General features: G+C 45.8%; 1 protein-coding gene and 1 pseudogene across 1 annotated transcript; both read left to right on the top strand.

Moving 5' to 3' along the window:
• Nucleotides 1-28,158: 28,158 nt before the first annotated feature.
• LOC115638013 lies at nucleotides 28,159-29,081 on the top strand (annotated as a pseudogene).
• A 15,447-nt stretch (nucleotides 29,082-44,528) lies between these two features.
• Nucleotides 44,529-45,464, top strand: LOC115638229 (olfactory receptor 14A16-like). Its single transcript, XM_030539809.1, has one exon. It carries the CDS (start codon nucleotides 44,529-44,531, stop codon nucleotides 45,462-45,464), a length of 936 nt encoding a protein of 311 aa, XP_030395669.1.
• Nucleotides 45,465-72,089: the final 26,625 nt, after the last annotated feature.

The following is a 72,089-nucleotide window of genomic DNA, read 5'->3' as shown; positions in this document are numbered from 1 at the left end:
TTCCAGAGCTGACCATCCATGTACCTGAAGATGTTCACTAGGAAATACCACACACATAAAACAGTCACTGATATTTTTTTAATAATAGACAAATTCTTTTTAAAAATGTCTCTTTGGCTGGGACGTGCAAAGGGGCAAGATGGAGTTAGGCACCCAAATCCCATTGACTTTGAATAGGATTTGGGCACTAACACCTTCAATTTTTTTTGAAAATCTTACCTATGTATCAAATATCCCTGTGAACAAAGCAAATATTATTTTCCTCATCTGCAAAATGTGGCTACTGATTTATAAGCTGGTTCAATGACAGAGCTGAGAATAAACCCCACTTGGACACACCACCAGCCATTCATCCGACATATAGTTGGAATAAGTGTCTTCAAATGCACATGATAATCACATCACAATTAGTTGACTACACTTAGTGTTTGGTCTTCAAAATGTTTGAGAGACCAAATAATCAAACCTAGCCAAATGTATTGTCTAAACGCAAAGCAGTATGATAGGAAAAGGAGATATACTTTCCTTCCACAAAGCAAATTCTCTCAATGTTAACATTACACAGAAGGGGTATTCAAAGACATGCATTTCAGATAGCAGTATTTATGGTATGACTTTACATATTACAAAGCCCTTTACTCACCACGAAAATCCAGCCTGCCAGTTTGTTCCAGTTCCTAAACTTGCTCTTCCGGCCTGTACTTTTCTTATCTGTTTTGGAAACTACATGCCAAACTGGTTGGACATTGAGGTTCATCCCAAATTGTGCTAGGACACGCCCTTCATGTATCTTGGCTTTGACAGGGTTCCTATATTCTGATGCCAAAGCTGGCTTCAGCTTTGCAAAATGTTGTGTGATATTCAACAAGGATGAATAGAATTGTGGAGAAAGCATAATGCATTCAGTTGACATAACTTCCCATATATATATTTAAAAGTTCTCCTGAGTCAATGGCTCGGAGATATAATCTACATTGTTTAATACTGTGTGCATAATACCCATTGATATGGTGTATACTACACCCAACATATATGTATTATGTAACACCTTAACTGGGGCCTAATCCCACTGAAATCAGTGGAAAGATGCCTGTTCACTTCAGTGTTCACTGGATGAAGCCTATGGCCTGGTATTTTCAAAGGAAAAAAAAGGAGTTAGGGCCAGATTGCAAAGGTATTTAAGCACCTAAAATGCAGATAAGTGCCTGTTGGGTTTCCATAACACATAGGGAAATTAGATGTTTTACTCTGCATGTGCCTATGTATACTGTTGGTCTCTGTGCATCCTCGTGGGTTTGTACATGGTATTAAACACTCTGTTCATATTTGTGGCAGCAACTGCACACTGAGATTATTTTACTGCGCTGACCTAACCTCTCTGTGAATCACATGATGCTATCCATCAAATCCCCTGCCATGCAGGGCAAGTCAAAGCTCCCCTGTCACTTGCCCATGCATGAGGCTGGCCCCCCCCACCGCCAACCACCTGCATCGGGCTGGCCCGGCCTGAGCTGCTCTCCCTAGCCCTCCCTCCCACACAGGGTTGGTGTTACTGCTCACCCCTCATCCCCCCACATGTTCCTCCATGCCCTGCTAGGGGTCGCACCCCACTTTTTTGGCAAAACTGATGCTAATTTGGGATGAGCAAATTGGACAAATTCTGTGACAGGACTTAAAAAAAGGGACTGTCTCAGGCAAAACAGACGTATGGTTACCCTACCCAATTACCTTTGTGAAACTCAGAATCCAGAACTGAATTTCACAGCCCAGGTCAGTTGTTGGTTATTAGTGAATCAGTAGCCATATGAAAGTCACAGCACTGGGTATAACTCCAATTGGCCTCTTTAGTGGCAGGTTCAGAAGACAGGCGAAGGGAAAACAGTCCCAGTGTGAGCACCAACTTCTTAGTTCTGACCTAGAGCAATAACCTCCTTTTGTTAGTTTTGAATCACATTACCTGGCAGAATTCTGGAATGTGTGTATGTGTGTGTGTGTTTGTGTGAACTTGTATTCCCACATCCCTCTCTATCTAATATTTTGACTATCTAATTGTCCATCTGTCCACTACCTTGTTGTCCATCTGTATAATCATCTGTCTAGCCACCTAATTGTCCATCCTGCTGTCTATCTGACCACCAAGATCTATCTGTCCATTTTCCTCCTTGTACTGTTTACCCACCTAACTATCCCTGTCTGTATTTCCAATTGTCTATCTACAGTCCTATCAATCTGCCATGTCATCTGTTCATCTGTCTAATCATCTCTCTGTCCACTTGTCTAATGGTTTTAACATTCACCTGCCTTTATCTATCTATCTACCTATCTATCTATCTAATCTACTGCTAATTGGCCCATCCCGGTGGGAAGTGGAATTCAGTGGGCAGGGCCTACTATGTGGGTGCATTTCACAGTCATGGTCACTAAAGTCAAATTAAAAATACATCATGATTATTGGTAGCTAAAGGATATTCCTTCTGACTCCGTGTGCGGCTAATTTCACAGGCAAAGCAGATGGGAATTGGAGCTGACAAGGGGCTTGCAGTGGGACTGTGACACTCTGCTAAGGGCAACAGTGGCAAGGGGATAGACTGTAACTGGAGCTGTCTCTGTCCCTAGTGACTGACCAGAGAAGTGGCAATGAACAGTCTGTCCATAGGGTGTAAAGTGCTTGACCTTAAGGATGGAGCTGTTTCTATAGGTCTGATAGCAGATCTGCACTGACAGATCCCCAGCATGAAGGAACCCTGAACAGTATCATCTGAAACATGTTAATTTCATTGACTCTTGCTTAGGATAAAAATAATAATCAGTTAAAACCCCTGCTTCACTATGTGCTCGTTAAAATCATCCTCCTTAGCAACACAGCTACTAAAATGAAATCTCTCCAACTAGCCATGCAGCACCTGTCGTTCTATGGGGATTTGTAGGAGGACACGGAGGTTATTATAACTCCTCCTGTCTTTATCAGCACTCTGAGAAATGTTATGCCCAGCTGAGACCTGGGCACTGCCTGGTGATCTGACAAACCTCTCAAAGAATTAAGGACCAGTGGCAGAAAAAAAGCTACTCTTCATTTTAATGGGTCTCAGGGAGGCCATTAGAATGGAAACACTGTTGGAAAATGCAGGTTGCAGCAGCAGTCCCACAGGGGCTGATTAGAAAGGAAGGTCAGAGCCACTGATTAATGTTAGACAAAGGAAGGGGAGGGTTTGTTCCTATGGCAAGGAGCCCCCTGATGTGTAAAGTGAAAGGGGTCAGGCCAGTTTGACCAATGCCTGTGAAGGGTGATCCCTTCATTCATAAATTCCACCAGAGTCTCACCTAGCTAGGGGATGTAGTGGGTGGGTGTGTGTGTTGTGGGGGAGGAGGAATGGATTGCAGTGAAACTGACATGTAAACAAACCAGACTTTCCCCCTGGGTTAGCTGAGGCAGCAGGGCCCAGGTACAGTGAGTGAAAGGCAATTCCAGGTGTCTAGGCCTCAATGACAGAGATCAGCCAAAGTACCTGGATTGTGACAGGCTTTTCTGTCCTGCCCATGACACCCAGTGCTGCCAGTGCCCCTCAGTCCTAGCCCACAGCCCCTACCCACAATGCTATTTCATCTCTGGGCCCACACAGACACAGAGCTCTGCCACTGCCCCTCAGTTTTAACACACAGCCCCTACCCGCAATGCTATTCCATCTCTGGGCCCACACAGACACAGGGCTCGGCCAGTGCCCCTCAGTCCTGACCCATAGCCCCTACCTGCAATGGTATTCCATTTCTGGGCTCACTCGCTCACACTCTCTCTCTCCACCCCCCAGCTTTGACAGTGCCCTTCAGTCTTGACTCACAGCCCCCTGCAATCCTGGTTCTGGACTCCCCGATCTCCACACACTCCAAGCACTGCCAATGTTCACTAGTCCTGGCCCGCAGCCCCTTGCTGTTCTGTTCCTGGCATTGTTCCCTCTCTCATACACACAGCTTTGCTGATTCACCTTAAAGCCAACCCATAGACCCCTGATCCCTAACCCTAGCCCTAACCTTATCCCAGTCCTGGGCATCTCCTAGCCCTCACCTCTGTCAATGCCCATTAATCCTAACCTGCAGCCACCTGTTATTTCATCTCTGGGCTCTCACATACACAGCTCTGCTGATGCACTGCTATCCTGACACACAGCATTTGCTGTCCCAGCCCTGCCCTCACCTCCCACAGCTCTGATTTTACTCCCCAGTCCTGACCCACAGCCCCATGCTATCACAGCCCTGGTTTCCCTTCACAGCTCTGCGGATGTACCTCAGGTTTGCACTATAGTACCCCTACTATTCCTGTCTCAAAACTACTTCCCAGCTCCACCAGTACACCATAATCATGAGTTACAACCCCCTTGGTTCTGGCTGTCCTGCCTCAAACACACAACACTGACAATTCGCCTGACTGGCGCTTAATTTGTAATTTGAAAGCAATTAGCAATTAGGTGGTGGGGCTCAATCAATTTTTATACATTCATCAATGATGCAGCACATGCAGAGGTCCCAGGGCTATGAACAGCCAAGCCTAGAGGTCCCGGGGCACAGCCCTGGCAAACCCTGGTACAAATTAAGCACAGGAGCTCAATCTTTGTAGCTTCACAAAAAGAGGGATAAGGGATGACATGATCACCCATCTAAAAGTACCTACATGAGGAAAAATATTTAATAATGGGCTCTTCAGCCTGGCAGAGACTGGTCTGACATGATCCAGTGGCTGGAAGTTGAAGCTGGACAAATTCTGACTACAAATAAGGTTAAAATTTTTAGCAATTGGAGTATTTAACCACTCGAAGAATTTACCAAGGGTCGTGGCGTATTCTCCATCACTGAGATTTCTTAACTCAAGATTTGATATATATATTTTCCCTAAAAGATCTGCTCTAGGAATAATTTTTACCTCACTGAATGCAAATGAAGAAGAGTGCTAAATTCAAAGCAATTGGTCATTGTTTGGATACAGACACTTGTCAGAGTGTTGTTTGTTCAAAGAAGCTATAAGTACTGATTCAAAGAGAGATCCTTTATCTATCCCCATAGTTTCTCTGGGTAGCCCTGAAAAGACTTTTGGGAAACTGGCAGATTACTACATCTCTGCTATTATTTGGGTCTGACAAATGTTGATTCATCTGTTTATGTATTTTACCTGCTTTAACCTCTCAGTAGCTCTCATTTCTTTTTCTTTGGCTAATAAACTTGCAGTTAGGTTACTAGAGACCTGGCTGCCAGCGATGTCTTTGGTGTGATATCTGGAGGACCAGTTGACCTGGGGTAAGTAACTAGTGCTTTGGGACTGGGAGCAACCTGATGTGGTGTGATTTTTACTCTGTGTGACCATTATCACTGATTCCAGTTTGTCTGTGTGGCGAGATAGGCTGGAGAGCCTAAGGACACTGTTTCTGACTGGATGGTAAGGCCCACATATTGATCCAGGAGTTCACATTTGTTGCTGGCTTGGTGAAATCTAGTTATAGAACATGCCACCAGCTTGGGGTATCTGCCCTGTTTTCTGACAGTCTGCCCTGGGATGGGCAGTCACGGTGGTGAGCCACTCCAGACAGCGGGACTATCTACTGTATGTCTGTCAGGAGGAACAGTCTTTGAAGGCCCCATTCTTTCATCTGAGGCTCACCAGAATGCAGAACCCTCTGAGCTTCATACTTGTTGCAGCCCTTACCTGCCCTGACCCATCCTGGAACACGACTGATAAAGAGTGAGGTGAATAAATTAATAAAGCCCAGCTGCACATGAGGAACAACTTCAAATGGCTTTATCCTTTGTGGATCTTATCCTGGGCTGAGGAATTCACCACTTGCTTCCCATTCCCACACATATGGTCCAATAAAAGATCGTATCTCACCCACCTGGTCTCTACTATGAACTCCTTCATTGCCCTTCTCTTGACCTGACCTGTTATTGCCATGTCCTATTGTGAGAAGTAGCAATGAAAACTACCATGTTATTCAAGTTGAATATGAGCCATCAACTGATAATGAAGCCCATGGGTGACTGAATCCCTTTGAAATTCCCAGTCTATACAGTTAAATTAAGTAGGAAAAGAGAAATCCATTTTCTGCACCAATAAATATACTAAGGTGACCAGCAATTCTTAGGCTTCTAGAGGACCAAGTAGGGCTTGGATTTTCACATGGGTCTAAAAGAGTTAGGTACCCAGCTCTAACTGGATTTCAGTATGTCATAAACAGATAAGTAAGAGTTAATAGAACAGAAGTACTTCATCTCTCTTTTGCCTGTAAAGGGTTAACAAGATCAGTGAGCCAGGCTGTCACCTGACCAGAGGACCAATCGGGGACAGGTTACTTTCAAATCTTGAAGGAGGGAAGTTTGTGTGTGTGCTGTTAAATTTTGGTTGTTGTTCTCTCTGGGTTCTGAGAGTGACCAGACGTGCAACCAGGTTTCTCTCCAATCTCTTTGATACAGGCTCTTATACGTCCAGAATAGTGAGTACTAGGTAGATAAGGCGAGTTAGGCTTATGTTTGTTTTCTTTATTTGCAAATGTGTATTTGGTTGGAAGGAGTTCAAATGTGTATTTGACTGGAAAGAGTTCAAATTTGTATTTTGCTGAAAGGATTTTAATTTGTGCTTGTATACATAGGCTGGGAGGGTATTCTCAGTGTCTATAGCTGAAAGACCCTGTACCTATTCCATTTTAAATTTACAAAGATAATTTTTACTGTTTTTCTCTCTTTAATTAAAAGATTCTTGTTTAAGAACCTGATTGGTTTTTTTTATTCTGGTGTGAGACCCAAGGGGACGGGGTCTGGTTTCACCAGGGAATTGGTGGGGAGAAAGGAGGGAAGGGGGAGAGAGAGGCTAGTTTCTATCTGTGTTAGGATTACTGTCTCTCTCAGGGAGAGTATGGGAGGGGGAGAGAGAAGAAGGGGGGGAAGGTGCATTTTCCTCTCTGTTTAAGATTCAAGGAGTTTGAATCACAGTGATCTTCCAGGGTAACCCAGGGAGGGGAAGCCTGGGAGAGGCAACTGTGGGGGAAAGGGTTTACTTTCCTTGTGTTAAGATCCAGAGGGTCTGGGGTCTTGGGGGTCCCCGGGCAAGGTTTTGGGGGGACCAGAGTGTACCAGGCACTGGAATTCCTGGTTGGTGGCAGCACTAGAAGTACTAAGCTGGTAAGTGAGCTTAGAGGAATTCATGCTGGTACCCCATCTTTTGGACGCTAAGGTTCAGAGTGGGGAATTATACCATGACACAGTACCTAACTCTCTTGGCTATTTGAATATCCAGCCAGAAAGTGCTATTTCCAAAGCACTCAGGCGGTCTTTTCAAATGGACAAATGGCTGTTAGACACCCAAATCCCATTGGCTGTCTATGGGCACTGGGAAGCTAACTGCTGCTTGCCCCTTTGAGAATCTTCCCCTTAGCATTGCCCTAAGTCTCCTCCCCTTGAAATCAGTGGGATTTTTGCCCTTTATTTCAAGAAGAGCAAAGACAGAATCATGGTTAGTGATTTTGAAAATCCCATTCATAAAATCTTAGGTGCTGCTGGAAGCAGAGCTTTGAGGGGGCTAAAGAAGGACAGTTGTGCGGAATGAGACATACTCTATTTGTCCAGGCCCCCATACAACAAGATGCTTAAACACACATTTACCTCTAAGATTAGGAGCCACTGCGTTGACTATCCATGTGACTAAAATAGGTACATGCTTAAGCACCTTGCTGAACTGAGCCTTAAATTTTGGAGTCCTTGAGATTTAAGGACGAAATTTACAAAGCTACCTCAGGGATATGGACTTATTAGAAATGAGTGGTAGGTTTGAAAGTCTCAATCTAGAATTCCACCGGTCTTGCAGGTGTCTTTTTCCCTGAGGGGTGGGGGGGGAATAGCACTGAACACCCTTTAACTATTGTGACAGACCCAAACCAGTGGGGAACAGGAATATGGTCCTGTTGGTATCCAGGAAGTGAGTGGGCAAAGCCCGCCCACTGCTAAAGGACCTCCTTCCATCCTAAGGGGAGGATCCACAGGTCTGTGATACCAAATAATTGCGTGGGAAAACCAATGAAAAAAACAGGATCAGGGGTGAGGTCATAGGGCTAAACGAAGAGAACTTGAGGGGATACAGAGTAGAGAACCCTGGGACAGTGCCCACTGCTCCTCAAAGGTGTCAAAGGAGCTAGTGGACGCCACCCAGAGGAACTCTGCCCAGATGCGTGAATGGATGGAGGAGCGGAAATAGGCCCCACAGTCGCAGGAAAGCCCGTCAGCCATCCTCCTCTCCCTGGTTTTGTAGAGGGCTAGTTTGGCCAGGGCCAAGAGGAGGTTGATAAGGAGATCCCGCAACTTTGTGGGGCCATGGATGGAGAGTGCATAGATGAACAGGTGAGGGGAAAAGTGCAACCAAAAATGCAATAAGAGATCCAAGAGGAGCCGAAACAGGGGCTGCAACCTGGCACACTCTAAATAAATGTGCGCCAGTGTCTCCTTCATGCCGCAAAAGGGGCAGGTGTTGGGGCTAAGGATAAACCGCGCCAAGTACATGCCCATGTTCACAGCCCCGTGAAGGAGCCGCCAACTGACATCTCCGGTGGCCCTCGGGACCAGGGCAGAGTATGAGCTGGCCCACTGGGTCTTCTCACCCTCGAGAGGTGGCAGGAAGTCCCAACACTTTGTATCGGGGAGGGATGTGAGGGTGAGGTAGTGAAGGGTGTGGAGCACAAGCATGTACAGACATTTCCTCAGCGCGATCTGGAACAAAACCGGCTGCAGATCATGCAGCTGGTTCGCAGTTACTGAAAAGAGGTCATTGAAAAGAGCTTCCAGGTCCGGAGGAGGTCTTGGTAGAAGACAGGTAGCCTGGAAAGCTCTCGCGAAAGACCTCTCGGATTAAAGTAAAAGAGCTGCCGGTCATATCAGATCCCTCGGAAGCGGCAGAGGAAGGTGTGCGCCAATACGCTCCATGGCGGACTACCTGCACCATACAGGAGCCTCTGCAGGGCCTGAAGGCGGAAGACATAGACCTGAGTGTGTAATCACTTCAGGCCCTGTCCCCCCTCCTCCGGGGCAGGTGGAGGACCCCTGAAGAGACACAGTGCATTCCTGGCCAAAAGAACTCCAATATTGCCGTCCGGAGGTTGGCCAGGAAACCTGAGGCCGGGACCAGGGTGTTGAGCTCGTATCAGAGCACGGACAGGATTAATTAATTGAGCACCAGCGCCCTCCCTCGAAGGAAGAGACACCAGAGTGGTCCCATCCATTTCCGGAACCACTCAGTCACTCTGCCCTCTAAACCGTGCCAGTTCTCCGGCGGAGATGGATGCGTGCCAGAAAGGTAAACGCCGAGATAGAGCAGCGGACCCGCACTCCACCAGATGGCCTGAAGCAGGGGTGGGAGGGAGCTCACCTGCCACCCGTCCCCAACCACCAGGCCAGAGTTCTTGACCCAGTTGACTTGAGCGGAGGAGGCCGCCGAGTAGATGGCCTGGCAAGCCTCCACCCGCACCAAGTCGCCTGGGTCCTGGACCACGAGGAGCACATTGTTGGCATATGCCGACAGGACCAGCTGCAGCTCTGGTTCTCGAAGCATCAACCCCATCAGCCTCTGATGGAGGAGACAGAGGAAGGGCTTGATTGCCAGAGTGTACAGCTGACCCGAGAGGGGACACCTCTGCCGTACTCCTCTCCCGAAGCTGACCGACTCGGTCAGGGTCCAGTTGAGCCTGATCAGCCACTCCGCAGAAGCGTACAGCACCAGGAGACAATTCACAAACCGGGATCCGAAGCTGATCGCTCGCAGAGTGCTCAGGAGATACCCGTGGTCCACCCTGTTGAATGCCTTCTCCTGATTCAGGGACAAGAAGGCGAACGACAGACCATCCCTACACCCTAATTCCAGAAGGTCCTGGACCAGATACGGGTTATCAAAAATCGTGCAGCCCGGGATGGTGTAGGTCTGGTCTGGGTGGACCACGTCTGCCAGCACGGACCCTAGCCATATCGAGATGGCCTTCACAACGATTTTGTACTCTGTGCTGAGGAGCGAGACGGGACGCCAATTCCATAAGTAGCGGAGGTCTCCCCTCTTTGGCAATAAGACAAGCATGGCTTGCCTTCAAGGGGGGGGGGAGGACCCAGCTGTGCAAGGGCTCGGCCTAGATGGTAACAAGGTCTAGGCCGAGGACATCCCAGAACATGCGGTAGAACTCCACGGTCAGCCCGTCCATGCCTGGAGATTTATTGGTGGGCATGCGACGGAGGGCTTCCGAGAACTCGGCCAGAGTGAGAGGCAGCTCTAGCCGGTCCTGGATGCCTATGCTGACCATTCGAAGTCCGTCCCAGAGCACTCTGCAAGCATTAGGATCGGTCGGATCCGGGGAGAAAAGAGTCGCGTGGAAGGCCCTGGCCCTCCCTCACGTCTCTGCCAGATCCGTGAGGGGGGTGCCGTCCTCCACCAGGAGGCAGGTGATGTGCTTCTTGACCCCCCTCCTTTTCTCCAGGGCATAGAAGAAGCGGGAGCCGTGATCCATCTGCCGAAGGAGGCGAATGCGGGATCGAACAAAGGCACTCCGGACCCAATGGTCTTCGAGGGCCTGGAGGTCCTCTCGCTTCTCCCGGCACGCTCCGCAGATGGATGGATCCTCGGGGCTGGCGGCCAGACGCCTCTCCAGCTCCAAGACCTCCCGTTCCAACTGCTCTATCTCCTCATCCCTCCGTCGGCTGGCGCCCCAGGTGTAGTTGTGGCAGAAGAGACAGGCGCGCACTTTTCCCAGGTCCCACCACCGCCGCGCCGAGGGAAAGGGGAGCCTCTGCCCTCCCCAGGCCAGCCAGAACTCCTGGAAGGATGCCACAAAGCCCGCATCCTCCAGCAAACTATTATTAAAGTGCCAATAGGCTGACCCCAGCCTCTCTGCGCAGAGATAGGCCGTCACAGTGGCAAGGTAATGATCTGAAAAATGTGCCAGCTGAACACTGGAGGAGTGGGCTCGTGAAAGATGGAGACATGACAGGTAAATGTGGTCCAGCCGGGAGTGGCATGACTGATGGGCCTCCACCCGGAAGAAGGCGAACGTTGAGACGTTGTCCGGGTGGTGATCGCGCCAGATCCACCAGGGAGTGGCGTTCGATGAGCTCCCCGAGGACGTCAGCGGCGGTCAGGCACTGCTCGGTCCCCGAGTTGTCTCGTTCCTTGAGGGTGGTGTTAAAGTCCCCACCAAGGACCAGGCACTCACGAGGATCCAGGGAGCCGAGGAAGGTGGACGCCTGCTGATAAAAACTCAATCTCTCCGGGCCCGATGCCGGAGAGTAAACGTTGACAAGATTAACCACAAGCCTCTCCATGCAGACCCAGAGGTGCAGCAGGCGTCCCGGCACAGCCTCGACGACCCCCAGCACCTCGGGCCTTAGGCCAGGGGGGGGAAAAGGGTTGCCACTCCAGCCGTGTGAACCGAGAGGTGGCTAAAGTAGAGCCCGTCCCCCACTCCAGCTGCCAGCTAGCTTCAGTGGCCAGAGCCATATGAGTCTCCTGCAGGAAAACCACAGAGTCCCCCCCTCGAAGGAAGGAGAGCACCTGGCTCCTGCAGAGACTCATCCTACAGCCCCGGGTGTTTAACGTGGCAAAGATGATCGATGCCATGAGGAGGGCTGGAGGGAATCCTCACCGGCAGACAGGCCCACGGCCTCTGTCGGGCCGTGCAGCAATCCATGACCTACCGTGTAAGTGAGTAAAGAGTCACGGAAGAGATGGACCTACTGGTAGGCCACGGCAGTCTGCTTCCCAGTCCTCTTACTCTCCTCCATGAGGGCCCTCGTGGCCCTGAGGATTTGATGGAAATCCCCCCACTGCTGGAGCGCAAGGTGGACCTTGTTATGGGAGCCATGGATGTCCTCAAGGAACTACCACAGCTCCTCCTTCAGCGCATGGGGGGTGGGGTCACTGATCTATGACTTTCCCCCAGTGGGGCTCCTGTCACAGGCCCGTGGCACACCGAGGCGGGCAGGCAGAGGGCAGACACCCGATGTGGCATCCGATGGGCTGACACCACGCGACTTGCCCTGCTCCCTGGTTCAACAGGGGGCGGCGGAAGTAAAGCAGCAGCCCCTGTTGGGTCAGGACAGGGAAAAACTACTAAGGCTGCTCCCTGGGGGGTATTCCCAGGGGCAGCACCGGCATCACGGGAGGTGGAGGGGACAAGGACGGGGCTGGCATCAGGGATAGGGCAGGGGAAAGGAGTAGGGGTAGGGCAGGGATCAGGAAGAGAGTCAGGGAGGGGGGCATAAGCAGGATCTTGAGCCTCAATAGTTGGGCCACTTGAAGGTGGCCCCTCCCGGTCAGGCTCAGGGGTCTGGGGAGCGGGAAGGGGACACTCAATGAAGCCGGGCTCAGCCACTATGGCTGGTGCGGCAGCCACGGCATCCGGAGACGGAAGGCTGTCAATGGGGTCTCTGCCCGGGAAGGAGGTCGGGTGCTCCACACCCAAGGGGGACACCCCATGAGAATCGAGTCCCGGCAGTGGGGCACTGGCCGTCATCTCAATGGGCTCAGCAGCCGTCAGAGGGGTGCCACCTGCAGCTGGGCTGATGGAAGACACCAGGGGACCCTCAGAGGCGGGAGCAGAAGCAGCAGTCAGGGGAAGGGAACACGAGGACAGGAGGACTGGGGTGAGGTCGCTCAGACCGAGGCCCGCTGGTAGAGGGTCTTCCTCCCCCTACTTGACTGGGATCAGACCCAGGGCCTCGATCTCCTCGTAAATGGAAGGGAGATCACCATCTGTCACCCCAGGGCCCTCCCTGCTAGCACCCGAAGCGATGCCCACCTAGGCATTTGCAGGGGCTTCAGATGGTAAGGGGGCTAGAGGGGCTCCCTCAGGAGCTTCCACAGGAAGTGACCTTGGAGGAGGGGCGGTGTTACCTTCTGGTGCTGCCACGGTGTTCCCAGCCAGCACCACAGAATGGGAGTCGTCAGGGGACAAAGCGGAAGACTTGTCATCGGTGCCCCCCTTCCTGCTCTTCCAGGGGATCTCTGAATCTGAAGGATGTAATGGAACCCTGGGGAGAGCCCTCTCTCACGCCCGGTGGTATCCCCGCCACACCCTTCTCCACAGTAGTGGACCAAGAAGGAGGATAGGCAGCTTCAGGTGCTGGGCAGCCAGGTGCATTAGCAATGAAAGGGCCAGCACCTTGCTAGGACTCGGGGGTCCCGGACGCTCCTCCATGCCGGGCCAAGGGACAGTCCCTCCGGACGTGCCCCATCCAAACCAGATGGGGAAATACGCTTTTGCGCTGACTACTGTAAGCTATATGCTATAACTCGTCCCGACAACTATCCAAAGCCACGTACTGATGAGCTATTGGAGAAATTGGGACGTGCCTAGTTCATCTCTACAATAGACTTAACCAAGGGATACTGGCAAGTACCAGTAGATGAACCCGCCGAAGAAAGGTCAGCCTTCATCACCCATGCAGGGGTGTATGAATTTAATGTCCTTCCTTCCGGGCTGCTAAATGCACCCGCCACCTTCCAAAGACTTGTAGATGGTCTCCTAGCAGGATTGGGAGAATATGCAGTTGCCTACCTCAATGATGTGGCCATTTTTTTCTGATTCATGGCCCGAACACCTAGAACACCTAGAAAAAGTCTTTGAGTGCATCAGGCAGGCAGGACTAATTGTTAAGGCTAAAAAGTGTCAAATAGGCCAAAACAGAGTGATTTACCTTGGACACCAATAAACCCCCTACAGGCCAAGGTGGATGCTATCCAAAAATGTCCTGTCCCAAAGTCAAAGAAACAAGTCCAATCCTTCTTAGGCTTGGCAGGGCATTAGAGGTGATTTTTACCCCACTACAGCCAAATCGCTGCCCCACTAACAGACCTGACCAAAAAGACCCAGTCGAATGCAATTAAGTGGACTGATGAGTGTCAGAAGGCATTTACCCAGCTTAAGGCAACACTTATGTCTGACCCTCTGCTAAGGGCCGTAGACTTTGACAAACCATTTCTAGTAACCACAGGTGCATCTGAGCATGGAATAGGAGCAATTTTAATGCAGGAAGAACTGGATCAAAAATTTCATCCTGTTGTGTTTCTCAGCAAGCAACTGTCTGAGAGGGAAAGCCACTGGTCAATCAGTGAAAAAGAATGCTGTGCCATTGTGCATGCCCTGGAAAAGATACACTCATACATTTGGGGACGGCGTTTCCAGCTACAAACTGACCATGTTGCACTAAAGTGGCTTCATACTGCCAAGGGAAACAACAAAAAACTACTTCAATGGAGTTTAGCTCTCCAAGATTTTGATTTTAAAATTCAACACATTTCAGGAGCTTCTAACAAAGTAGCTGATGCACTCTCCCGTGAAAGTTTAACCAGAATCAACTGGTTAAAAATTGTCCTTAAAATGTGAAAAGTCTTGTAGTTTACATAATTAGCAGTATATGTAAAGGTGCATGTGTTTTATTAATCTGTTTATTCTAAAGTTCTAGGAAGAAGTCACCCCCAGTGTGATTCCACACTGTCTGAGATTTGGGGGGCATGTCATAAACAGATGGTTAAGGGTTAATATCTCTTTTACCTTTAAAGGGTTAAGAAGCTCAGTAAACCTGGCTAACACCTGACCAGAGGACCAATAAGGGGACAAGATACTTTCAAATCTTGGTGGAGGGAAGTCTTTGTTTGTGCTTTTTGTTTTGTTCGTTGTTCGCTCTCGGGACTGAGAGAGATGAGATGTACACCCAAGCTTTCCCAATCTTTCTGAATCAGTCTTTCATGTTTCAAAATCGTAAGTAATAGCCAGGCAAGGCGGATTAGTCTTATGTTTGTTATCTCAACTTGTGAATGTTTCTATTTGTTGGAAGGATTTTTTACCTCTGTTTGCTGTAATTTTGTATCTAAGGCTGGGGGGCCGGTCCCACTATTCTATATGAATCTGAGTACCCTGTAAAGTATTTTTCATCCTGATTTTACAGACGTATTTTTACCTTTTCTTTCTTTAATTAAAAGTTTTCTTTTTAAGAATCTGATCGATTATTTCCTTGTTTTTAAGATCCAAGGGATTGGGTTCGAAGTCACCAGGGGATTGCTGGGGGGAAAGGGGGGGAATTGTTAATTTCTCCTTGTTTTAAGATCCAAGGAGTTTGGATAGATGTGAAGCCTCTCAAGGCAACCCAGTGAGGGGAAAGTCTTGGGGGGGGGGAAAGGAGGGAGATGGTTAATTTCTCCTTGTCTTAAGATCCAAGGGATTTGGATCTTTTTTTCCCCAGGGAAGGTTTTGGGGGAACAGAAAGTGTGCCAGACACTAAATTCTGGCTGGTGGCAGCATCACCAGATCTAAGCCAGTAATTAAGCTTAAAAGTGTTCATGCAGGTCCCCACTTTTGTTCTCTAAAGTTCAAAGTGGAGAAAGAAACCTTGACAAGTTTTAAATACATATCTCAGCAAAATTATGAACTACACTTCTACTCCTTCAAATCTATTATTTTTCATCTCTCAATGTTTTTTTTTGGGGGGGTTGGTATTGTTGTTTGTTTTTTTGCCAATGAAACTAAAAATGAAATGTTAACTAGTGTCTGTTCTTTGCACAGAGAGAGAAAGGATAGGCATCATTCTGCACCTAGGTGTTTTCATGTAGAGTGACACATATTCAGATATTAAACAAATTGTTTCTTTCTGACATGTGCTTACCTACCTGCTCCATTCATCATGTGCTTTCCATGAGGGAGCAGATCTCCAGAAGAAAACAGACCTTGAAAAATTCAGATTCTGAAAACCTTCTGCTGGTTGTCCATCCTCCCAAGCCTTAGAAATGTTCTAATTGTGTGGTCTCCTCACCTTTCTGATGATACAGATTGCAGCAGGATAGTTGTTCTTCTTAATCTTCTTAACCTCTTTGAATGTCTTGCACATCCTCTTGGCTCAGTAGAAGGATTGTCTCCTACAGAATCCTCATGTGCTTTCTCCTATCTAATTTTAAATGGCAACAACCTTGATCATGTAACTTTCTAAGGTTTCCCAGTGGGCATTGTTAAAAAGTTAGTGGTATTTCACTATCAAGGTCTTGAACTTTCCTTTCACAGAAGCCTACAGCATATCTTCCAGTGCTTTGAACCTGAGAAGGAACACATCTGGGGTTGTGGTTAAAGCAGTGGAGTGGAGCTCAGAAAACCTTACCTCAAATTCTATCCATCTGAAGTGGATCCCTTTTGTATCTTTGAACAAGTCACTCAGGCAGATTTTTAAAGATATTTAGGCACCTAGTGGGATTTCAAAAGTAACTAGGTGCCAAACACCCATTGGAACCAATGAGTTTTAGGCACATGGATGCTATTGAAAATCTCTGCAAGTACCCAAATACCTTTACAAATCTTGTTTTCTATGCCTTGGTTTACCCATCTTTACAATGGTGACAATCATCTTTCCTTTCTTTCTTATTTATTTAGACTGGTATTTTTAAAGGACTCTAAGGGAGTTAAGCACTCAGCTCTTTCTACAGTTATATACTCTATCTTAACCCCAATCTCTTTCTACAGTTATATGCTCTATCTTAAGCCCAAGTAACAAGATCAGTGAAGGAATATTTCTGTGAAAATCTCTGATCTGTGCTATGCAGATGGTCAGAAGTATATGATTTAAATGATTTCTTCTGACCCCCAAATGTATGCATCTACAAAATCTAAATTATTTTCAGTAGCATTTGGGCACTTAACTGCCTCAAACTTTCATAAATCTTAGATTAGAAGCATTTCGGAGTATATACAATATGTATTTACAATGACTAGGAGAATGACTCTTGATCTCATTTGGGACTTTTAAATGTATATAGTAAAGAATGTATGTTTCTTTCTCTAGATGTTTATTCCTCTGTCAGCAGATCTATATCTGTGCCAACAGATGGTGGCTACATTCTTTGATCACAAGTCAGTGTGCCAGGAATACTTGAGATGGATTCTTTTTGCTATCTGGGGAAATTTCCTTAGGCTAAAATTTCCAAACACAAAGATCTACAATTAAGCTTCCAGGTGCTTAAGTGACTCACAATGTGACTCAGTCACCTAAGTCCCTGTTTCAGCCTTCACTGCAACCCACAAAACTCTGGCCAAGAACTTGGTGCCTATGTTTTCAGGGTCAAATTTTTCTAGGCATCTCTGTTTCTGCCACTGAGTATGGACAGTCCTGGCTCACTCTAGGAGTCCAGACACTTAACTCCCACATAAGCCCCAATATGATAGGTGAACTGGCATAAGATAGGTAGGCAAAGACCTGTTTAGTGTGCAGGACCTGATCCAATAGGCATGAAGTATAAAGTAAAGTATTCAATAAAGCTTTCATTTTAACAGCATTCTTGTTCCTTTTCCCTTTAGCTGAAGAGAGTTTATAGAAGAAAAAAAAACACCTCTTGTTTGACAGTCTCGCAGATGGTATCAAAGATGGTAATAACTGTCCTTTTAGGTAAAATAAAATAAGTTGGTTGAGATGAGTTGGTTGTTATTGCTGCTCTGTTAATGTCCTTTCATTGCAGTCAATCTATGGGATTCAGCTGGAGCTGGTTGAGGTGTTGGACTCATCTGTGTCCCTTTCTCTGGCCTGGTCTGGTCCAGACATCTCTCAGGATGAGGACAAAGGAAGCCCAAGGTCCCAGAAGATGGTAGGGGTGGTAACTATGATGATGAAGCTTGCTCCAGTACCCCGTGTCTGTTCTTCTTTATCCCCACCTTCTTTAAGGACTCAGGAAGGGGAGCAATGGGTGGAATAGCTCATCCCCTTATTATTTTGTCCACAGATTAGGCCTAATATCAAACATACCAATTTTGGTTCACTAATGTATGGCTCCACATCTCTTGTTTTTAGCAAGCATGATTTCAGCAGTCGGTGAATTATATCAACAAGAGCTTTTTGTTTAGACTAATTCTGTCTTCTTGTCTCCCTTTCAAACCTTCTCCCATCAGAGTTTGTTATTATAGGTTATTGTGATATCTGACGAACTTTCACATATTTTTTACATTTATGTGCAAAGTTAGGGTAAATTTTTAGCCCCAGTTTTCATAATAAGGTTCAACTCTCTGCTCTCCATGAAAGGAAAAGCAAAGATCTGAGCCAGGATTTCTCACACCTTCAGGACAGTGAGCTAACCACTGAGATATGGGATATTCCAATGGATACCTCTCCTGTTGAAGCTATTCCACTGTGCGCTAAATACTTGAAGAGTCTCTGGGCCAGAAAAAAACTATCAATGAGGATGATTTGATAACTTAGTGGTTTGGGCCTCCATCTCTGAGGTGGGAGACCTGGAGTCTAGTCTAGTTTTCCTGTTTCAGTGACAGTGGAGCAGCTTCAACAGTAGACATTGAGGGAAGGCTACATTAAAATATTACCCAGGTCAGTGGTTTGGCCAAACTTCCAAGAGTTGGGAGACCCCTGTATAAATCCTTTCTCCCCTCAGGCATAGCGGGACTGTGACACTCTGTGCCCCAAAGCAAGACCCTGGCACCCCCACATTCACCCTTGTCATATAATTATGAAATGTTTTGTGCAAAAGATGCCTTCTGAGGTATCGTTCTAAAAGTCTTGATCTGTTGAACATTAATATCCTGTTGATTGTATATGCTGTCATTGTATGTGAAGTTATGAAGTTTTGCTATAGGTGTGTTACTGAAAGCTGTTGTGAAGTTGGAAACACTCACCACTAGCCTTTCAGATACAACAGTGCTAATGGACCAGAAACAAAGACAATGGACCATGGAAGAGCTTATCCTCACCTGTGGATGCTTCAGTCAGCCTATGGACAAAGGCTGCCATGACTCATTGGCACCAGGCAAGGGCTTGTGACCAGATCTTATGATATTAAACTCCATTTTGGTATCTGTATTTTTCCGTGAACTGGGCTGGGAAATGGCCTTGAAACCAAGGGATTTCTTCCATATGGAATAAACTATAGGGGGAAAGTGACATCACCACACCAATCCACTCCCCCCACACACAAGAGAACACTTGGAAACACCTGAGGAATGCAGACTGAACTGAGGGAAGTACTGGTGCCAGGCTAAAGGGGTTTCTAGCCTGTGTAAGAAAGCCTGATGGACTGTTGTACTATCTAACAGGGTGAGACACTGCTTGATTCAAAACCTATTTTATCTATAAGCAGACCTTCATTTTGTTTATTTCTTGGGTAATCATATGATCTGTTTGCTATTACTTATAATCACTCAAATCTATCTTTGTGTAGCCAATAAATCTGTTTTATATTTTTTTAACTTAAATCAGTGTGGCTTGAGTGAAGTGTTTGAGGAAAAGCTCAGCTCAGTTAACAAAGGTTTTGTGCATATTCCTCTCCACATAGAGGGAGGGGCAAACTGGGTAACTGTAATTCATTTATACAGGTCAGGCTTATGACCAGGCAGGACAGTACAATTCTGGGGTCCTAGGCTGGGGAGCTGGGGGTATTTTGCCTGGAGCTTCTCTATTGTAGGTTCATGCAGTGGCTGGCAGAGGGTTCATGAACACAGCTTGGTGTGGCCCTTGCCTGTGGAGGTTGATGTGAGTGCAAGTTTGGAGGGATTTACAGCTTGTCACAATGTCACAGTGCAAGGGGGAACCCAGACTGGTGAGACAGAGGTCCCAGCTGTACCACAGTCCCAGTTGGCACCCTAGGTGGGGGAAGACACCCATCACAGGGACGTTGAACTTGAAACTCCCACGTCCTAGGTTAGTGTATGCTAAATGTTGGGCTAAAAGCTATAAGGTGAGCATCAGCCATTTTGTGTGGGGTGAAGCAGGTACCTAACTCTTTCTCACAAAAAACAGCCATCTGAGTCCCTGGCAAGGTGAACTAAGTGCCTCTCTGGGTGTCTGGACTTAGGAACCTGTTTCTGTAAGAAGACTGGGGCCTAGGACATAATCCTGCTGTCTGCATCTTCCATTGGCTAGCTTAGATGTGGACCCATTTAGAGTGTCGCCTTTTGAGGATCTCATTCATAGGCACCTATCTCTCCTCACTCATTGTATAGGATCCTTGGCGCCTAACTCGGATTTGTGGATCCCAGTGTTGTTCCAGCAATTTCCAAGACACTTAAAAGTTAGGCAGTGCAGCACTGGGCACTGCAACATCAAAGCCTCTTTGTGGAGATGAGCCCTAAATCTATATTTAGGTACCTAAATAAGAGACGTGGCTTTCAGAGGTACTGTTTGCCCTGGTTTCAGAACAGGATTAGAAGTTAACTACAGGTATCAGCATGCCCCTGCTTTCTATAGATCTTGACAGTGCATCATGGTTAAGTGCTAGCAATAATTAAGGCTGAGGTTTTCAAAGGAAGCTATTAAGTTTGTATGTCCAAATGCCATTTCATTATGATTGGGTGCCTAGCACCCTTAGCAGGGCCGAAGCAACAAAGAACGTGGCCCCCTCCGAACATATGTCCGGGACCCCTTACAATGCACAAACTGGAATGCATAGGCCTACAGTGTACATGTATTCCGTATTTACGCAAAGCGCTTCTTTCCAGCCTTGTTCTCCACAAATTGGTTAATCAATGCGTCATAGTCCAGAGATCTGGCAATCTTGTTTTTGATTGAGATAACTGCAAGCACAGAAAGCTTGTCTTCTGTCATGCTTGAGCGCAGGATATTTTTGATCAGTTTCATTCTGCTGAAGCTCCTTTCAGCACCAGCAACAGTAACTGGTGTGGTCAGAAGAATTCTGATGCAAATGCAAATATTCGGATATATCTCCTGAAGGCTCTTCTTGTATATGTAAGTTAAAAAATTGTTTGCCGTGACAAGTCCTCTCTGTTTCTTGATGACATAAATAAAACCATTCAATTCCATTATGAGTTCGTTGGCATCAATGTCTCCCATTTTTCTTTCAAAATTTTTGCTGTGATTCTCCAGTTCATTTTCTCTGTGACACTGCTTCAGGCTGTTAGCGTTGTACAGAAATCCAAACAACTTATGCCACTCCACGAGTTGGTCAAATCACAACGAAACAGAAGCTATGGCCTGATCAGTGAGAACAAGAAAGAACTGCGATTTGAATTTTTCTTCAGCAGAAAGACGACTCAAATCATCAGCACATTCGTAATCAAACATTCTCTTCTTACGTCGCACCCTGGTTTCTGGAAACACCTGCTCAATACCCATATGCTCTGCTATTTCACGTGCATTTGTGACCACAGAGTTATATCTTGTATTTCGATAGTCTTCCAAAAACTTCATTGTAGCACCGACTTCTGCCTGCAGTACGTCAATCAACACATCTGGTGACTGAATTAATTTGCTGGTTTTATTGACGTGAAATAGTATATCGTACCACGTGTACACAGTCAGAACAAAAGGCCACGTAGTAACATGGTCTAAAAGCGCACCAGCTTCTGTTGCTGTATTGCCATCTTTCTTTTCGAGCGCATATTCTCGCAAAGATGACAAAGCATTGCACAATTCTTCAAGGTGATAACGCAATGGCTTCACAGCATCAATTCTCTACTCCCAATGAATGTCCAATAACCCTTTAACAGATATTGGCATATGTTCTTGAAGTATATCCCAAAGTGAAGGTGAAGAAGAAAAGATAACGTATATTCTGTTAATCAGACAGAGAAAGTCAACGGCATATTTCGATGACTTTGCCACTTCTGAGATCACAAGATTCCAAGTGTGAGCTCCACATGGTACCTACAAGGCAAGGTCATTTATTTGTAGCATGTGGGCTTGAACTCTTTTATTCTTTCCTCTCATATTTGCGCCGTTATCATAAGCTTGGCCTCTCATGTCAGCAATGTCTATGCCTAAGTTGTTTGCCTTTTCAAGAAACACTTCCAATAAGCCCTCGCCAGTTGTATCATAAATATTAAGAAAACCAACAAACGCTTCATGAATATTGACACCATCTTCATCGTTGCATTCAACAAAGCATAACACCACAGACATCTGTTCTTCATGTGACACGTCAGGAGTACAGTCCAAAATAACTGAATAATATTTTGCTTTTTTAAGCTGCGCTATGTTGGCCTCTTGAATGTTACTGGCAACAAGTTGAATCAGCTCATTTTGGATCTGTGGACTGAGGTACTGAACATGCGTCTCTGCCTTCTTAATCCTCTGTAAAAGTTCGCTGAGGACAGTATCATACTTTGCAAGCAATTCAAACAGTCCCAAAAAGTTGCCATTCGAAGGATCGCCGAGCTTTTAATTACTTCCTCGAAATGCCAAGTTTCTTTCGGACAAGAAAATAACAACATCAACCATGCATTTGACAACATTTCTCCAGAAATCTCTTTCTTTCAGAAAAGCCTGCAATTCGAGTTGGTCAATAGATGTAAGGTTTACTATGCCTGACCGAAGGTCAAACCATTTCACCATACAGTCTCGATGACCTTTGCCTGTTTCATGCTGCTGAAGTCTCTTTGACACTGATTTCCAAGCAGATGTTCCACCACATAGCGGTATGTCACCAGTGCCAAATAATTTACAACAAAAACAAAAAATGGCATCTTTCTGAACTGAGTACATTAACCATGAACGTCTTATTTTCTCGCCATTTGCCATGGTTCGATAGAAATGAGTACTTGTGAACCTCCGTCTTTCCTCATTAAATGGAAATTCATAACTTTTATTCTGCTGCGGTGGGCCACGTTCAACAATGTCACGCACTTGCCTGTCCGATATTATAGACGGCCAATCTCCTGGATCATAGTCAGTGGTTCAGATTCAGATGCTTCTTTCCCGGCAGCAGCTGGAATATCTGTCACAGTTTGTTTGGTAGAACAACTGGCTTCACCTTCGACCTCACTTGAAGCACTTCTGGATACTTCTGGACACGATTCATCACTGCTAGCGCTGTCCATTTCATGTGCCTGTACCTGTACGTTGGATTGCAGCGCAAAATACGTTGACAACTTTGGAATTTTCTCAAGCTCCTTCTCAGCATCTTTTGCTGCCTTTCGTTTACTAGTTCCGCTCTTATACATTCTCTTAGATATCACAAAGCACACTTTTTCGTTGGAAATGATAAAAAACTAAACAACTAAATTAATAACATTTATCCGCCGACCGCCATTATGAACGCAAATACACATTCTTTGAATGGGTCCAACTAAAATTCAAAACTGACCGACAGACAACTGATGTAGCCAATAGCATTATGATGTATTATAATGATGTCACGGTTTTGTCAGTAAAACCGACGTGGATTGTGCAATAGCATCAATAAATGTCACTTACCTAGTTATACCTCACATTTTGGCCACTTTTAGGGGCCCCCTTCCTTGCGGGGCCCCCTCCAGTCAGAAGGTAAGGAGGGCGCTCACTACACCTCTGACCCTTAGGCTTCTTTGAGAAGCCCAGAGTGAGTGAGGATTGGATGCCTTTCCAAGTGATGTGCTGTGTTCCACCATAAAGCTATTGGTCATGATGTAGGAAACAGAGGAAGATCCATTGCATCATGAAATCAGACATCCTGTGTAACACAGGCCATAGAGTCATTTCAAGCTGCTCCCGATAATTAGTGTTTGTCTGAAGCACCTCACAGAAAGATATCCAGCCTGGAAATGAAGACTTCAAAAGATGAAGAGTCGCGGCCTTGCCAGGGCCAGCCTTAGGGAAAATGGTGTCCTAGGCAAACTTGTATTTTGGCGCCCGAGCCCCCCACCCATTGCCCCTGATGCCTCCCTGGGACACTCACCCCTCCCCATTGCCCCTGCCCCCCACTGTTTCCCCTTTCCCCAAACCTCCCTGACCCCCACTGTCTCCCCTAGCCCCTCATTTGATCTTGGCCCCACTCACCCCCCAGTGTCCCTGGCTCCCCCACTGCTTCCCCAGGCTCCTCCCCCCCATTACTCCTGACCTCTACCCACTATGCCTGGCCCCCACTGCCTCTCTGGACTCCCCCAATCGAACCTGCCCCCCAAACTGCTTCCCTGGGCTCACCACTAACTCCCCTGTCCCCTCACCAATCCCCCCTCACCACCACTGCCTCCCTAGACTTCCCACGCAGCTTCCAGTGTCCCTGGCTCCCACACTGCTTACCCAGACTCTCCTCATTTCTCCTGGCCCCCACAGTCTCCCCTAGTCCCCCAATCCCACCATCACCCACTGCCTCCCATGGCCCCCCACCAATCCCCACTCATGCCTCATCGCCCACTGCCACCCTGGAGTCCCAACCCCCCCATTTCCTCGAATCCCTCCACTGCTTCCTCGGGCTCCCCTACAACCTCCCTCACAGTTGTACCTGGCCCCTGTTGCCTCCCCCAGGATCCCCCCACCATTTTCCCTGGACCCTGCTACCTCCTTGGGCTTCCCATCCCCCAGCTCCCCTGGGCCTCACTGCCTCCCCCACCGCCGCATGATTCCAGGTGAATCCCCAAGCCCCAGGCAGGTAACTGCAGATGCTGGCCTGTGAGGAAAGGATGGGACTCAGCAGGCTTCTCCGCACTCCCTCTGGCAGAGAGTTGTACTGCCAGTCCAGTCTCGCTTGTGGGCATCACCTAACTGGGCTGAGTGGGAGAGCTCATTGCTGGTTCCTTTCCCAAGCAAGTCCCTTCAGCCATGCTCAGCTTGACTCCCACCTTGGCAGAAATCTGGGGGAGAGGCATGTGTCCCTGCATGCCTCCTTTCCTTTCCCCTCCCTTCCCCTCCCCTCCCATCCCCTCCTCTTCTCTTCCCCGCCAATGTCACTTATGGTGTGGTCCTAAGTTAAACCCCTTACAAAAGTCTAAATATGTTCTATCTACACAGGTACATCTAGGTTTGACAAGACCTATTATCCATAAAATTATGTTGATTGACATTGACTAGACTCCTATTCTTTATTTATTTATTGATTGAATCCATATTAGCTTTTCCATTATTTCCTTCAAGACTGAAGTTAGGCTAATTGATCTATAATTGCCTAGATCACTCTGCTTGCCTTTTCAATTATAGAATATGAGGGCTGGAAGGGACCTCAGGAGGTCATCTAGTCCAACCCTCTGCTCAAAGCAGGACCAGTCCCCAAGACAGATATTTACCCCTGTTCCCTAAATGGCCCCCTCAAGGATTGAACTCACAACACATGCTCAACCCCCTGAGCTATCCCTTCCCCCAGTTAGCACTTGCTCAGCCTTCTTGAATTTTCCCAGTATCCCATGGGAGGTTTAGGTTGGATATTAGGAAAATTGGTCCCTCTTCGAGCAAGAGGGTGCACTAGATGACCTCCTGAGGTCCCTTCCAACACTCATATTCTATGATTCTATGATTCTAAGATTTATTATAAATTAACGGCAGTGGTCCAGAGATCTCTTCAGCCAACTATTTTGGTACTTTTGGGCACAAATTATTTGGACTTTCTGAATTCAAAATATGTACCCTTTGGTTAATGCTATATTAATATCCTTCTTATTTCCTAAGGACTCAGAAGTACTTCAGAATCCTCATGAGAAATAAAAAACATCATCCTGCTTCTTTTCAAACAGACAAGATAAATATTTATTTAAATATTTTGATTTTTCTACATCATCAACAATGTTACTGTCCCCATCCAGTGACAGGCTTATACCATTGTTATGATTCCTTTTTTCCAGATATTATTGAAAATGTCTTTCTTATTACCTTAGCCCAGCCATTGCTGGATTTTTTCCTCATGTCTTTAGCTTCCTTTATCAATTTTCATAGCTTCTAATATATATTAATTGTTATCTACTGCCTTGTTTTCATTTGTTATGCTTATATTTTTGTTTCTGTTTTAACAGCTACTTTCACTTCATCTCTTAACCAAGATGGTCTTTTGACCAATGTTTTCTTCTTTCGAAAATGGGAAATGGTGGCTTTTTTGGCCACCGAATAAACCTTTTTTAACAATTCCTAGTTTTAATTCACATTTTTCTGTCTGTATTCTTCATCCCAGTCCCTTTTTCTCCAATTTTTTTATCAGCATTTTTAATCAGCCCTTTTAAAGCACCAGAGGCGTGTGCGTGCACGCGCGTGCATGCGTGTGTGTGTGTGTGTGTGTGTGTGTGTGTGTGTGTGTGTGTGTGTGAGTGTGATCGTTTGGGACTTTCCTGTGATTATCCATAAGAAATATTGTCAAATCATTTTCACTGGTGTATAAACAAGCACTAAATTCAAAGCCAGATATTCAGGAGCCTGTTCATTTCTGTCCATTTGGTTATAAAGTCAATGAAATCCCAAAATGAGATTTTAGGGATGGTATATGAAGAGGGGAAGGGAGCTTGTGTGAGAATCAACAGACTCTTTTAAATTTTTTCTAAGCAAGTTTTCTCTGAAGTAGCTAAGAGAAGTGACTTTCTGCAAGTGACACTGCAGAGTTCTAAGCTCAGAACTCCAGAGTGTCACTCGCGGAAAGTCACTTTTCACAGGAAAACCAGACACTGAGGAATCATTAGTAGAGGTTTCCTGAGTTGCGTGTGGTATAATGACTGGAAATGGAGAAAGCTGGTCAGATTTCAGGAGGGATTCAGTTCAATGTGGATTCAGAGGCTTACAAATGCAACCCAGTGCCAGACTGCTTCCAAACATAACCCAGAGTTTCAGCCTAAAATAGGGGCCATTTCGCTCTCTTCATAAAGATCTCTTTCCTATAGCTTTGCCTGTCTGCTGCATCACTGAATCAGACTATTCAGTGGCTAAACTCCATACACACCCATGTATCTATCTATTGATCTAATTGGCCTTCATCAATGTAAAATCTGATCCTAAAAGTTCTTGAATTGAGCCTGATCCAAAAACAGCCGAAGTCAATGTATTTGAGGATTTGAATCTGGCCTCATATGAATTTCCACCATTTTCCTGATATATCACGTGCTTTAGATTACACCTCAGTCATTAAAACAGAACAGCTGGGGTCTTGCTTTGTGTATCTCTGGTTCAGGAATTCCAGCGGGGTTACAGAGAGTGGGTCCCAGAGATGCCAAGCGAGAGTTAAAATGAAGGTACAGTCCAAGAAAGAGTTATTATTTCGCTGTGTCAGACTCCAGAAAGCTGAACTCTGATCAGCAATGGGTAGATGCTAGCTAGTCTCTTTGCTATGTGATTTAGAACTTGGGAACAGGTGGTTTGGAGTCCAACCACAATTCAAAATGTGATTAATTTTGAGGTAACTGCTGATTCTTGGATTATGTCCTCATTTCTTGCTCAAAGGTAATCAAGTAAGTTACCAGGACTGTCTGTTCTATACTTGGGTCTGAGCAATTTTCAACCATGAGCACTTTAAAATTTGGTTATGGGGTTATGGAAAAGATTAAGCAAAAATAGACTTTCTTATTGAACAGATATGTCCATATTCAGAATTGTATATGCTGACTATATTTAAGATTATTCTGATAGATAGATAGATAGATAGATAGATAGATAAGATAGATTAGATAGATTAGATAGATAGATAGATATTCAATGCCAACACAACTATGAGAGGAGAGACAATCTATTGTTTTATACATCAGCTGTACAATTACAAACCTTTGTTACTTCAGACAATGGCTGAGCAGAGAAATTCCATCATAATTCTCAGATGCTAGAATGAGATTTGCAGAGCATTTGTGGCTGTGAGTATATGTTTGTGCTAATGTGGAATTGTGAGGGTATATATGTCTATATATGTGAATTTTACTGTGAGGATGTTTCCTTTCCTTTATGTGTGTGTGAGACAGTGTGCATTTAAGAGTGAGATTTTGTGTATATATTGTGGTGAGATGTGAGAAATGTATTTATATGGGTTGTGTTGTTTCTTAGGCATTTACTTGTGTGCATGAAAGTCCAAGTATGTTTGTTAATGCATGTGTCATGGAGTATTTTTCTGTGTGAAAGTTTGAGTAACTGTGTTTGTACGTGAGAAAGTTTGTGTGAGAGCATTTTTGGGAATGTTTGTGAATGGGTAAGTTTGCATTTCACTGTCTAAATATGAACTTTTCCATGATACCTGAAATATATGTGTACCAAAAGAAATACATTAAATAATTGGATTTGATTACTACCTTGCAAAAAAAAATGAGACGTTAAATGGATGGGGAGTTGAAAGAAAGGAAGAAAGAAAGAAACAGAAAGCACTGTGGTGATGCTTATAGTGTTCCCTTAGGCCCCTTTGACAATCCCAGTTGTAATTGTTATTTGTTATTTTGTCGGTGGTGATGCTGGTTATAAGAGTACTAATGATGGTGATTCTACCATCTGCAGGCAAATTCTAGCTCTCCCAAGGAGATGACCAACAGCACCGCAGGGGTGGAGTTCTGGCTGCTGGGGTTCCATAGTCTTCCTGGCTGGCAGACCCTGCTCTTCTTTGTGTTCTTGCTCATCTACATCCTAACCATCACAGGGAACATTGTCATCATCTCGGTGGTAAGGCTGGAACCCCGGCTCCACTCGCCCATCTACACCTTCCTCTAGAACCTCTCCTTTCTGGAGATCTGCTACACCAGCACTATCATGCCCAAGATGCTGGCCAACCTACTGGTAGAAAGGAAGGCCATCTCGTTTGCTGGATGCATGGCACAGGTCTATTGCTTTGTCTTCCTGGGGGCCCCTGAGTGCTTCCTCCTGGCAGTGATGGCTTATGACAGCTACCTCGCTATATGTTACCCATTACACTACATGGTGGCCATGAGTGATGCATCTTGTACCCGCCTGGCCATGGTCTCCTGGGTGACTGGCATCTTCACAGGGCTTTTACCCTGCTTCCTAATCTCCAGGCTCCCTTTCTGTGGCTCCAACCAGATTAAACACTTCTTCTGTGATATTCCTCCATTGCTCAAGCTCTCCTGCTCAGACATCTCTACTACCGAAGTCATCATATTCATTCTTTCCCTCCTGGTCCTCGTCAGCTGTCTGCTGCTGACCCTAGTATCTTACCTCTTCATCATTCTCACCATCCTGAATATCCCATCCTCCTCTGGGAAGAGGAAGACCTTCTCCAGGCTCACACCTGGCCGTCTGCTATGGCACCATGATTTCCATGTATGTCCGCCCTACCTCTAGCCTGCCCTTGGAGCTCAGTAAGATTGTCTGTGTTCTACACCATCATCACCCCCCTCCTGAACCCTGTCATCTACAGCCTGAGGAACAAGGACTTCAGGGATGCTTTAAAGAAATTAATCAGCAGGCAGTGCAGTCTGCACAGATTGTAAATAAATGTAAGAGCTTGGAGGCCAGATTCTGGCTTACGCTGAGGGGCCTTTATACCAAACTGGGTGTATAAAAATGAATGTAAATTACAATTACATCCACTTTCATTTTCTTTTACACTGCCAGAATACTGTAAAAGGGCCTCAGTGATTATCAGGCTATCCTCTTACAAACTACTCTACTGATGAAAAATTGAATACTTTTTGTATAAAGTTTACCCAAATAAATTCATGCACGTTCCAAAGTTAACACAACCTGAACGTTTGCTGTTGTGATTTACCTACTTGATTTTTGATTTTATATGTTGTCTCATTTTTCTTTTTATTGGCTTATTTCATTATTATGCAGTCTGAGCACCTTGAAATGCTTCACCAATAAACCATGCTTCTCTTATTTGTGATATTTTATTCTAAGTGTGAAGGAGTAACTGCTTGACACTGATACACTGATATTTCTAATTAGAATTTTTTTTCATCATAAATAAAACAAATAAGAAAAATCCAGTATATCTGGAGAGTGTGTTGATGAGATCAGAAATGAGAGAGGAACTTTCCAGAAGACAATCTCTCTACTGACATACAATCCAGGAGCTCTAAAAAAAAAAAAAAAGTCCAAGAACTTCAAGACCTAATGATCCGCCCAGATGGGTCATTTATCAGGATTGGGATGAAATAAAAGCAACTTTTGAAAATAGGACTGAAAATAATCATTTCAAATATTGTCTTAATATTAACATGACTGCATATAATAATGCTGAAGAATCCCTAAAATGGCATGGACTAGGCTGCACGTTTGACGCTGTCTCGTTTCAAATTAGACAAGACCTTACATGCCCAGATGACTAACGGCCAAGTTTCTAAAGGCATTTAGGTTCCTCTAAGGAGGTAGTGGGGCACATAGGAAAATGAGAGAGAGGCTTGGGTTTTTTGTTTTTTTTTGTGGTTTTTTTTTTAAACCGTTCTCTAGTCTTTTGGGCTGAAATTGCAACCCACTTAGAGGATGTTGATGCTCAGGTCTGAATGAAATTAATATGGACTCATGCATCTGACGAAGTGGGTATTCACCCACGAAAGCTCATGCTCCAAAACGTCTGTTAGTCTGTAAGGTGCCACAGGATTCTTTGCTGCTTTTACAGATCCAGACTAACACGGCTACCCCTCTGATAATAGGGACTGACATCCCATTTGCCAAGGCAGCTTTGAAAATCTCTGTAGTAGTGATCTAAATAGCACTGAAGACATGAGCGGTGGCACCGCATCCTCACTCCATGCCAGCCCCTGGTGCTGGTGATCTCTTTCTGTTCTACTCAGCGGGGTGGTGTCTAAAGCAACTGACATGTCCAGGTCCCAGAAACTCAGCGGTTGAGAACATCAACTCTCTCCTCTACCAACACCTAATGGTGCTGTAGCACTCAGTGAGCCTAATCCATTCATGGTGAAAAGGGCACATCACCACCTGTAGTTAATGTTGCCTGGCCAATTTACATGAGTGATGAATTTGTGCTGCTCCTCACAAGACCAAAATCTCTGGTTCTGGAGTTACCTCTGAAACACACAGGCAGTGAAATGCCATAGAATGCAATAACAGCACTATGTGCAGTATTGATTTATAGAGAGATAGAAAACCACATACCCCAAAATGTTGGCCTATACACAGCATTATTAGACATTTTGACTCAGTTCTCCCGCTTCGCAGTACTTTATCCACCATAACATTCTCTTTCCTTTACCATAAAAGACATCCCATTCATCAGCTGTAAAATTCACCTCTTTCACCAACCATTGACCTCTCTGCCCTCTGCCACCAATAGACTACTCTGCCCTACACTACTTCTCTACTGTTGCCTGAGCTATTGATTATGTGTTGATTTCCCTAATTATTTAGCATTCCCAATTAATACTCTGAAATATGGCAGGTTCTTGTCCCAAGTTCAGACTCAGTATTATCAGAATTACTGTTTAGCAGAGAGCCCCATTGTGCCCATCTGTGACAACAACTCACACTCCAGGAACACTTTTCGTGATTGTGAAATTTTTATTATTACTATGATTTGTAAAACAATCCACACACGTAAGGTGAAATAATACAACCCCATAATAATGTTCAGCACCATTGGCTGGGAATACTCACTCTACACTTCGAGAGGACTCAAAGGGCTGAGAAAGTTTCTATTTGGCTCCATCATGCTAATGGAGAACTCCAATAGCCTAATCCATGCCAAGAATTTATAGGCCTTAATGTTTATCAGTCACATGCATGAATATCTCCTTCCTCTTTTACCATATCTTCAGTGCCTCACACTCAGAGTAATGGGGTGTCCTTATCCTATAGATTAGTATATTCATTAGTTTAAATTTATTAGCATATATGTCAATTAGTTGCCCTGACTACTGATGGTTAAACAGCTGCTGATCATCTACTGTTGTTTGCCCCCCTTCCCCCAATACCCTAAAACTGGTACCAGCTGCTTACTTGATTAAGCAACCTACTCTTATCATGGCTGTGAGGCCTTGCTTTTATACTAAACACTTACACTAATTCTTATAGGCTTGGGCCTATAGATCCGTTGTGTTTCTGCATTATTATTCTTTTCTCTTATTCAGTCTCAGTTGCCCACTTACTTCCTTTTACTGATTCATAGCAGTGGGACTTTTTAACCCTTTACAAGTAAAATACGTAAAGAACAGCTACTAAAAGGGATTTTATAGCTAACTGGCTGGTTGCATTTTCATAAAAGAGAACTACCCCTCCCTTTATTTATCACAAACATTATCTTGGCACGGCAGCATTGGTATAGCATCACTTGCATTATAAAGAACAGGAGTACATGTGGCACCTTAGAGACTAACAAATTTATCTGAGCATAAGCTTTCATGGGCTACAGCCCGCTTCTTCGGATGCATGGAATGGAACATATATTGAGGAGATATATATACATATACAGAGAGCATGAAAAGGTGGGGGTTGTCTTACCAACTTTCATCATAATTACTGTTTCAAGGTCACCCTTTCTAAGATCTCTAACATCAACATGCTAACTTGGATTCCTTTGAAGTTTGGTGTGCCTCGGGAGGGTTCCGGGTAGGGGGTAGTGTTTCAGATTTGGAGTCAATTGAGCTGGGCTTTGGAGAGATATCAGCTCTGGAATAAAATAACCCTTTCCTCAAAAGTTTGTTTGTTTTTTCTTGCACAGCGCTTCAGCTCAAACGTTGGAGGTCAAAATGGTTTCAATTTGTCGAGTTTTACCTAAGTCAGTGCATGGCCCCTGTTAACTCTTTGGTGTATCCAAATTTAGAATGACATTTAAGAACAGGAATGTTCACTTTTTACAAGGCGTGCACCTCAATACAGAACTAAACATCCAGAGAGCTTCCATTCTCTCCATTTTTTATTGTTTTAAAGCTCTACTCTTGTAAGTGGACTAAAATCCGAATGGTTACTCGGATTGTTTTAAACTTTGCTGCAGCAAAAGCAGGGAGGAATGGGGAGGGCGATAAGTGGTGATGGTTGGTAGTGGAGGGAAGAGAGGTTGGGGGCTCAGATGAGGAAGGTGTGAGTGTTAGGGGGTGTGGGGAGATGACAGAATGGGTAGGGGGATGTGGGGTGAGTAGGAGGGGGACTGAGTGAAAAAAAGGGCAGGGAAACCTGTCAGCCCAACATGATCCCCTCTCATGTGTGCGCCCAGATCTAGGGGTCTCTTGCCCCTCTACGCAGGTCCTTGCCCCCTCCCTGCCCCACTCATATGAGGTGGGATTGGAAGGCCTTTTCACTCTCGGGTGTCTGAGCCCCTCTTGCTGCCCCCTATGTGTGTCAGCATCTGTGGGGTCCTGTGCCCATCTAAAGGGATGGACCACTCTCCATACATCCCCTTGTGTGAGCAAGGCTTAGGGAGGGGTTGCCATTTTGGGAGCATCTGTAGCTCCCTCCATGCCCCACATATGAGTCAGCATCTTGGAAAGTCCAGTCCCTTTAGGTGGGGAGCTAAGAATGGGCACGTTTCCTTCCTTCCTTTCAGAGGCTCTGAAGATCCAAGGAGCGGGGGTGGGAGAACCCATGGAGATGAGCAGAGAGCCTGAGCCAAGGACACTGAGGGGATTATAGACTCAGACTCATAGACTCTAGGACTGGAAGGGACCTCGAGAGGTCATTGAGTCCAGTCCCCTGCCCTCATGGCAGGACCAAATACTGTCTAGACCATCCCTAATAGACATTTATCTAACCTACTCTTAAATATCTCCAGAGATAGCCCAGGGAGGGAAATTCTGGGAGGGGGAAAGGTGGGGGAATGGTTTATTTCTCCTTGTTTTAAGAACCCACGGGATCTGGGTTCTGGGGGTCCCCAGGGCAGGTTGGGGAGGTCAGAGTGCCCAAAAACACTATATTTTTGGGTGGTAGCAGTGCTATCAGATCTAAGCTGGTAATTAAGCTTAGAGGATTCAGGTGCTAGTATCTCATTTTCTGAACTCTAAGGTTCAGATCTGAGAAAGAGTGCTATGACAGGCTGTCTGATCCAAATCAACTGGGTGGTGCTCTTTTCCACAACAGTATCTTATAGACTCATAGACTCTAGGACTGGAAGGGACCTCGAGAGGTCATCGAGTCCAGTCCCCTGCCCTCATGGCAGGACCAAATACTGTCTAGACCATCCCTAATAGACATTTATCTAACCTACTCTTAAATATCTCCAGAGATGGAGATTCCACAACTTCCCTAGGCAATCTATTCCAGTGTTTAACTACCCTGACAGTTAGAAACATTTCCTAATGTCCAACCTAAATCTCTCTTGCTGCAGTTTAAGTCCATTGCTCTTGTTCTATCATTGGAGGCTAAGGTGAACAAGTTTTCTCCCTCCTCCTGATGACACCCTTTTAGATACCTGAAAACTGCTATCACGTCCCCTCTCAGTCTTCTCTTTTCCAAACTAAACAAACCCAATTCCTTCAGCCTTCCTTCATAGGTCATGTTCTCAAGAACTTTAATCATTCTCATTGCTCTTCTCTGGACCCTCTCCAATTTCTCCACATCTTTCTTGAAATGCGGTGCCCAGAACTGGACACAATACTCCAGTTGAGGCCTAACCAGCGCAGAGTAAAACGGAAGAATGACTTCTCATGTCTTGTTTACAACACACCTGTTAATGCATCCCAGAATCACATTTGCTTTTTTTGCAACAGTATCACACTGTTGACTCATATTAAGCTTGTGGTCCACTATGACCCCTAGATCTCTTTCTGCCATACTCCTTCCTAGACAGTCTCTTCCCATTCTGTATGTGTGAAACTGATTGTTCCTTCCTAAGTGGAGCACTTTGCATTTATCTTTATTGAACTTCATCCTGTTTACCTCAGACCATTTCTCCAATTTGTACAGATCGTTTGGAATTTTGACCCTGTCCTCCAAAGCAGGTGCAATCCCTCCCAGTTTGGTATCGTCCGCAAACTTAATAAGCGTACTTTCTATGCTAACATCTAAATCGTTGATGAAGATATTGAACAGAGCCGGTCCCAAAACAGACCCCTGCGAAACCCCACTTGTTATACCTTTCCAGCAGGATTGGGAGCCATTAATGACTACTCTCTGAGTATGGTTATCTAGCCAGTTATGCACGCACCTTATAGTAGCCCCATCTAAATTGTACTTTCCTGGTTTATCTATAAGAATATCATGTGAGACTGTATCAAATGCCTTACTAAAGTCTAGGTATATCACATCCACTGCTTCTCGCTTATCCACAAGGCTCGTTATCCTATCAAAGAATGCTATCAGATTAGTTTGACACGATTTGTTCTTTACAAATCCATGCTGGCTATTCCCTATCACCTTACAACCTTCCAAGTGTCTGGAGATGATTTTTTTAATTATCTGCTCCATTATCTTCCCTGGCACAGAAGTTAAACTAACTGGTCTGTAGTTTCCTGGGTTGTTTTTATTTCCCTTTTTATAGATGGGTACTGTATTTGCCCCCTTCCAGTCTTCTGGAATCTCCCCCGTCTCCCATGATTTCCCAAAGATAATAGCTAGAGGCTCAGATACCTCCTCTATTAACTTCTTGAGTATTCTAGGATGCATTTCATCAGGCCCTGGTGACTTGCAGGCATCTAACTTTTCTAAGTGATTTTTTACTTGCTCTTTTTTTATTTTATCTTCTAAACCTACCCTCTTCCCGTAAGCATTCACTATACTAGACATTCCTTCAGACTTCTCAGTGAAGACCGAAACAAAGAAGTCATTAAGCATCTCTGCCATTTCCAAGTCTCCCTTTACTGTTTCCCCCTCCTCACTGAGCAGTGGGCCTACCCTGTCCTTGGTCTTCCTCTTGCTTCTAATGTATTGATAAAAAGTCTTCTTGTTTCCCTTTATTCCCATAGCTAGTTTGAGCTCATTTTGTGCCTTTTCCTTTCTAATCTTGCCTCTGCATTCGTGTGTTATTTGCCTATATTCGTCCTTTGTAATCTGACCTAGTTTCCATTTTTTATATGACACCTTTTTATTTTGTAGGTCACGCAAGATCTCGTGGTTAAGCCAAGGTGGTCTTTTGCCACATTTTCTATCTTTCCTAACCATCGGAATAGCTTGCTTTTGGGCCCTTAATAGCGTCCCTTTGAAACACTGCCAACTCTCCTCAGTTGTTTTTCCTCCTCAGTCTTGATTCCCATGGGACCTTACCTATCAGCTCTCTGAGCTTACTAAAATCCGCCTTCCTGAAATCCATTGTCTCTATTTTGCTGTACTCCCTTCTACCCTTAGAATTGCAAACTCTATTATTTCATGATCACTTTCACCCAAGCTTCCTTCTACTTTCAAATTCTCAATGAGTTCCTCCCTATTTGTTAAAATCAAGTCTAGAACAGCTTCCCGCCTAGTAGCTTTTTCAGCTTTCTGAAATAAAAAGTTGTCTGCAATGCAGTCCAGGAACTTATTGGATAGTCTGTGCCCCGCGGTGTTATTTTCCCAACATATATCTGGATAGTTGAAGTCCCCTATCACCACCGAATCTTGGGCTTTTGATGATTTTGTTAGTTGTTTGAAATAAGCCTCATCCACCTCTTTCACCTGATTAGGTGGCCTGTAGTAGACTCCCAGCACGACATCACCCGTGTTTTTTACCCCTTTTAGCCTAACCCAGAGACTCTCAACAGTCCCATCTCCTATGTCCATCTCTACCTCAGTCCAAATGTGTACATTTTTAATATATAAGGCAACACCTCCTCCCTTTTTCCCCTGTCTATCCTTCCTGAGCAACTATACCCATCCACAACAACATTCCAGTCGTGTGTATTATCCCACCAAGTTTCAGTAATGCCAACAATGTCATAGTTGTATTTATTTATTAGCACTTCCAGCTCTTCCTGCTTATTACCCATACTTCTTGCATTTGTATATAGGCATCTAAGATACTGGTTTGATCTTGCCTCCCAGCTTTGCCCTGACCCTCCTTTCTCTCTGCCATTGTAGCCCGTGCTCCCTCCTGTTTCCATCCCATCTCCCAGGTCTTGTTCCCCACTTACCTGTGGGCTTTTCTCACCTGTCCCCGTCGAACCTAGTTTAAAGCCCTCCTTACTAGGTTAGACAGTCTGTGCGCAAATAAGGCCTTTCCCCTCCTCGAAAAGTGAACACCATCTGTGCCTAGCAGTCCTTCCTCAACTAGCATCCCGTGGTCGAGGAAGCCAAAGCCCTCCTGGCGACACCATCTTCGCAGCCAGGCATTCACCTCCACGATGCATCTCTCTCTGCCCGGGCCCCTACCTTCGACAGGAAGAATTGAAGAGAATACCACCTGCGCTCCAAACTCCTTAACCCGTACTCCCAGAGCCCTGTAGTCACTCTTCATCTGCTCAGTGTCACACCTCACCGTATCATTTGTGCCCACATGGATGAGTAGCATGGGGTAGTAGTCAGAAGGCCGGATAATCTTCGACAATGCCTCTGTAACATCTCGGATGCGGGCCCCTGGCAGGCAGCATACCTCCTGGGACGAACGGTCAGGGCGACAGATGGGTGTCTCCGTCCCCCTCAGCAGAGACTCTCCAACCACCACTACCCTACGTTTCTTATTATCAGTGGTGGCAGCAGACCTCCCAGCCTTAGGGGTACGAGGCTTCGCCTCCTTAACTGTTGGGGGTGATTCCTTCTCTCCTGTATCAAGAAGAGCATAACGGTTATCTATTACCACAGCAGGAGGGTTCGCAGCAGGCGTGGAGCACTGCCTGCTGCTAGAAGTAACCAGCTGGTTGTGTCCACCCTGAGCCATCTCCTCCTCCACTGGTGTGTCAGATACACCCTGAGCCATCTCCTCCTCCACTGGTGTGTCAGATACACCCTGAGCCATCTCCTCCTCCACTGGTGTGTCAGTAGTCCTGTGATCTGGGACAGCTATGTCAGCTGTCTTCACATGGATACTGTCCAGGAATTGCTCATGGATACAGATGTTCCTCAGCCTAGCCACCTACTCCTGTAGCTCTCCCACCTGCTGCCTGAGAGATTCCACCAGTAGGCACCTTTCACATTGGATGCCACCCCCAGCCTGGATATCAGTAAGTGGAAATTGCAAATTACAGTTTTGCAAGCCCACACCAGAATCTGGGTAAAAGCATCCATGCTTTGGTGCTCTGTCTGGCTACAGGCGCAGGTGGAGGAGACAGAAGCAGTGCTGGCACAGGTGTTGCGGCTCCTCCTCACCATTGTAAGCCTCCCTCTGTCAAACTCTCTCAGATTCCCATCTGCAGCTCCCAGTCCTCTCTGCTCTGCTTTAAACAGAAAGCTTTAGGATGGGGCTTGGTTTATAGGTTCAGAGGACCAATGGATCACGGATGAGACAAATAAGGGACCCCCACTCCCTTCCGACTCCCCTTCCAAACTCCCTTGCGAAACTCCCTGTTAGCAGCTCCTGTTCGCTAAGCTCTCTGGTCGCTTGTGCGCAGCTTTATACAGCCCTGGCCTGAGTGAATGCCCCGCCCACTGGTTAAGGCTGAGCCAATTACCAGAGGCTTCTAGCTTTCAAACCTTCCTTGGTAGCTCCGCCTCCAACTGCCAGCTACAGCACACAGTCCTTCAAACAAACAAACCGAACAGACTGACAAACACAAGCTCAGCACACAGCAAGTAACCCCCAAACACAAACACACACACTGAAGACAGTCACTTACCCAACAGCTGCTGTATGTGCTCCTCCTTCACCTGGAGAACTCCCTTGCGAAACTCCCTGTTAGCAGCTCCTGTTTGCTAAGCTCCCTGGTTGCTTGTGAGCAGCTTTATACAGCCCTGGCCTGAGTGAATGCCCCGCCCACTGGTTAAGGCTCAGCCAATTACCAGATGCTTCTAGCTTTCAAATCTTCCTTGGTAGCTCCGCCTCCAACTGCCAGCTACAGCACACGGTCCTTCAAACAAACAAACCAAACAGACTGACAAATTAGATTGCTTTGAGTGAAACTGACACGATGATACCTGCCTGAGTCTTCATATAGCCTGATTCACTTGCAAAGTTAGCTTCGTAAAATTGAGATCCAGGACCACACACATCCTCAGTTGATGATGTAGCCCAAAGAGCTAGCTTAGCATTGTATTCAGCAGGAACAAAAGGAACCTACAGGCCTATATCCTGTGAACCTGTTAGCAGAAGGCTTTGACATCTATCAGCTTTAGCTTAAGTAAGTGGCCCCACAATGACTCTGAGATTTGGAAAACTGGGAACATTGTTCTTATGGGGGATATTTGTATAAAATGACATCAGGTAACCACAGAAACATTGAACTGATACTGGGCTTGAATGTTTTAGGATAGAATCCTTTGCAGATGATTAGCAATGAACTTACCTTGGCAACGAGTTGACCAATATGATAATAAATGAAAATAATTAAAATACGAACTGATAGGATGAAGACCCCCAAGATTTTTAGGGTGAGGAACTTATATATGGGCAAAGGAGTTGGGCATATCTGTGAATATATATGGTAACTAGCAGACCCTCTACTCGCCCAGGCCCCAATGTAAGGGGGAGATCTGGACCATCGGACTAGTTTGGCAGGCCAGCGACCGAAGAGATGACTGCTTGTCTCTAACCACCAAATCCCCAGGAAACAGTGTGATTCTATGTAAGGAATGATACTAAGTATCAGCTTAATCTTATATTACTGCTGCAATTTTATGTGACTGGGAGCATTTGTGTCTTTACTAATTGTACTAATAAAATTGCTTAAAGTTTTACTTTAACCTGGTATAAAAATGTCAATTCCAAAATCACAGATCCAAACTGACACTCATCTGATGGTAAACATTTCTAGTACAGACCAGGTCTCTGTGTTCAATTTTAAGATTACATTCCAAGTTCATCAGAGTCATTTCCTTGAGTGTGTGTCTACTGGGGAACAGTATTGTGTGAATAAGTGTGCTTTTGTCAGTGTATGTTATTTTGAATGTGCTCCTGGGAAATCAATATGCATTTGAGTTTTTACACCGATCTGCATCTCTTTGAGAATGTGTGTTTCTGACTGTGAATCACTGTGTGAAGTTATGAATGTATAACATCATGTGTGAAACATACATGAACGTGTGCATTATCAGCACTCGTTAGGGTCTTGGAGTGGATTTCTGAGTCTTCATTTGTGTATGATTGCTTCTGAATGACAATATTGTGTGTTTACCAGTGTAAAGTGTTGTGTGAGTGTGTGTTTTGTGAGTGTGCATTGCTGTGTGTATGTTTCAAATTGAACATAACTGGCTATTTATCAGTAAATATTATTATGTTTGTGAGTGTATATTGGCTTAGCAGAGTCCCTGTACTAAAGTCAAAACCTGCTATCTCCCTGCAGCTCCTAGCAGCCAAGATAATAACCTTCTAGTGGGTTATTGAAAGGAAGAAGTTGAAGAGTAGAACTAGTTAGGAAAGGGAGTTTCTCTTCTTGTGAGGCTTTTCAAGAAATTTGAAATATTTTCCATATGGGAAAATTGAATTATTTTTCAAACAGATAAGCTGAAAGCAAAACAAAACAAAACAAAAGAGATTGGGTCAAAAGAAAACATTTGGCTTCCATAATTTTTATAGTTTCATAGAATTTTAGGCCAGGAGGGATGATGCAAGCACCTAGTCAGAACTTCTCTTTATCACCGACCATTGAATCCCACCCAGTTACCCCTGTGTTGAGCCCAATGACTTCAGTTAAACTAACACATTTCAGTTCTAAGCAGATTGCACTGTTGTGAGCCACAGACCTAGACCTGGGCAGACTGAGGTCTCACCTGTGCCCTAGGCCCTGGCAAGGACAGGAAACTGATCAGCTTTAGCACATCCAGGTGATCCTAGCAGGCGACCTGCACGCCAAGCTCCAGGGCAAAGTTTCATTTTGATTTTGACCCTTTATTTTTCATTTTTCTTTAGAATGAATTAACTGAAATTTCCAGATGAACTTTTTTTTTCAAATTGAAAAATGTCAAAACTGGACATTTTAACAAATTTGAACCTTCTAAAAGAAATCAAATTAGAATATTCATCAAAACCAACCAACCCTTTGCTGTGAACATGGTTTCCATGAATCATCATTTTCTGATGAACAAAAACATATTGTGAGAAAATTTCCAACTCGAGTTCATAATCAGCCCACTGACTACAATTTCTTCCTCCTCTCTTAGGCCCCAACCCTGAAACATGTCTCTCCCTCCCACCGGCAGAATTCTATGTTCATGTGAATGCCCTTTGACTGGGGCTCTCAACTTTTTCTCAGATCCCTGACCATATCGATAGATGGATGCCTTGTGGACCCATCTCCTATCAATTGTGATCTCATCAACTTCCTCTCCTCCAAGACACAAATTGAAGGGTTAAAATCCACTTGTATTTTATATAACAACCTGGTATATGGATTGTGCTAGCTCGTTCTCAGACCCAAAGTCCAGAGTTTGTTCAAGAGACAAGAGGCCTAGCAAATAGTGATTAGTTAAGAGAAAGCTGGGATAAACAAATAATCTTGTTTTGCTAAAATAGGCCTGGTTAGCAAATTGCCAGGTGTTGAAGCTAGGAACTAAATAATTGTGTCTTATTCAGAGTTGCAAATTGAACAAAGGATCCCTGTTCCTATTGTGTCAGTCTCTTCTGTAGGGAACATTCTTCCCACAGATCCAACCTTGAGTTTATGAAAAGTTGGCACGTCAGTATAAAATATGGCATCCTTCCACCTCCTTTCCCAGGGACCAGTGCCTGCCTTAAGACATAAAGGGGACAATCTTTATTGTCATATACTTTCACTGTTTCTTTGCTTCAACCCCTAGTAATGTACCTGGTGGACAATCAAAGGAGTTGCTCCATTCCTATAGACCCCAAGTCAGAATTCAACATATATATTTTATACTAATAACATTTTATCAAAGTATTAATTAAATGTTAACTTGCTAACTTGAGACCATGGGCAGAGACATTATATAACCTTTTAACCATTGGTTAATGTGCTATTTTGTTTTGCTGCAAAACCTATCCCGGGGTGTGGAACTGCCTTCCCCGTCACTTTCCTCTGCCCATGAAAAATCTATATATAATATTGTAATCAATTGATTGACAGTGTTTCTGAGCCTAATAAGCCAGGTGACACTCCGCCAGCGCTGTGTGTAATAAACTCCTATGCTTGGCCTCTACACGGTGTGGATTTATGTCCTTCACAAATATAGAGACCATTTCCTTTGCCCATTCCAGTTCACACAACTGCTCAACATTAACCTACTGCCTCATCTTCAGTTCAGATTCACAAGCAAAGGAAACGGATTTGAAACTGTTTAACTAGGTGAGATCCCCAGCAGGTCAATATCAGCCATAGCTACATTTCTGTCAATGGGCAAGAACCACAGCTGGTGTAAATCAGCAGTAGCTCCAGTGGAGTTAATGAGACCAGATTCCCAAGCTAGTGAAAACTGACATAGCTGCCTGGGCATCTTAGGGCCAGATCATCAGCTAATGGAAATCAAACTAGCTCCACTGGAATCAAAGGGCCAAATCTTGACTTGACATAAACAGCCCTAACTATTCAGAACCCAATGGAATTTTATCAGTTTACACCAGTTTAGGACATAGCTAGGAGCTTTTAATGTTTGTCTTTGGCTGCTACTTAGAGCCAACATCAAACACCCAGGGCAGCCTGAGATGTGGGTTCCTGTGGTAGCTGCATCACAAGAGCTGCTGATGCAAAGCAGGAGAAAAACATCTCTGCTCTTGCAGAGATGATTATGTGGAGTTAATGAAGGAACAGACTCCTCCAGGCCAGCTGGGGCTCCGGTGCCACTGGGCTCTGAGCTATTGTAAGTCACATGTCTGTTCTATAAATCTATAGTTTATTCTGTAATCTCCTTTAGACACCCTTTGGGCCTCAGCCCTGCATTGTTTTTAGTCCAGCATCCTTAAAGGGTGCTGCCACCACCTGAGATCCAGGGCATATTGTGTTCCCTCTCTGGGGGTTATGTTTGGCAAGGGCAGCTTGTCATGCTGGTTTGCTCCTAAGGTGAGATCAGAGCTGGGCTCACAGCCCCAGAGACAGGAGTCAGCTATTTAGCCCCCGAACAAACACATCCTGGGTTGTGACTGTGTTTGAAGCCTGCAGAAGCTGGAATCAATTTTACAGCTGGGTGGGGCTTCCTGCCCTCATCCTATTTAGTCCTTCACCTCTCAGCCAAGCCAGTCCAAGGAGGGAAGCAGGGAGTGTCTATCTGTGGAGGGGATCCTTGTCTTCTGGGAACTGCTGAAAGGCCCAGCAACTCAGGAAATATGGTGAAGTGGCAGGGAAACAGCTGCTGGATAATACAGAGTTGGGGTGTTATTGGCAGATACAGAGATAGGCAATGACTGAAGAACCCTGGTGATGAAGTGTCTAATCCATCACAGGCTGGGAAACATTCCACAAAGACCAGCGCTGTAAGTTTATTATTTCAGTTAAACATGTTCAACTGTTAATATGCTGGGCAAATTTCATCATAGATCTATGCGTTACAATTGGAACTCCTTAAGAATCTTAATATAATTTAATCAAACCTTTAGAGCTGCTCAGAGGTTGTTTGTTTTTTTTCATAGCAGAAAACATTTGACTTTTCATAGAAATTTTCATAGAAATTTTTGTGTGTGTGTTCATTGAGAATCAGACAATGTCAGGTAAACTGCTGGAAGCTGAAACATTTTCACTTAAATTAAGAATAAAAAAGAGTTTTGCAATGCGTAGGTTGTGCTTCAGGAATAATAAAATTCCCCAGAATATTTCTTTAGTTGAAAACTCAGGTTTCCTTTGAAATAATTTAAATAGAAAATGTCTGAATACCCCAGACTGGAAACTTAGATGTAAGCCAAGATGGGAACATTGATATTGTCCAATAATAATAAAAGCTGCACCCAGTCACTCTATTGCAACTTTGCTTATTTCCGTTTCAAAGGGACACTTGTTGATTCATAAAAATGAGTAAGTAGCAAAGTTGGTAGCCCACAGATGAGCCCATAGATGTTAAACACACTGGCGCCTTAGATGGAGAACAGAGAATTGAAGCCCCCCACCAACGCCTGTCTCTCTTATCCATGCCAAGGACATAAAGGAGGTGAATGGGATTAGAATAAAAATATTCTGCTCTAGCGCCGTATCCTTGTCCCACATTGCTGCCGGCTAAACATAAATGCTGTAAATGGGGTCACTGAACATACACCTTATTAAGACAAAGCTCATCCCTCACAGAACCAACAGTCCTAGTAGACAAGGCAGATAAAGGGATGAAGGGGAAATAGAGGCACAGGGAGGGGAAGTGACTGGCCCAAGGTCACACAGCAGATCAGTGGCAGAAACAAGAATAGAATCCAAGTCTCCTGATGGCCAGTGACCTGCTTAGCCATAAACTGACAGAGGTAAACAGCAGCAGCGAGGTAGCTGAGCAATGCTACTAGTCCATCAGTACACAGAGATGGAAATGGGATCCTGTGTCACAAATTTATACCTAAGCAGGCAGAAAGCTGTCTATGTGGTGTTGCAATGGAATCATTACAGACGAGATGTCCTGCATGATACTGAGTTACTGTATGTCATATTTTCCTGGAAAGTGAATATCAGACAGTGTTGACATTTTAGCATTTTAGTTTTATGCCCAAGTCCAGAGCCTCCTGTTTGTAGCAAGAGGGGATCCAGCTTGGCTACAATTGTTGCATTGTGATTGTACTTTACACGGTCCTTCACATGGAATTTTATCAAGTCGTATCCTCAGTTAGATCTTCAGATGGTGAGAACTGATGCAGCTTCATTGACTTTAAGAAAGCTGCACCAATTTACATTCATGTGACAACTCACCACTCCTAGTTAATAGCAGCGACGAGTGCTGTGCATCATTGACAGTCAAATCATGAGACACTGCTGCAGAGAAACAGGGCCACTCCCGCTGTCACTGTAATCCCCATTGTCTTTTCCTTCCCTCCACAGCCATCACACAATGAACTGAATAAGAAAATGTCCAATCGAACCACGGTGACCGAGTTCCTTCTCTTGGGATTCTCTAATGTTCGGGAGCTGCAGATTTTGCACTTTGTGATGTTTCTGGTGATTTATCTGGCAACCTTGATGGGGAATCTTCTCATCATCACAGCCGTAGCCCTCAACCACCATCTTCACACACCCATGTACTTCTTCCTGGTGAATCTGTCCATCGTAGACCTCGGCTCCATCTCTGTCACCATCCCCAAATCCACGATCAATTCCCTCATGAACACCAGGGTGATTTCTTATCCTGGATGTGTCACCCAAGTCTTTCTCTTCATAGTCTTCATTGCAGCTGATCTTGCCTTACTCACCATCATGGCGTACGACCGATATGTCGCCATCTGCCAACCACTGCACTATGAGAGAGTGATGAACAGAAGAGCTTGTGTCCAAATGGCAGCCAGTGCCTGGATTACTGGTATTGTCTACTCTGCCCTGCACACTGGGAACACCTTCCGTTTACCCTTCTGCCAGTCTAATATCATCAACCAGTTCTTCTGTGAAATTCCCCAGCTACTCAAGATCACCTGCTCTGACTCAGACCTCAGTGAAGTGGGGCTTCTTGCTTTTAGTGTGTTTTTAAGTTTAAACTGTTTTGTTTTTATTATTGTATCTTATGTTCAGATCTTCAAAACCGTGCTGAGAATCCCCTATGAGCTGGGCCGGGGTAAAGCCTTCTCCACCTGCGTGCCTCATCTCACAGTGGTCTCTTTGTTTCTTTCCACTGGCTTCTTTGCCTACTTGAAACCCATCTCCAGCTCAGCATCAGGTCTGGATCTCATGATGGGTGTTCTCTATTCCCTGGTGCCTCCAATGATGAATCCGATCATTTACAGCATGAGAAACAAGGAGATCAAAGCTGCATTAAAGAAACCGATTGTTTGGAAGTTATTCACCAAGAATTAAAATGTCCATCATTGTATATTGATTGAGATTTCATTCTGAACTTCTTCTTGGATATATAAAAGCAGCAAAGAGTCCCATAGCACCTTATAGACTAACAGATGTATTGGAGCATGAGCTTCCGTGGGTGACATGACATGCATCTGACGAAGTGGGTATTCACCCACAAAAGCTCATGCTCCAATACATCTGTTGGTCTGTAAGGTGTCACAGGACTCTTTACTGCTTTTACAGATCCAGACTAACACAGCTACCCCTCTGATTTATGTATATAATCAACTGATGACAAAACTGTCTCCTTGAGAACATAGTGTGCAATCTGTTTATGAATTCATAAAATCCGGAGTAACTCCACTGAAATAAAATGAGGCCTGGTCTACTCTATGAGTTTATATCGAATTTAGCAGTGTTAAATCGCATTAACCCTGCACCTGTCCACACAACGAAGCCCTTTATATAGATATAAAGGGTTCTTAATACCAGTATCTGTAATCCTCCCCGATGAGGGGAGTAGCGCTGAAATAGGTATTGCCATTTTGAGTTAGGGTTAGTGTGGCTGCAATTTGATGGTATTGGCCTCCGGGCGCTATCCCACAGTGCACCATTGTGCGCACTCTGGACAGCAATCTGAACTCAGATGCACTGGCCAGACAGACAGGAAAAGCCCCGTGAACTTTTGAATTTCATTTCCTGCTTGCCCAGAGTGGAGCGCTGATCAACAAGGGTGACCATGCAGTCCCAGAATCAAAAAAGAGCTCCAGCATGGACTGTAAGGTAGATATTGATTCTGATCTCAGCATGGGGAGATGAATCTGTTCTATCAGAACTCTGTTCCAACAGATGAAATGCCAAAGCATTTGAAAATATCTCAAAGGCTATGATAGAGAGAGGCCACAACAGGGACTCAACAGAGTGCTGCATGACAAGCATAATGGAAAGCCAAAGAATCAAATGGACACTCATGGGGGACTGAGGACTTGAGCTATCCCACAGTTCCTGCAGTCTCTGAAAACCATTTGCATTCTTGGCTGATCTCCCAATGCCTGAATGGTCAAAAACTTTGTTGCGGTGGTTCAGGGTATATGTCGTCAATCTCCCCCCCGTGAAAGAAAAGGGAAAAAAATCATTTCTCGCCTTTTTTCAATGTCACTGTATGTCTACTGGATGCTGCTGGTAGACGCGGTGCTGCAGCGCTGAACAGCAGCATTCCCTCCCCTCCCCTCCCCGATGGCAGATGGTGCAATAGGCTTGATAACTGTTGTCATCATCCCATGAGTGCTCCTGGCTGGCCTCGGTGAGGTCAGCCGGGGGTGTCTGGGCAAAAATGGGAATGACTTCCGGTCATTCCCTTCTTTAAGCTTTGTCTCCTGGAAATTAAGTCCTGCTTGGAATATCATAGCAGCTGGAGGCTGCTGCCCCCCCCCATTTTATCTCAGTAAAGTCAGTGTTTCTTATTCATGCATTCTTTATTGCTTCATCACACAAATGCGAGGATAACTGCCAGGGTAGCCCCGTAGGGGTGGGGGAGGAGGAAAGCAACAGGTTGGGGTTGTTGCAGGGGCACCTCCTAGAATGGCATATAGCTCATCATTTCTGTGGGATATCTGGGGCTCTGATCCAGAATGGCTGTTCTCTCTGGTTTTTTAGTAGGCTTGCCCAATATTCTAGGCAGGACTGACACTACCTTTAGACAAAACATAAAGAAGGGAATGACCTGGGAAGTCATTCCCATTTTTGTCCATGCGCCCTCGGTCAACCTCACCAAGGCCAGATAGGAGCACCCATGACAGCAGCAGATGGTACAGTATGACTGGTAACCGTCATTGCCAATTTCCAAAGCAGCAGATGGTACAATATGACTGGTAACTGTCTCTGCTAACTTGCAAAGACAAGTGAATGCTGCTGTGTAGCACTGCAGTACCAAGTCCGTCAGCAGCATCCAGTAGACATACGATGACAGTGAAAAAAGGCTAAACAGGATCCATGGTTGCCATGTTATGGCGTCTGCCTGGGCAATCCAGGGAAAAAGGTGCAAAGTGATTGTCTGCCATTGCTTTCACGGAGGGAGGATTGACTGAAGACATTTACCCAGAATCAACTGCGACACTGTTATTTCTCCATAATGCATTGGGATCTCAACCCAGAATTCCAGTGGGCAGGGGAGACTGTAGGAACTATGGGATAGCTATAGGATAGCTACACACAGTGCAACGCTCCGGAAATTGATGCTAGCCTTGGTACATGGACGCACACCAGCGAATTAAAGTGCTTAGTGTGGCTGCGTGCGCTCGACTTTATACAATCTGTTTCCAAATATCTGTTTCTGTAAAATCGGAATAATCCCGTAGTGTAGACATACCCTGAATTAATGTCAAACTACACCAGTCAGGACTGGCTCCGGGGATTTTGTCGCCCCAAGCAACCAAAATAATTTAAAAAAAAGCCGCAATTGTGAACTGTAGCAATTCAGTGGGAGGTCCTTCGCTCCGAGCGGAAGTGAGGGACCCTTCGCTGAATTGCCGCCGAATAGCTGGACATGCCGCCCCTCTCCAGACTGGCTGCCCCAAGTACCATCTTGCTAAGCTTTTGCCTGGAGCCAGCCCTGACACCAGTATAAATAAGATCAGAATCTAAATACCTATGTACAAATGTACAGGCAAACCTATCTATCTGTCGTATACTGCTAACATCATCTTGCTATCTGAGCATACAGCACAGAATATCAATAGCCATAGCTAAGTCACTAATAGATTTCATGAACTTTCTGGTGTTTCTCCTTTTTCAGGATAGAAATTGTGGTTGGAGTATGACAAGTTTGGCTTATTTGTTTGCAAGATTGTCTCTTTTTCATGTTGTTTCATTTTATTGATTTATTGTTTGACCTGTTACTTTGTTCCAGGTGACTTTTGTGGGGTAGGAATTTGCAGGGGGGAAAATGTTTGATTAAATGGAGGTATACATTTATTATTTTTTCATTTATTTAAGTTGGCAATGTCATAATATCTTTGAAAAGGTTTTCTGAGAGACTTAGAGTTTTCCTTTCCCCAGTGATGAAGAATTAAAAATAGTTTCTGTAGGTGTGTGAATAGTTGAGTTACCATTTAAATGATTATTTTAATGCTAATGGGATTTTATTGTATTATTTATGATGTGTTAGGGCACGTATATCTTTATATAATTATGTGTATTATCTTTTTATTTATATAAATAAATACTGTATTCTTCTTGCTATATTGAAAAGGCATTTTGGAAGAGAAAACTATTGCAATGTTTCCTAAAGACAAACTGAGTCTGGGTAATAAATCCATTTTTTTTCTGATCAAGATACTGCAGTGATCAATCTGGAATTGCTCATATTTATTCTTATGTTATGCTTTGTTCCTACAGTGGTAAATAAATTGAACGTTTTATGGTGAAGATGGACTAGTCACTCAACTTACTACTGGTCACAGCTCTTGTGGGAAGAACTGCAGGTACTGAGCATAGTGGGAGAAATCACGATGGATGCACAAATTGCTATAGCTTGAGACCCAATTTGAGAGGGAGAATCATATGATTCAACCCTAAGAGAGGGATAGGCAGGGCTCCCCAGTCCTGCGGCAGCACCCCACCCACCCTTCTGCCTTGAGACACCCCCTCCCCACGGCAGCTCCTCCACCCTGCCCTGAGGAGTACCCCCACTGCCGAAGGTTCCCCCGGCCCCGGGAAGCTGTGCAACACCTCCCCACCCCAGCTCACCTCTGCTCCACGTCCTCCCCGATCACACTGCTGCCACTCTAATTCTCCTTCCCTCCCAGGCAAACAGGGAGAGCTCAGGGGTATGTGGTGCCCAGGGTAGGGGAATTCAGGCCCTCACTTCTTCTCCAAGTCCCACCCCAGGGCCCTGGCGGTGGTGGGGGTGCTCACCACCGAGTCAGTGCACATCCTCCTGAAACACACTGACTGGTTCCCCAGTTCACTCACCGGAGAAAAGTCTACGTCCCTTGGGCTGCTTTCTACACTTTCTCCCTCAGCGATGCTCTACGGCTCCCCCAGGTCTATGGGTCCTCAAGTGGCACAGCTCCTGCTGGCACAGACTCTTCTCTGGGCTCCTCAAGCAGTCTGGGGTCCATCTGGAGCTCTGTGTGCTGTGGATCTGTAGCTGGAGCCTGGAACAGCTCCCTGGAGAGGACCTGCAGTCTGCACCTTCCCCCTTCAGAAGCCTGCCCACACTGAGTTAGGCTAGTTCCTTTTATACTCTGCCTCCAGGCTGAACATGCCCAGCAGAGTCAGAGACCCGAGGTTTCCTCAGACTGAAAAGCACAGTTAACCCTTTAGGGGCTGGTTCAGGGTAGGTACACCCCATCACACCTGGTCAGAAGCCTCACTGGTGAAAGATTATTATCCAGTTCATCACATGTACAAAGGAAAGTCAACGTGCACCCGCTTCTGTACACTGAGCAGATTCCCCAAGTACTTCTAGCACAACACATTTGTTTAGGTATGTCATAAACAGATAGCTAAGGGTTAATGTCTCTTTCACCTGAAACACCTGACCAGAGAACCAATCAGGAAACCGGATTTTTTCAACTTTGGGTGGAGGGAATTGTGTGTCTGGGTCTTTTGTCTGTCTGCCTGCTGTCTCTGAGCTTTGGAGAAGTAGTTCTATTTTCTAGTCTTCTGTTTCTAAGTGTAAGAACAAAGAGATCAGATAGTAAGTTCTATGGTTTCTTTTCTTTGGTATTTGCATGAATATAAGTGCTGGAGTGCTTTGATTTGTATTCTTTTTGAATAAGGCTGTTTATTCAATATTCTTTTAAGCAATTGACCCTGTGTTGTATCATCTTAATACAGAGAGACCATTTGTATTTTTTCTTTCTTTTTTATATAAAGCTTTCTTTTAAGACCTGTTGGAGTTTTTCTTTACTTCAGGGAAATTGAGTCTGTACTCACCAGGGAATTGGTGGGAGGAAGAAATCAGGGGAGGTCTGTGTGTGTTGAATTGGCTAGCCTGATTTTGCATTCCCTCTGGGGAATAGGAAAGTCCTTTTTGTTCCCAGGACTGGGGAACGGAGAGGGGGAATCACTCTGTGTAGTTTCACAGAGCTTGTGTCTGTGTATCTCTCCAGGAGCATCTGGGGGGGGGGAAGGGAAAAAGGATTATTTCCCTTTGTTGTGAGACTCAAGGGATTTGGGTCTTGGGGTCCCCAGGGAAGGTTTTTCAGGGGGACCAGAGTGCCCCAAAACACTCTAATTTTTTGGGTGGTGGCAGCAAGTACCAGGTCCAAGCTGGTAACTAAGCTTGGAGGCTTTCATGCTAACCCCCATATTTTGGACGCTAAGGTCCAAATCTGGGAATAAGGTTATGATATGGTGTAGCAGCGGCGGGATATAGACAGAATCCAGAAGCCAGTAGGAATATTATATTTTTCTTTTCTCTGCTAAGGGCTTTTTAGCAGAGAGAAACAGTTTGGTTTTAAAAGGGAACCAGAGAGAATTTTTTTTTCTGCTCTCTCTAGCAGTTTGTGGTTTGCATGTTAAGGGAGAAGACTGTTGAGGGTCTTTTGTCATGCAATAGCCCTCCCATTAGGAGGCAAGTACCAGCACTTATATGCATGCAAATAAAGTGGTTTTTCTGGTTTCCCTTCATTGAACATTAGCTAGAGAGAGAAAAGGAAAAAAGCACTGTTGCTAGGCAGACTTCAGGAGGCAACAGAGAGCCTGCAGTTCAGAAGATAAACACCGGAGGGCACCCCAACACAAGAAAACAGGAACCATGACTTCTAAGGCAAAGATTGACGCCGAAGAACAAATCAAAGAAGCTGAACACAGGCGACAGATGGAGATGAAAGAAAAGGAAGAAAGCATCAAACAGGCAGCCCAAGAGGCAGCACACAAAAGAAAACTAGAAGAAGAAGAGGTAGCCTACCGAAGGAAACAAGCAGAAGATGAGTTGGCCCACAGAAGGAAGCAAGAAGAAGAAGAGTTGGCCCACCGCCGAGAAATGGAAAAACAACAAAAAGAGAATGAAGAAAAGGAAAAACAGAGAAAACATGAACTGGACTTGGCAAAAGCTGGGCTGCATGTGCCAGCCAACCCTAACAACCCGGCGCCAATTATTGCTCCACAGCACAGGAAATTTCCCACCTACAAGGCAGGTGATGACACCGAGGCCTTCCTGGAAAATTTTGAAAGAGCTTGTCTTGGGTACAACATCCCCGAAGACCAGTACATGGTAGAATTAAGGCCACAACTCAGTGGACCTTTAGCAGAGGTGGCAGCTGAAATGCCTAAGCTGCAAATGAACGACTATAAACTTTTTCAAACCAAGGCCAGATACAGGATGGGGATAACCCCAGATCATGCCCGTCGGCGCTTCAGAACCCAAAAATGGAAACCAGAGGTGTCATTTCCCAAACACGCCTACTACATTGCAAAAAACTATGAGGCCTGGTTAACAGGAAACAACATTCAAACCTTGGAAGAAGTGAACCTCCTCATACAAATGGAGCAGTTCTTGGATGGTGTTCCTGAAGACATCACACGGTACATACAAGATAGAAATCCCAAAACTATCGCTGAGGCGGGGGAGATTGGAGCCAAATGGATGGAACTGGCAGAAAGCAAAAAAGCTACTGTCAAGGGGAACGATTACCCCAGGGGGCACACAGACCATAAACCCTACAACCGAGGACAGCCAAAGACCCTACATACCACCCAAGTAAAGCCACAGATACCCTACTCTTCAACCTCACCAGTCTCCAGTAACTCACCTCGGCCCAGTGACCCATCAGATGGAAGATGCTTTAAGTGTAATGAACTGGGACATATCAAGGCCAACTGTCCCAAGAACACCATGCGAGTGCAATTCATTACACCACCATCACCCCAAAGATCCCCAGGCCCAGATGCCTCTCAAATACCCTTGGAGCGAAGGGAAAATTTGAGAGTGGGCGGAAAGAAGGTTACTGCGTGGAGAGACACGGGGGCACAAGTGTCAGCTATCCACCAATCCTTCGTTGACCCCAAATTCATCAACCCTAAGGCCAAAGTTACAATTTACCCCTTCATGTCACAAGCTGTAGACTTGCCTACAGCTCAACTGCCTGTCCAGTACAAAGGCTGGTCAGGAATGTGGACTTTTGCAGTCTATGACAATTATCCTATCCCCATGCTACTGGGGGAAGACTTGGCCAACCAGGTGAGGCGGGCCAAGAGAGTGGGAATGGTTACCCGTAGCCAAACCAGGCAAGCTTCCAGACCCATTCCTGTTCCTGAGCCGTCCACAGAGGCCCCGTCTGTGTTACCAGAGACCCAGACAAAGGTAGTGGACCCGGATTCCATGCCTACCACTGAAACAGCCACAGCATCTCCAGTCCCAGGCCCGGAACTGGAACAGCAACCAGCACCAGCAAGTGCAACCACATCTTCAAACTCAACGCCAGAGGGCGCCAGCGAGCCAGAACTGGCAGAAGCACACACAGTCATACCCAAAAGGCTCAGCCAGAGCCTGAAATACCCTCAGGTGCACCAGCGGAGAGCGGTTCACCAGCAACGGAAACAACCCCATCACCTACATCGCTTCCAGAGGGACCAAGCCCAAGTCCACAGTCTGAGGAAGAACTGGTGACCCCAGCCTCAAGGGAACAGTTCCAGGCTGAGCAGGAAGCAGATAACAGCCTTCAAAAAGCGTGGGCGGCGGCACGGAGCACCCCACCGCCTCTCAGCTCTTCTAATCGATCCCGGTTTGTTATAGACCAAGGACTTTTATACAAGGAAATTCTTTCTGGTGGACACCGGGAAGAATGGCAGCCGCAAAAACAGTTGGTGGTTCCAACTAAGTACCGGGGAAAGCTCTTAAGCTTAGCCCATGATCATCCCAGTGGCCATGCTGGGGTGAACAGAACCAAGGACCGGTTGGGGAAGTCCTTCCACTGGGAGGGGATGGGCAAGGATGTTGCCAAGTATGTCCGGTCTTGTGAGGTATGCCAAAGAGTGGGTAAGCCTCAAGACCAGGTCAAGGCCCCTCTCCAGCCACTCCCCATAATTGAGGTCCCATTTCAGCGAGTAGCTGTGGATATTCTGGGCCCTTTCCCAAAAAAGACGCCCAGAGGAAAGCAGTACGTACTGACTTTAGTGGACTTTGCTACCCGATGGCCAGAAGCAGTAGCTCTAGGCAACACCAGGGCTAACACTGTGTGCCTGGCCCTAACAGACATCTTTGCCAGGGTAGGTTGGCCCTCTGACATCCTTACAGATTCAGGGTCTAATTTCCTGGCAGGGACCATGGAAAAACTGTGGGAAACTCATGGGGTGAATCACTTGGTTGCCACCCCGTACCACCATCAAACCAATGGCCTGGTGGAAAGGTTCAATGGAACTTTGGGGGCCATGATAAGAAAATTCATCAACGAATTCTCCAATAATTGGGACCTAGTGTTGCAGCAGTTGCTGTTTGCCTACAGGGCTGTACCACATCCCAGTTTAGGGTTTTCACCATTTGAACTTGTGTATGGTCACGAGGTTAAGGGGCCATTACAGTTGGTGAAGCAGCAATGGGAGGGGTTTACGCCTTCTCCAGGAACTAACATTCTGGACTTTGTAAGCAACCTACAAAGCACCCTCCGACACTCTTTAGCCCTTGCTAGAGAGAACCTAAAGGATGCTCAGGAAGAGCAAAAGGCCTGGTATGACAGACATGCCAGAGAACGTTCCTTCAAGGTAGGAGACCAGGTTATGGTCTTGAAGGCGCAACAGGCCCATAAGATGGAAGCATCATGGGAAGGGCCATTCATGGTCCAAGAGCGCCTGGGAGCTGTAAACTACCTCATAGCATTTCCCAATTCCTCACTAAAGCCTAAAGTGTACCATGTTAATTCTCTCAAGCCTTTCTATTCCAGAGACTTACAGGTTTGTCAGTTTACAGTCCAGGGAGATGATGCTGAGTGGCCTGACGGTGTCTACTACGACGGGAAAAAAGACGGTGGCAGTGGAAGAGGTGAACCTCTCAACCACCCTGGAACGTCTGCAGCGGCAACAAATCAAGGAGCTGTGCACTAGCTTCGCCCCATTGTTCTCAGCCACCCCAGGACGGACTGAACGGGCATACCACTCCATTGATACAGGTAATGCTCACCCAATCAGAACCCCACCCTACCGGGTGTCTCCTCATGCCCAAGCTGCTATAGAACGGGAGATCCAGAACATGCTACAGATGGGTATAATCCGCCCATCTACCAGTGCATGGGCATCTCCAGTGGTTCTGGTACCCAAACCAGATGGGGAAATACGCTTCTGCGTGGACTATCGTAAGCTAAATGCTGTAACTCGTCCGGACAACTATCCAATGCCACGTACCGATGAGCTATTGGAAAAGTTGGGACGTGCCCAGTTCATATCTACAATAGACTTAACCAAGGGGTACTGGCAAGTACCACTAGATAAACCTGCCAAGGAGAGGTCAGCATTCGTCACCCATGCGGGGGTGTATGAATTCAATGTCCTTCCTTTCGGCCTTCGAAATGCACCCGCCATCTTCCAGAGGCTGGTAGACGGTCTACTAGCTGGACTGGGAGAATTTGCAGTTGCCTACCTCGATGATGTGGCCATTTTTTCAGACTCCTGGCCCGAACACCTACTCCACCTGGAAAAGGTCTTTGAGCGCATCAGGCAGGCAGGACTAACTGTTAGGGCCAAAAAGTGTCAAATAGGCCAAAACAGAGTGACTTACCTGGGGCACCAGGTGGGTCGAGGAACCATAAACCCCCTACAGGCCAAGGTGGATGCTATCCAAAAGTGGCCTGTCCCAAGGTCAAAGAAACAGGTCCAATCCTTCTTAGGCTTGGCCGGATACTACAGGCGATTTGTACCACACTACAGCCAAATCGCTGCCCCATTGACCGACCTGACCAAAAAGACCCAGCCAAATGCCGTTAAGTGGACTGATAAGTGTCAAAAAGCCTTTACCCAACTTAAGGCAACACTCATGTCTGACCCTGTACTCAGGGCCCCGGATTTTGACAAGCCATTCCTAGTAACCACAAATGCATCTGAGCGTGGTATAGGAGCAGTACTCATGCAGGAAGCAACAGATCACAACTTCCATCCTGTCGTGTTTCTCAGCAAGAAACTGTCTGAAAGGGAAAGTCACTGGTCAGTCAGTGAAAAGAAATGCTATGCCATTGTGTACGCCCTGAAAAAGCTACGCCCATATGTTTGGGGACGGCGGTTCCAACTACAAACTGACCATGCTGCACTAAAGTGGCTTCATACTGCCAAGGGGAACAACAAGAAACTTCTTCGGTGAAGTTTAGCTCTCCAAGATTTTAATTTTAAAATTCAACACATCACAGGAGCTTCTAACAAAGTTGCTGATGCACTCTCCCGTAAGAGTTTCCCAGAATCCAGTAGTTAAAACGTGTTCTTAAAATGTAAAAGTCTGTTAGTTATATACTTAGTAGTATATGTAAAGGTGCATGTGTTGTATTAATCTGTTTATTTTCAAGTTCTAGAAGGAAATTGCCGCCAGTGAGCTTCCCCACTGTCTGCAATTTGGGGGGCGTGTCATAAACAGATAGCTAAGGGTTAATGTCTCTTTCACCTGAAACACCTGACCAGAGAACCAATCAGGAAACCGGATTTTTTCAACTTTGGGTGGAGGGAATTGTGTGTCTGGGTCTTTTGTCTGTCTGCCTGCTGTCTCTGAGCTTTGGAGAAGTAGTTCTATTTTCTAGTCTTCTGTTTCTAAGTGTAAGAACAAAGAGATCAGATAGTAAGTTCTATGGTTTCTTTTCTTTGGTATTTGCATGAATATAAGTGCTGGAGTGCTTTGATTTGTATTCTTTTTGAATAAGGCTGTTTATTCAATATTCTTTTAAGCAATTGACCCTGTGTTGTATCATCTTAATACAGAGAGACCATTTGTATTTTTTCTTTCTTTTTTATATAAAGCTTTCTTTTAAGACCTGTTGGAGTTTTTCTTTACTTCAGGGAAATTGAGTCTGTACTCACCAGGGAATTGGTGGGAGGAAGAAATCAGGGGAGGTCTGTGTGTGTTGAATTGGCTAGCCTGATTTTGCATTCCCTCTGGGGAATAGGAAAGTCCTTTTTGTTCCCAGGACTGGGGAACGGAGAGGGGGAATCACTCTGTGTAGTTTCACAGAGCTTGTGTCTGTGTATCTCTCCAGGAGCATCTGGGGGGGGGGAAGGGAAAAAGGATTATTTCCCTTTGTTGTGAGACTCAAGGGATTTGGGTCTTGGGGTCCCCAGGGAAGGTTTTTCAGGGGGACCAGAGTGCCCCAAAACACTCTAATTTTTTGGGTGGTGGCAGCAAGTACCAGGTCCAAGCTGGTAACTAAGCTTGGAGGCTTTCATGCTAACCCCCATATTTTGGACGCTAAGGTCCAAATCTGGGAATAAGGTTATGATAAGGTAAAACATAAAACAGCTTTAATAACTACAGGGAGATAGATTTTAAGTGATTATAAGTAATAGACGTAAAGATCAAAGTTGTCTACCCAAGAAATAAACGCAAAATTCCAATCAGAGTTCTATAAACTAGGCAGGATTTGACTCAAACAATGTCTCACCATGATGGTATAGTTCCTTCAACCATAGGCTGGGATTTCTCTTTTCAGTTTGGGACCACCTCCCCTTTTCAAAGCCTTTGTCTACAAGATGCCTTTACAGGCGTTGAGTTGTGGGGGGAGTGAGACCAAGTGATGATGTCACTTTCCCCTTTTATAGCTTCCTCCAGGTTTCTGGAAAGATCCTTTGCTATGATATGAATAAAGTAGTCTCCATTCTCTATGTGCTCTCTCTGAGAAGCCTTCATTGTATACAGATCCTGTGATAGTCCTTCGTAGTGTGGATTCCTCTTAATGGGCCATTAGCACTGGCTGACTTCTCCATTGTTGTACCTGAAAGGCTGTGTGACGAGGCGGACTGGCCCCACACTGGGATTGAGAGGGTTAATCCTTCCCTGCTAGCAGAAACAGCCATGCCCCTGATGCTCTGCTGGGCATGTTTCAACCAGGAGTCAGGTATAAAAGCCTGCAGAGCTGCTCAGTCAGGACTGGCAGCTGAGGAGGGAGGATGCTCAGTGTTAGATCCAGCCCAGGAGCAGTTATGACCATTACCAGGGAGAGCTGAGGAGCCAGGAACCTGGACCAAAAGCTTGTAGCTTTTGGAACCCCAGGAAGTGCCAGGTGCTGAGGAACCTGGAGACCCTGATGCCACAGTGACAGCTACTGTTATTGAACTGGTCGAAAGTGACCCAGGAAAGGTAAGGAAGTTGTACCTCCCACCACTATGAGGGCAGCATGTTTTGGTAGGATTCCCTGCTGACATGGGTGGCTCACACGGTCACTGACAGGGCCCTGGGTAAGAGCCCGGTGAACGTGGGTGGTCCTGGGCTCCCCCTATCGGGGGTCATTACAACCCCCCTTTTACGATGACATAGTTCACTGACCCCTCTCTTACCTCAAAGGAGATAGATGAACTCTGGCCTCCGGCCACAATATCCCACTAGGGGAAGAGAACTTAGAGGGATTCTGGCCCTTGGGCCACACTGTTTTAGGAGCACACTATATGGACTCTGGTCGCTAGGCCACGCTATCATGCAGTCAGACCCCGCAAGGGACTGGTAGAGGACTCCCCACTGGGGTACTGATACAGTTACAATGTATACATGGGATAGTGAAGTCTTACCCCACACACTGGTTGCGACCGGAGGCCACTCAACAGAAGGAGTGTTGCTTAGTGGGGGTGGCCCCTAGATTAGCGTACCTCATGGTGTTGGGGTGTGACTGGCAGGGTTTCGCCGGCCTTATAAGGAGGTGGAGCGGACAGCCCGAGGGAGAGTATCTGTAATGGGAGACAGGGTTTGTTGAGCCAGCCTGGGCCACAAGACCCCTTGGAGGGGACTTCAAGAGGGCCCAAAGTAACCAAAGGGACCCAGACCCTGACTGACAGGTCAACAGGGGAAGAGACGAGGTGGCTGGATATTGATGGAGATTTCCTGGAGGAACAGAGAGGGAACCCCAGCCTTAGTCAAGCTTGGGAACAGGCAATCAGCCAGGAAGGAGAGACCCATCCTCGGCAGTATTGGCTCCAAGGTCCCCTGTGATGGGGCAGCGGCTCCACCCCTCTGAGAGATGGGGCTAGGGCAGGCCAGAGCGGCTGTGCAGATGGGCAGCCAATTGGGGAGGGCCTCTGGGAGAGCCAGTTAGGGCTGAGGAGAAGGCGGCCAATCAGGGCCAGGTTCAGCCCTATGCAAAGGCTGCCCAGGAGAGGAGCAGGCAGTCACTCCCAGACTTTCAAGAGAGAAGGCCTGTCTCCTTAGCGAAGGAGACCAGCACCCTGGACAGTGCAGTGCTGGGCAGGCCTGAGGGGAGCAGATGAGCCTTCCAGCCCAATACCTGCCAGGCTGAGGGCCCTGACTGTAAGGGTCTAGAGGGTGTGAGGTGCAGGGGGGAATTGGCCCACGGAGGATAGATGAATGAGAGCCAAGAACCAGGGCAGGGAGGCTGCCACTAGAGGGTCCCTGGGTTGGGGCCCAGAGTAGTGAGTGGGCCTGCGTTCCCCCTTCCCTTTCCCCCTCACTTTGCACCTGACCAACGAAAAGCGACTGTGTGAGGCTGCAGTGTGCCTCAGACATGAGGGGCTAAATGTTGCATTGCGGTTGACCCATGCGGAAGGAGTGAGCAGAAAGACTATCATTAAAAGCACAGTATCAGAGGACTCTGATACTTGACACCATGCAAGGCACTGCATTTAGCTATATGGAGTGGAAATTATCCCCTGGAAATTTCCATTACATGCATCTGATGAAGTGGGTATTCACCCACAAAAGCTCATGCTCCAAAACTTCTGTTAATCTATAAGGTGCCACAGGATTCCCAGCTATCTCCGTGTCACCGACATGCACAGGAAAAACAATATTGTTTGCAGAACGCAATGCCCTACACTAAGACTGGAACATATACCCTTAGAACCCTGACCAGGATTATTCTACCAGGAAATCCTGGATGCCCCATCATCTCGGGCATTGGCACTCTCTTTAACCCTATACCACCAGCATTAAAAACACATACACACCTCGGAAGGTGGTGAGGATGGACTTAGGGGCACTGCCGGAGGGCAGTGACCAGAAGCAGATGTCACCCAGCAGGGAGCAATGCAGGTCCTGATACTAATGGGGAGAGCAGACGAGGGACAGGACACCACTTGCAGAGGGCGCCCCTCAGAGGACAGAGCTAATTCCCAGAAGTGCCAGTGGGAGGCAATGCGTGGTGGAGAATATGGGCATGAGTGGTCACCCCGATACAAGGGGGAGAGTGAGGACTAAGCAAAGTGTGCCAGGGTGGGGCAGTAAAGAGTTAGTGCATCAGGCCCCAGGCAGGGGCCGAGCAAACAGGTAAGCAAGAGTCCCAGGTCCTGGTTCCAAAGGTCTTGGGAGAGGGGGAGACTGCCACCCAAGAGGTGGGTGGCAGGGGGGACACAGGCTCACCCGCTCCACTGTGTCCCAGCCTGAGGCCCTAGCAGCGGCAGAAGGCCTGCTGTTGTATCAGTGGGGATCCTGGCTGCAACACACTGACATCGGCTCTGGCAGTGCTTCAGTGAGATGGGGGTCAGCTGCTCCCGGGCTACTTCCGATCTGCCCCTATAGAGGTACATGCAGTTGTACGGTGTCCTCCAAGGGGTCAAGCATCATGGGCTACTAGGGGTAACTTGTGAGTGGCAGGCTTGGCAGCTCCTCCGGGCTCTGGTCAGTATCAGGCATTGGCTGGTCTGTCCAGTCCTCGGGTCACCTGTCGATTGCCAGGGTTTCCTATCCAGGAACTAGATCACAGGCGTCTGGCCTCTCTGGTGTCTGTGTCTCTAATGAGCGCTGGGATTGAGCTTTTGTACTTCCTGTCCTGCACCTTGACCTCTGGGGAGTGGGCACAAGGTTCACTGGCTCTACCTACTTTGGTATCTGGAGAGGCTTGTCCCTCTAAGGGGCAGTGAGGAACCACACCATCTAGCTACAGTCGGAGACAGTGAGGAAGGAGTTGGAACTGATGTAAACGCTGAGAGTGATGGAAGAATCGAAGAGTGAGTGGAGAAGTCCCATAGTGCTGGTCCCCAAGCCAGATGGCTCAGTGAGGTTTTGCATCAACTTTTGCAAAGTGAACTCCATCTCTTGCTTTGATGCATACCCTATGTCATGGGTGGATTAGTTACTGGAAAGGCTAGGACACACAGACTTTATCTCCACCCTGGATTTAACCAAAGGGAACTGGCAGATCCCCTTGACACCTACCTCATGAGCAAAGACAGCCTTTTCCACACAGTTCGGCCTTTTCCAATTTACAGTGATGCCCTTTGGGTTGCATGGTGTTGCGGCTACCTTCCAGAGGCTCGTAAACCAGGTACTGTGCCCCCACGGTGTGTATGCTGTGGCACACATTGATGACATTGTCATTTATAGCCCCAGCAGGGGAGACCATATTTGGTACCTAACCAAGGTACTTCAAGCCCTGGGCACCGCAGGCCCCATGGCGAATCCGGCCAAGTACCATTTAGGACAACAAGAGGTGACTTCTTTAAGCTATATGGTAGGATAAGGGAAATTGCGCCCCATGGTAGATAAGATATAGGCTTTGGGAGACTACCCCACCCCTAAATCAAAAAACGAGGTATGGCAGTTCTTAGGGTTGGTGGAGTATTATCAGCAGTTTGTCCCTAATTTCTTGATGTTGACCACCCCCTTGACAGACCTAATGAAGAAAACACAGCCCCAGAACATCCAGTGGACAGAAGAGTATGCGAACATTTTAATGGGACTGGACTAGTCCTACAATTCTATGATTCTATAATAAATATAGAAATAGGTCCCCTGTTGCACTTATATGGTGGTCACCATCTTGGCTGGTACCTTGTAGTTACACAGAGACTTCCAGAGATAAAGGTAGGAGTCCCTGCAGCTTGATCTAAAGAGGCAGGCTCCCTGGTAGGGGTGTGACAGACTCATGGGCTCTGGGGATTGGGCGCAGAGGGGATTTGTAACACATGAAGACCAGTGGATATCTATGAGTGATTCTGTGCAGCTGCTTTATCTGAACTGAAATCACCTTGCACGCCCTGGAGGCCAGGGCTGCACAGACATTCCCACTAATTCCATGTCATTGTTATTGCAGTTTATTCTCATGTACACACAGTCAGGACCAATGAGAAGGGGGAGAAGTAGGCACAAATTAGGGCCTGGTGGTCTGGAAGAGGGCCTGGGGCCCAAATTCCCCAGTGTCGTCAGCCCTGTTTAGCTGATCCACCCTTGCTAAGGGGCTTGGAATTTTTTTTTCACAGGGCCCGAACCCACTCTCTGCTGCCCTGCATGCGGTCACTCAGATTCTCACACTCCAGAAGTGTGCACGTAACCCAGGCTGACACAGTGTGGCTCCTTGTCTCCCTCTAGTGGTCAGAGCTTGTACAGCAGCTTATGAGTCTGCTGTTGCCTCTGTACTAGTTCACTCAGTGCTTGTAGCATAGGTAGTATGGGATCCTGCTTGAAAATCTACAGGCCCTGTGTTCAAGCCCTATGTAGCTTCTATCAAGGGACATTGACATCTAGTGCCACAAAACAGCATACAGCTCCCGCCCCCCAAACTACTGCACAGCCCACATAAACACAAACACACAGTAGTGTTTCTGCATGCAAACACACAATCATGTTCAGGTCATGTACACATGCAAAACCACAACAGTGTCGAGTCTAGATTTACACTGGTATAATCAGCATGCAGCTCTAAAGGTTTATCTGCAAACTGAGAGGTAAGCCATAACTCAACAGCAGTGTGGTTGTCAATCAAAAATATTCATAGATTCCCAGGCCAGAAGGGACCATTGTTATCATCCAGTCTGACTTCTTGACCACAAAACTTGGTAAATGGTTCCAGTGGTTAAGAATTTACACCTTATTTGTACTCTGAATTTGTCTAACTTCAACTTTTAGTCTTTGGATCATGTTATACCTTTGGTTGCCAGACCGGAGAGCCCATTATGAAGTATTTGTTCCTGTGTAGGTACTTGTAGACTGTGCTTAAGTCAGCCCTTTACGGTTTCTTTGTTAAGCTGAATAGATTCAGCTCCTTGGTATTCAAATGCACAGGTCAGATCCACAGCTTGTGTAAACTGGCATGATAGCATTGGCATCAATGAGCCCAGTCCTTGTCTGCTGTAAATGAATTTAGCTCCATTGAAATCAGGAAGCCAAATCCCCATAGGGTATAAATTGGTTAAGTGCTATCAAAATGAATAGAACTACACTGGTTTGCTAAGGATCTAGCCCTAAATGTTAAAGTCTGATTATTTTCTCACATATGCCAGTTTTATGCCAGTCTGACTCCTTTGATGCCATATGGGACAGCCTTCCAAGGTGAGCAGTGGGGAGAAAAAACCTAACTGGTTCCAAGACTGAACTTGATAAGCTTATGGAGGGGATGACATGATGAGACTGCCTGAAATGGTATGTGGCCCATCGGCAACCCCAAGTAGCAAAAATCCCCAACTCCTGGAGATGGGATACTAGATGGGGAATACAGTGAGTTACTACACATAAGTCTTTCCTAGGTTTCTGCCTGGTGTGTCTTGCTCACATGCTCAAAGTCTAACTGATTGCCATATTTGGAGTCAGATTGGCAGAGACTCTGGAGGATTTTCAACTTCCTCTGCAGCATAGTGCATGGATCACATACAGGTTTAAACTAGTGTAAATGGTGAATTCTCTGTAATTAGAAGTGTTTACACCATGATTTGAGGACGTCACTAATTCAGCCACAGGCTAAGTTCCTAGTACAGGAGTGGGTGAGTGAGATTCTGCGACCTGCAATGTGCAGGAGGTCAGATTAGATTATCACAATAGTCCCTTCTGACCTTAATATCTTTGGGTCCTAATTTATACATACAAGGGAAATAAGCTCCCATCCTTGCTTTCTAGTGTCCATGGAACAGGTGTAAGTGGCAACACAGTTTAATAGGCATTGCTTGGGCACAGAATGAAAGGCTGATTCTTCCCTCCCATGAAATGCACACCAGATTAACTCCAGGATTGGGTCAGATCTTTTGCTGATGTAAAGCAACCCAATTGCATTGACATCAGTGAAATTAATCTGGATTTGCAGTGGGGGCAACTGAGAGCAGAACCTGGTCCACTGCTGCATAAACTATTTTGTCACTGAGCTGTAGAATCAGGAACAGAAACCAGAAGGAACCCTGAATCCCAGTCAACTATTCAAGCCATGACCCAATACTATCTCTCCAAAACAGAAAAAGGCTGCTTTCTCACTTCTATAATGTACAGCACCCCATGGCCCTCCCATAGGCAGGATTTGAACCCAGGAGTCCTGATACTGTCCAGCTCCTCCCATAACCATTAGATTACATTCTAATACCAGAGTTGGGAATAGAACCAAGGAGCCCTGACTCCAAGCCACCCACCCTAATCACTACACCATACTGTTCCATTGTTAAAAAATGTAGAACTACTGCATAGTGCTCTTATTTGCAGGAACTGTATTAGTACATAAGAACTTAAGAACAGCCATATTGGATCAGACCAAAGGTCCTTCTAGCCCATTATCTTGTCTTCCAACACTGGCCAATGCCAGGTGCCCCAGCGGGCATGAACAGAACACATAATCACCAAATGATTCATCTCCTGTCAACCATTCCCAGCTTCTGGCAAATACATGCTAAGATGTTAGGGGTTTTTCCCTTCATCCTGCCCTGGTTCTTTGTTATACAGACAGAAAGCAGAAGATGGGAAGTTTGAAGTGCAGACAATGTGATGTTTACTGGGGTTAATCAAGCTCTATATGCCGCAAAGCCTTCCCTGTGTCGCCTTCACCTTACTTAGCAGGCATAATTACAGTTGCAGTGCACACCCCTAGTCACATCTCTTACTATTATTTTGCCCCATAACTGTGGGTTCGCCCTAGCTAAAGATCCAGCTGATGAGGACGCTTTCTGTCTCTAGGTGGATTACAGCGAACTTCTGGTGTTGTTGCACCCAAAAGTGTTATGGGCTCAGGTGAGGAGGTGGTTTCAGCTCGTGCTGGGCAAAGGGGTATCTCAGCCACCGGCATTAATGGAGGAGAACAGTAAGGAACAGATGATTCGTGATTCGATGTCTCACCAGAAGAGGTAAAGTCAGACCACTCAACTGCAGATGTGTCCTGAGGACTGGCACATGACCTGGTAACAGCTGATCTACATGTCACCGCCAGGTAAGATTCTCTGCAGTCCTGACTGTGTAGGAAACAGGTCCTGTTTGAGCGATGATTGTGGCAGGGACCCATTTAGCTCTGGAAGTATAATTCCAAGTGAAAACTGGCTGTTCCAAGCTAAAGGTTCAGTCTTTTGCTCTGAGTGCCCGTCTGATGACTTGATATTGCTGCTGACGTTGCACAATTTGTTGGGGTTCAGAAGGTTTCAGCAGATCAAAGCAAGTGCGTAGCTGTCGTCCCATCATTAGAAGGCCAAGGATGCCTTGGTCGTAGCATGAGGTGTGTTTCTGTACGAAAGTAAGAAGGTATCCAGACACTTTTGAATGGAATGTTGTCCCCTTGCTGATTTCAAAGCATGTTTCATTGTCTGCAAAAATCTTTCAGCTAATCCACTGGTAGATGGATGATATGGTGCTGAAGTGATGTGGTGTATCCCATTTGCCTTCATAAAATTTTGAAACCCCTGAGAGACGAACTGCGGTCCGTTGTCACTCACAAGTTGTTCTGGCAGACCGAAATGACTAAAGAATCCCGTAGTTTTTGGATAGTACACTCTGCAGTAGTGGAATGCATTATAGAGACTTCTGGCCATTTAGAATGGTCATCTACTGCCACCAAGAACATGCTTCCTTCAAGGGGGCCAGCGAAGTCAATGTGAATACGTTGCCACGGGTTTTCAGGCCAGTCCCATGGGTGTAGGGGCGCCCACTGGGGTGCATTCCTCACACCCTGACATGACATACAAGCTTTTGCCTTCTCTTCCATAGCACTGTCCAATCCAGGCCACCAAAAATAGCTTCATGCAATTTCCTTCATGCGCACTATTCCACAGTGACTGGAATGTAGCTGTTCTAACATCTGTGATCTCAGTGGTGGTGGAATAATGACACATCTCCCCCACAACAAACAACCAGATTGGACTGATAACTCCATCCTCCTGGACATGTGGGTAACAAGGTCGGGTGAGACCGGAGAGATTTGTCAAGATTTTCCATGCATCACCAGGTCCATAACTTGTGACAATACTGGGTCAACGCGAGTTACCTTCTTTATTTGAGTAGCAGTAATGGGTGTATTCTCTACCTGTTCAGAGTAGGAGATTTCCTTTTGGGCACTATCTTAATGTTTGACTGGCAAAGGCAACCTTGAGAGGCCATCTGCATTGCCGTGCAGATTGGATTTCCGATATTTGATTTCATACGTGTGTGCTGAAAGTAAAAATGCCCAACATTGCATACGACTAGCAGCTAATGGGAGAATGCCTGTGTAGGGTCCAAAAATTCATGTCAGAGGTTGATGGTCTGTGAGAAGAGTAAACTTCTGCCAAAACAGGTGCTGATGAAACTTCCGAATTCCAAAAACAATTCCTAATGCCTCACGTTCTATTTTGGCGTAGTTAGTTTCTGCTTTGCTTAGAGTGCTTGAAGCAAAAGCAATAGGTCTCTCTTCTCCCGGAGGCATAATGTGTGACACGACTGCTCCCACTCCATAAGGGGAGGCATCGCAGGCCAACTGTAGGGGTAAAGATGGAACACAGTGCATTAGAAATTCAGAATTTAGCAATGCATCCTTAGCTTTGTTAAATGCAACATCACAGGCTTCAGTCCACTTCCAGGCCTTGTTCTGCCCAAGAATCTCGTGAAGTGGTTTTAGCAGTGTGGCTAACTGTGAGATGAACTTTCCATAATAGTTCAGTAGTCCTAGAAATGAGCGCTGTTGGCTTACATTTCGAGGTGGGGGAGCCTCCACAATAGCCTTAATTTTTGCAGGGGCCTTATGAAGACCCGCAGCATCAATGATGTGTCCCAAATATTCAACAGAGGGCTGGAAGAATGCACACTTGTCTTTGCGAACTCGTAGGCCATACTCTTCCAGTCTTTGTAGGGTAGCCTCTAAATTCTTTAAGTGATCCTCTTCATTCCTTCCAGTGACCAAGATATCATTCAGATAGCACTGAACTCCTTTCAAGCCACATAAGATCTGGTCCATAGCCCTCTGGAACAGGGCGGGAGCAGACATTATTCTGAAGGGTAGGTGACAGTATCAATAAAGCCCCTTATGAGTCACAATAGTCAACAGCTCTTGGGACTTTTCATCAACGTGCATCCGTAAATATGCTTGACTCAGATCAATCTTACTGAACTTTTGTTCCCCAGCCGGGCCTGCGAAGAGGTCATCGATGAGGGGAAGCAGGTATTGCTCTGTACACAACACTGGGTTGACAGGGACTTAAAAATCACCTCAAATCCGGAGAGAGCCACCTTTCTTCACTATTGGAATGATAGGAGTGGCCCATGAGCTATGGGTAACTGGTATTAGGACTCCATTGGTGACCAGGCGCTCCAGGTCTGCTTCAACTTTTGGCCTGATGGCATATGGCACAGTTCAGGCTTTCAGATATTTTGGTGGACTGTCAGGTTTAATGATCAATGTCACAGTGATTCCCTTCATACTTCCCAAATCATCTCCAAAACCAGCAGCATGTTTCATTAGTATAGGGGTTAGACTGGTTTCTTCTTTAGTCATCCAGTGCACTTCTGCCCAGTTCAGCTGAATCTTCCCAAGCCAAGACCTACCCATTAAGGCTGGGTAGTTACCTCTCACCACAAACAGTGGCAATTTAGCAGCCTGTCCATTGAGCTCCACCTTAACATCAATAGTGCACAACATGAGCACAGCTTCTCCCGCATACGTCTTCAAAACAGTTTTTGTTGTCTTAAGCAGAAGATGCTGTAGCTTTTTTTTATACACAGACTTTATACACAGCAAGACGGCTGCACCGGTGTCCAGTTCCATGCACATAGGTTTCCCATCCAACAACGGGGTTACCCAGTATTCATGTGAGCCCACCGCCAAAGACAAAACATGCAATGGCACTTCCGCTTGCGATGAGGTGTCACCTTGATCATCCTGGGTCTGCTCTAGGGTATGCAGGGTTCCTCTTTTTGTCGGCCAGACCACAGATCTCTTTTTCTTTTGTTTACAGGTACACTCAATGTGTCCCTTTTTGCCAAAGTGTCAACACACCAGGTCCTTACCCCAGCATTCTGAGGTCTGTTGACCTGGCTTACCACAGCGGTAACATTCCTGACTCTGAACAGTTGTGTGGGTAGGTTCTTGTGACACTTTTTGCAACCTAGGAGATGCACCGATGTATTGCGCCTCCCTTGTAGCCAGTTCCATGGAGACAGCAATATCAACAGCCTTCTGTAATGTAAGCTGAGCCTCTGTCAGTAGGCTCTTCCCTATAGCTAGACTGTACAGGCCACACACTAACATGTCATGCAGGGCACCATTTAACTCATCTTTAAATTCAGAGTGTTCTGCTAGCTTTTTTAAAATTGCTACAAATTATACAACTGTTTCATCTTCTTTTTGGTCTCTTTTGTGGAACCTATATCTTTCAGCAATTACCAGTGGTTTGGGGGAAAAATGGGACCCCAGGATTTCCACAATGTCACTGTAAGATTTAGTCTCAGGCTTAACAGGATGTAGTAAGCTGCATAGCAAGGAGTAGGGTTTTAGCCCCCACAACACTTAAGAATATTGGCACCTTCTTCTCTTCTGTAATGTCATTTGCAATAACGAAAAGCTCAAAATGGTCAGTATACACAGGCCATTGCACTATATTCTCATCGAAAAGTTCCAGTGGCCCGGTCAGAGTAGCCATGATTTTTAGTTTCATTTTCACAGTCAGTGCAAACAAGACGGTTTTTTTGTTTGTTTGTTCTTTACCTTGACTTCTACTTCCTTCTGTTACTGGAGCAGCAGCGGAATCCCATCTATCACTGCCACTTTTTATATCCTTGGGGGCAGCCGGGTTAGGAAGAAATCACTTGAGGCCAGATAGCAGACAGCTAACAAAACTACCATTTATTTACAGACACAGAGCTAACCTAATCGGCTGAAGCTGGCTGGGCTATCCCCTAATTATCTAACTCAGTGATCATAGGAACAAAAACCATGACAACCAAATACACAACAATGATCATGTTCCATTTTGGAGGGTTGTGAGTCTGAGAGGTTCAGTACCACCTCTTTTTTATCCCATCGGAGGGGTAAGGAGTGATGTTGTGCTTTGGTTAGGGACAGGCATTTCTTTGGTTTTAGTGTTTCTTATACCTTCCACCCAACTCCCCTGACCACTCTTGACTGGTTGCTTGACCTTATCTCAAGATAGGAGTTGAAGTAGGACTGTCCTTCAAGTTTACACTTGTATATTAAACTCCTACTATGCCCAGCAATACATTAGCTGTATCTCTTATCTCTTTTCACCCCATCTGTTTGTGGGCAGATATAACACGCAGAGTCTTTGTTCTTTGTTCACACATGTTAGTGAAGATATAAAAATATCAAATGGGCAAACAAGACCCAAACTTCTATCTCAGTCAAATATACAGGCCTGAATAGTACAATTTCATCACTGACACTCCTAACAATCTCCTAACTGGTAGGATGAAAATACTTCATTACTATGAGGATGAGGTGGTTAAGATGGGGTAAAAGAGGAAAAAGTTATTCATGCATATGCATGACGAACAGCAAGGCCTATAAATTCCTGGCATGGGTAGGCTCATTGGAATTCTCAATCGGCATTCTAGACTTAAACTAGGATCTGTCTCAGCCTTTCCAGAGCTGTCAAAGCATACTATGAATATACCCTAGCTAATGATGCCGGACATTATTACAGGGGTGTATTATTTATCCTTACATATTTGGATTGTTTTACTTTCAAAATAAATCATAGTGACAATAAAAATGTTGCAATCCCAAAATCTCTTCCCAGTGTGTTGGTGTTATTGTCACTGACGTGCACAACAGAACTCCCAACTAAATAGTAATACTGATAATACTCGACCTGATCTTGGGAAAAGAAACTAACTAATTCAAGTTTTAAATGGGAACACTAAATAATTTGTCTGATCAATACCTAATCAATGGATCAGACAACACAAGATGTTATACAGAGGCCTAAACTTTGGGGTATGTACTTTCTTATCCGTCTCTATAAATAAATAATGCAGATAGTGCTGTCCCTGGATTCTATGGCACTCCCTGACCTGGGTGTTTTAGAGGTGACACCAGACTTGCAGTTGTTGGTCTTGTGTGGAGCAGTGCAAATTCATATCTCAGGTAAACTGCTCTGACAACATTAACTCCAGGTGGTGATGAGCCCTTTTATATCAGGACTGGGTTTGGCTCACTGAGTGCTACAGCACCATTACAATTTGGTTGTTGGAGGAGTTGCTCAGATGTTCTCTCTGGCCTTTGTCAAGAATTAGGTTTCTGGGATGTTTGTGTGTCCATGGCTTTTGACACCACCCTGCTGAGTAGAATAGAGAGAGATCACCATTGACAGGGGTTAGTATGGAGTAAGGATGCTGGGCTACTGCCCAGGTCATCAGTGCTATTTAGATCACTACTGCTGAGATTTTCAAAGCTGACATGACAATTGGGAGGCCAGTTTCCATTAATTTCATTCAGAACTGAATATACAAAATCCTCCAAGTTGCTTTGCAATTTCAGCCCGAAAGATTAGAGAAAGGTCAAAAACACTTTTGCTGAGCCCCTCCAGATATCAAGAGCTTTCTGAACAACAGATATGAGTTTAAAACACACACACACACACACACACACACACACACACACACACACACACACACACACACACACACACACACACACACACACACGTCTTTTTTAACTGATCCAAACACACACCCCTGGACAAAACACCTAAGAACAATGAGGTTTCCAAAATGTAGGTTTGCTCTCATCTCAGTGAGTCAAGGGCTTTGATTTTTTTTGCCTCCATCTTCACAAACAAGGTCAGCTCCCTGATTGCTGCACTGGGCAGCACAGAATGGGGAGGAGGTGACCAGCCCTCTGTGGAGAAAGAAGGGTTTGGGACTATTTAGAAAAGCAGGATGAATACAAATCCATGGGGCTAGATGCCCTTCATCCAAGAGTGCTAAATGAGTTGGCCGTCATCTTTGAAAACTCACGGCGATTGGGAGAGGTTCCGGATGACTGGAAAAAGGCTAATGTAGTGCCCATCATTAAAAAAGGGAAGAAGGAGGATCCAGGGAACTACAGGACAGTTAGCCTTACCTCAGTCCCTGGAAAAAACATGGAGCAGGTCCTCAAAGAATTAAATCTGAAGTACGTAGAGAAATGGAAAGTGATCAGGAACAGTGAGCATAGATTCACCAAGGGTAAGTCATGCCTGACTAACCTAATTGACTTTTTTGACAAGATAACTGGCTCTGTGGATGAGGGGAAAGCAGTGGATGTGTTATTCCTTGACATAGGCAGAGCTTTTGATACAGTCTCCCACAGTATTCTTGCCAGCAACTTAAAGAAGTATGGGCTGGATGAATGGACTATAAACTGCATAGAAAGCTGTCTAGATCTTTGGACTCAACAGGTGGTGATCAATGGCTTGATGTCTAGTTGGCAGCCGGTATCAGGTGGAGTGCCCCAAAGGTCAGTCCTGCAGCTGGTTTTGTTCAATATCTTCATTAATGATCTGGAGGATGGTGTGGACTGCACTCTCAGCAAGTTTGCAGATGACACTAAACTGGGAGGAGTGGTAGATACACTGGAGGGTAGGGATAGGATACAGAGGGATCTAGACAAATCAGAGGATTGGGTGAAAAGAAACCTGATGAGGTTCAAAAAGGACAAGTGCTAGTCTTCCATTTAGGATGGAAGAATCACATGCACTGCTACAGACTAGGGATGGAATGGCTAGGCAACAGTTCTGCAGAAAAGGACCTAGAGGTTACAGTGGACAAGAAGCTAGAGTGTGCCCTTGTTGCCAAGAAGGCCAACAGCATTTTGGGCTGTATAAGTAGGGGCATTGCCAGCATATTGAAGGACATGACCATTCCCTTCTGTTCGACATTGGTGAGGTGTCATCTGGAGTACTGTGTCCAGTTTTGGACCCCACGCTACAAGAAGGATGGGGAAAAAATGGAAAGAGTCAAGCAGAGGGCAACCAAAATGATTAGGAGGCTGGAGCACATGATTTATAAGGAAAGGCTGAGGGAACTGGGGTTATTTAGTCTGCAGAAGAGAAGAGTGAGGGGGGATTTGATAGCTGCTTTCAACTACCTGGAGTGGGGATTCCAAAGAGGATGGATCTAGACTGTTCTCAGCAGTAGCAGATGACAGAACAAGGAGTAATGATCTCAAGTTGCAGTGGGGCAGATTTACATTGTATATTATGTAGCTCTCGCACAACTGTACCAGGAGGCACTCTAGACAGCTGAAATCCACAGGGCCCTAGGCTGGAACCCAGAGTAGAGTGTGGAACCGGGTTCCCCCCAAACCTCCCAAACCTGATTAAACACAGGAGGGATTGACCTGGACTTTGGCTTCT

The sequence above is a fragment of the Gopherus evgoodei genome, chromosome 21 (genome assembly GCF_007399415.2).
Source record: "Gopherus evgoodei ecotype Sinaloan lineage chromosome 21, rGopEvg1_v1.p, whole genome shotgun sequence".
Lineage (NCBI taxonomy): Eukaryota > Metazoa > Chordata > Testudines > Testudinidae > Gopherus > Gopherus evgoodei.
This window is presented reverse-complemented; position numbering and strand designations above follow the sequence as displayed.

Coding starts and splice junctions, on each gene's coding strand:
- LOC115638229 (XM_030539809.1), top strand. CDS start 44,529: ATGTCCAATCGAACCACGGTGACCGAGTTCCTTCTCTTGGGATTCTCT.